Here is a 72089-nt window from a genome sequence, read left to right on the forward strand (position 1 = left end):
CATTTTCAAACACTCATAAAAATATTTTATTTATAGGTTAGCTCATTCCTTCAAGTGATTTTTACTTCGTCCATCAAAGGACACGAAGTAAAGTAGGGATTGGTATTCACGTCACCACTGACGTTGTGATTTTAGGACCACACGTCACTTAAGGGGTGATTATGAGTACATCAGATGACCACTTCCCCTTTTTACCTAGTTCAGGGCACCAGTCAAGGTGTTTTACCTTGGCAGTATGAGAACACTCCCAGCAGGGGCTTTCATTCATTTAGAATTAATGTAAAGTGGTCAGCTGATTTATCTGAAAGATTGGTGATATTGCTAACTTGTAGAACCTTTTCTGTATTATCAGCACAAGGAAGACACAAGTGTAATAAAATAAATTTTATTAACAAAAAGATAAACAAGAATAACTAACACAACTACTAAATGAATACTATGAATGATAAAGGAATAAAGTGCAGAAGATACATAGAATACAAGTGATTAAGTTGGGTGTGGCTATGGAAGAGTTACGTTATCTTATGGAAAGATAAAGTGTTTCTCTGAAAATAATAAGGTGGAGAACCTTATTATGCACCAAACAAATAAACGAAAGATTATTTGTTATTAACTAACATCAGCTATATTACATCTAATGGAAATTAGGAAATTATATACTGATAATATACAACAATGCCAAGGTCTCTGGAAAGAGGTTTGGTTAAGTGATATTTACGTGCCACTTGGTTGAGTCCGACGACGTTGACGTCCTCCACTGGTTGTGCTGGGGGACGATGCAGTGGGGAGAGGAGCCAGAATCTGTTTCAACAGTCTTGAACACTAAGCTCTGTGGGATGCTGATCTCCTGAAGCACCAAAGGGTCCTAAAATCTGGAACATGCAGATGAGGCCCTGGTGTAGGTTCAGAAGGTCCTTAACAATCTGGAACACACAGACGAAGGTACCTTGTAGTGAAGGTTTGCTCTCCTGAGCTTAACCTTGTTGCAGATGTCGTTACTCGATGGACAGAAACTCTGAACGTAGTGTTTGTCAATGTTTCTTTCCTCACAAGCTGGAGGCTTAGAACGTGGTCGTCTCTGTTGCTGCCTCACAAGCTGTAGACTCAGATCACAGGATCTGTTGTTGTCTCTTCTGGATGGACCAGAGGCTCAGAACGGTGTTGTGTCTGTTAATGTCTGTCTCCGTGCAGGACAGACTCAGAACGGCATATCTGTTGTGTCTCACCCGATGGGAGACTCAGAACAAGGAGTGTCTGTTGAGAGGGTACCCTTTATCCCTTTCTGATGAGGAGGAGATTGCATTTTGGTGCTTCTCCATTCGAGTGCTGTGATTGGCTGTTGGCATCAGAGGGGACACACAGAGTGTGGCCCACCCTTCATTCTCCTGTGGAACTCATTTGCATAAAGCACAAAGTTGGAAGTCTTTACAGTGTCTTTACAGTGTCTTTAAAGTTTACCAATGCATTTCTCACTTTCCAAACCACCACCAGAATACATTTGGCAATATTCTAAACAGATAGAAAAAGATTGAACTGTCATTCAATTGTACATTAACAGTTGGATTTGTATCAGAGGTTGCACTACAAATAGCTGTCACTGAGAATACTTATTTTGGTGAAATGGATGTGTAGTTTGCATCAGTTCTAAGGTTTTCAAACATAGTTTTGAATGGATTTGGATTTATCTTTGTGATCTCTCTTTGTTTCACCCATTACTGCTAAGGTCCCGAGGAATTTTTATGGCGGGTCTGTGGCCAACCTTAGGAAGTAGTCTCTAGATGGGTTAAGGGCTGAAACTGCCTATGGACCAATGAGAAGTCCTGTCCTTCCCAGGCTTGGTACAAGAGGTCTTCTTCTTGCCCTCTAAGAGAGATCTGGATGTTGTCCTTACATCTTTATCTGATGGCGTTGGACAGTTTGTATGTGTTAGGCCACCAAGATCCAATAAAAATGTAGCAAACCTTTGTCCACTGTTACAGATAGAGAGGGGCCCGGCCATAAACTGGGCCCTAGAATGTGCTGTTCACTACAAGGGTTAACCTGACTATTACTGTACTCATTGTTTTATTAATTTACTGTACAGTTTGGGAGAAGTTAAACACACCCCCAACCATTAAAGTTCATTCTAGCACATATAATGTCCCGATCTCAAACACTCATAAAAATCTTTTCTTTAGAGGTTTTCTCATTCTGTCAATAGATATTTGCTAAGAATGGCAATAGCTATTACTGTAATTATTTTCATGTCATTTTACTCTACATTTTTGGATCAAATTAAAGGCAAAACTCCACTATATAAGTGCATTCTAACTCTTGCAGCACCCAGTCGACTTGGTGGCAGACAACACCCTGAGGACAACCAACAGAGATGCAACCGAAGATGGAGACCCAGATGGAGCTGATGAGCTCACGTGCAGCCGATGGTCCCGGTGACCGAGGTGGAGCCGGGAATCCTGAGGACAGAGGCTGAGTCGGTGGGACTGAGGATGGAGGCAGAGCTGGGGGGAAGGTAGAGCCAGATGGATTTGTAGGTGTAGGCAGGTCAATGCTTGACCAAGGGGGAGCCTGAGGGATGAGGGAACCCAGATAAGCTATATGGCCAATGGTTGATCTGAAGTGTCGAAGGGCCGAAGTAGAGCAGTGGGCACAGAGGCTGGAGGTGGAAACGGGATCTTCTGTGCGAGAAGGAGCTGTTGGCCTGAAGACACTTGGCATCTCTTGCTGGCATGTGGAGGATGTAGAAGGTGATGGTGGGGCTGAGGAACTGGCTGAATGAAGAGGTGTGAGAGGGAGGCTGGGTGGGAATTCAGGAAATAAAAGGGACACTACAGATACAGGTGCTGGAGATACAGATGGTACACCAGAGACCAGACAGGAAGAGGCCCCAGGGTGGAGTCGCAGGTGGGAGGCAGAATAGCGCCCCATTGGAAATACAGGGTAGAATCACCTCTCCAAAAAAGTCTATCAAGATCACTTCAACAAATCCTTCAGTTCATCAAAATATTTGCCAGAGTTTTACATACACATTTCCACAGCAGTAGTGTTGTGGGCAGAGTTTTTTTCCCAGCCCTCAAACTCCACAATCACTAACTCAGTGAAGAATGGTGTTGCCAGCTTGCACACCTGGTAAGACTCTGTAGGTGGTCTGAGCTACAAAACACTCTGTCCTTATCATTGGTATGGGCTTGTCTCTCATGGTGGCCGGTCTCCACTGTCTGCGGTGGGCTCAAATAGCATCTCCGTCACATCGTTCATCATTGGTGGTGGTTGGCTGGCCTCTGGCACTGGAGTGGGACTGGTGGTGAAGTCAAACAAAGGAACTAATAAGGGAGTAAATGAACACTGGAGGAAACTAATTACATAATTAACAGACTGTTCAAACTAAGAAACACAACACAGCAGACATGTGACACTGTAGTCATGTTGACAATTTTATTGATGCTATTACTACTTAATAGTAATAGATTACTACTACTCTGGACCTTGACTGTTGCAACTTTGTTGCTTTCAATGGAGGATGAAAAAACCTCTTGGATTTTGCATAAATATCATAATTTGACATGAAACAAATGTGATTTTTGGGTGAACTAACCCTTTAATATAACTCTGTTTGTGTTCATCAAAAAGACAAATGTCATTGAAAAGAACATTCCTCCTCCTCTCAATGCTATAACAGGTGCCGCTCTCCCACTCCAGCATGAGATGCAGCCTGTAACACATCAAGCAAAATTTTGGCATTCTCACGAAAATAGCATTCCCCTCCTCTCAATGCTGTGACAGGTGCCTCTTACTTGCTTCAGTGCGAAACACAGCCAGTAGCACTTTAATAATTCGCCACTCAACTCCGGGCATGGCAGGCCATCCCCATGCTGTCGAGCTGGATATCAGAAATAACAGAACGAGTCTACTATCTCCATTTCGCTCGCAGACCACCACACTTCTTGGGCATGATTTACTCCTCAGTCTCAGGCAACAGGTCTCATGTCCTCCAAGCCAAAGTGCAGTCTCTGCTAGAAAAAGGTGATGTGGAGATAGTTCCCTCAGAATGCAGAGAGTCAGGCTTTTACAGCTGCTACTTCCTCGTTCCAAAGAATGATGGTGGTCTCAGGCCCATTTTTGATCTGTGAGGTCTGAAACGGATCCTCATGAGATTAATTTATATTGGTCAATCTGAAAGACTCTGACTTTCATATCTAGAAAGCCCCCCACAAAAGGCCATTCTTGAGATTTGCCTTTGAGGGAGTGGTATACGAATTCCTAAATTCCTTCCATTCATACTCTCTAGAGCTCCGCATAACTTTATGAAGTTTGTAGATGCGGCCCTCTCTTTTTTGCAACAGAACAGAAAATCGGGAGCATAGCAGCCTTTTTCAAGTTGGGGTCTTCTTCCCCTGAATAGATGTAAGAAGCGGCAAGGCCATTTGCAACCACTACAGCACTGGTTGAAAGACATGTTCCACCTCGTGAGTGGCACACAGGCCTGCACCTTCTTAGAGTTCGCCACCACTGTGTTCTTGGTCCCCTTGAAATCGTCCCATTTTTATTAGAACAGGATAATGCTGGGCTCTGTTTCCAGAAGGAAAGTGGTCATGACAGACATCTCCAAGATGGGTTTGGGGCCCTGTGTGACTGCAGAATAGCCTTCAGCTCATGGGCGACTCCCTTGATGAATTGGCACATCAACCATCTGATGGGATACGTTGGCACTAGATGTACTAGATGGCACTTTGATATTTAGGGTAAATTCACCTTTAGTTTTCTCCCAAACTGTACAGTAAAAATATATGACAATAAGTACAGTAATAGTCAGGTTGACCCTGAATAAATATCAGTTGACAGAATGAGCAAACCTATCAAGAAAAGATTTTTATGAGTGTTTGAAAATAAGACATGATGTAAGTGCTAGAATGACTTTTGATGTTTGAAGGTGAGTTTGCCTTTAATTTTCTCCCAAACTCTACAGTAAAATGATATGCCAGAATGAGCAAACCTATTAGTGTTCGAATTTGGGCCATATGTGCTAGAATGCACTTTGATATTGGAGGTGAGTTTGCCTTTAAGTTTCTCCCATACTGTACAGTAAAATGATACAACGAGTATAGTAATATCTAGGGTGACCCTGAATAACAATCAATTGAAGGAATTAGCTAACCTATAAAGAAAATATTTTTATGAGTGTTTGTTTGAATATAGGCTACAGTGCAAGTGCTTGGATGCACTTTGATATTATAGGTGAGTTTGACTTTAATTTTCTCCCAAACTGTACAGTAAAATGATACGAATATGAGTACAGTAATAGCTAGAGTAACCCTTAATAAATATCAGTTGACAGAATGAGCAAACCTATAAAGGGAAGATTTTTATGAGTGTTTGAAAATGAGCCACGGTGCAAGGGCTTGAATGCACTTTTAGTGCATTCAAGTCGAGGTGGATAGTGGAGGTGAGTTTGACTTTAATTTTCTCCCAAACTGTACAGTAAAATTATATGAAAATAAGTACAGTAATAGCCAGGGTGAGCCTGAATAAATATCAGTTGACAGAATGAGCTAACCTATAAAAAAATATATTTTTATGAGTGTTTGAAAATGGACCACGGTGGAAGTGACAAAATGAACTTTGATATTGTGGGTGAGTTTAACATTAATTTTCTCCTAAACTGTAAAGTAAAATGATATGAAAATAAGTACAGTAATAGCCAGTGTGACCCTGAATAAATATCAGTTGACAGAATGAGCTAACCTATACTAAAAAGATTTTTATGAGTGTTTGAAAATGGACCACGGTGCAAGTGCTAAAATGCATTTTGATATTGTGGGTGAGTTTAACATTAATTTTCTCCTAAACTGTAAAGTAAAATGATATGAAAATAAGTACAGTAATAGCCAGTGTGACCCTGAATAAATATCAGTTGACAGAATGAGCTAACCTATAAAGAAAAGATTTTTATGAGTGTTTGAAAATGGACCACGGTGCAAGTGCTAAAATGCATTTTGATATTGTGGGTGAGTTTGACTTTAATTTTCTCCCAAACTGTACAGTAAAATGGTATGAAAATAAGTACGGTAATAGCCAGCGTGACCCTGAATAAATATCAGTTGACAGAATGAGCTTACCTATAAAGAAAATATTTTTATGAGTGTTTGAATATGGGCCACAGTGCAAGTGCTAAAATGCACCTTGATAGTGGGGGTGAGTTTGACTTTAATTTTCTCCCAAACTGTACAGTAAAATGATATGAAAAAGAGTACGGTAATAGCCAGCGTGACCCTGAATAAATATCAGTTGACAAAATGAGCTAACCTATAAAGGTACTAATTACTATATATATATATATATATATATATATATATATAAAAATATAACTTATATACATTAATATTAACATTAATTAATATTCATACTATATAATAATTACTGTATAATATACATAAAACATTAAAATTAATAAATGGTTCATAATTATTACCATTACTATTAACATTAACATTAATATATGATATATAGCATATACAAACATTAAATTACAATAAAATAAGTATATAAAAATAACTTATCTGATGTCTCTTTATGTTATTGCCCTTTTTACGGTTAACTGCAAGAGTATAAAGGAAACTGCCATCTTTAAATGCATTTAGACCGTTTCCAGCACCCATACCGTAAGTGCAGGAATAGACGCGCAAACTAAAAAAAAAAGAGCGGCTGGCTTGACCGTGTATTTTCGACGCGCGGCCCACTTGACCGCAGTGTTTGACTGCGGTGGTTTATGGCACATGTTTGTATGGAGCACCAAAACATTCATATGATTGGTCAAATCGACCCGTATTCTGTAAGATATTAATTCATAAAGTGTCTGCTTGACTATGTAACGTTACCGAAAATATCCAGATGCCATTCTGATACAGTTCCCTGCTGCTAATCCTCATTTACTGTTCAAAAATATTATTGGTTCAATGTAGGATTTAGACAGACTATTGTAAACGTGAATAAAGAGTTGAACATGCTGTCTTATATCTTTCTGTCAACAGATGCTGTTCTTCACGAGTCTCTGCGGTCATCATTGTGCCATCAGACACAATGAGAAGCTCATCAGAAAATGGATATAATGTGTAATTTGTATATGTGTATAGAGGGTCACCATGGTCCAATATTTTTTTTTCTCTAATGAAAAACATGGTAAGTTTTGCTGAAGTTTAAATAAAAACTTGGATTTGTCAATGAAATATGTCTCTTCATTAGTGATGTTCTTATATTTTATTTATTTTAATGGCCTTGAAAACAAATGCATTCAACTTTGGGAAAATGTGTTAAACTGTATTTAAATAGTAGCACAACTGTATTGTGTGAGATTATGTAATTCAAAGTACAGTAGTCAACATTTGAAGTGGATCAAAAAAGTTCAGCAAAGTTGTCCTAAGAAGAAGGTTTTGATCCGCTTCAAATGTTGACTATATTATACAAAGTGTATTGTTATTGACTGCAAAGTGTGTAATGTTTAATATTTGGAATAAGCCAAAGGTACTGAGCATACTATTACCTGTAAAATAATATATTCAGTGTATATTGCTTGTGTGTTCGGAAGACACTCGTAATTATTTTGTAATGTACTTATAACACAAAGTGCACTCATAACAGAAATAAAGTATACTTATAACACAAATAAAAGTATACTTATAATACAACGTATATTTATAACAAATAAAATATACTTATAACACAAATTAAGTACACTTTAATATCACTAATCAAGCATGTAATTAGTCCCTACACAGACATATACTTAAATACTACTTAATTTCAACTTAAATATACTTAGTACAAAATTAGTTGTTTCAAAATAGCACCCTTTAACTAATCATTAACACACTTGAAATATACTAATAATTAGTCTTGCTGCAAGTGTACTTAGCTTACTTTTTTTTCACAAGGGTAAAATATTTAGTAGTTGTCAGTTAACTATTTTTGTCAGTCTGATTTTATTTGTTGTATTTTGGCACTGGTTTCACTGTTACTTCATGAAAGTTGAATTGATATATATTTTTGGTCGTAATATTTGTATTGTGTGGTAACCATTTTATAAAAGTTTTAAAAAACAATTATTAAACATTATAGATACTGTATGCTTATAAATCTATTAATGCTTTATAAATGATGAATTGACTATATACTTGTTACGTGTCGTTGCTGTAGAGAAGAGGCGTTCACGGACTTCCACAATAAATGGGTCTTTATTAACATTAAGGAGCGAGAAACAACATCCAACACATCAAATAACATTTAGAACAGACAAGGAGTGAAGGGAGTGAGTCCATATATAAAGGGAGTGCAAACGAGGAAGTCCAGGTGGTGACGATAAGTGATGATGGGGAGATGACGAGGGAAGTGAGTGCAGGTGTGAAGAACACGAGGACTGTGGAACACGGGAACTGTGACAATACTAATGTTTAACTGAATTTTATATATATATATAGGCTATATATATCCTCTAGTCTAGCCCATAAAGTCAATAATTGTTTTTTCTTGCAATCTTCCTTGCTCTCTGTTGGAAAATGCTCACACAGATTTTTTTATGTATATTGTACACAAATGTCATTACTATACTGAAGAATATGGCCAAACAAACTGTAACTGTATATTTGACAATCAAAAACATTAATAAAAATATTAATAAATCATGTTATGTATTCAGAATGTAAAAGAGCACTACAGTGACTGAACTAAATTATATATGATATGAGATGGGATGTGTCTGTTATTAATCTTTGAGTGTACAGATCTGAAATTAAAGTTTTTTGCAATAAACAATGAAAGGCTTCAGTTATTAATATAAGATGTAACATTGACATTAACACTGTTTTATACATATAAAATTTGTTCACTATAAGTTTGAAACTTACAGATCTATAAAATAAAAGGAATATAAAAACTGTCACAAAGATTAAAGGAGTTGTTTGTTTCAAAGTTTCCAAGTTCACTATACATTTAATTTATTGGTTTTTCGTGTCATGCACTTTAATTGTACCTCTGGGTCCAGTCTCTCACAGAAGCTCATAATAATTAATTGTTTTCATTGAAAAGAACAATTCTCCAAACACCTCGAGACAGCTTCAGCACTTACCTAATCACTCATTTGTCTAGCCGGTTTAGTGAATCTGTTAATTAACTTTGATGCAATGCTACAAATTGTTGTTTTTCCATAATGACACCTTGGGATCTTATTTCATTGCAAACAGTCACTTGTCAGTACACGCCTGAAAGGCTGCTGTACACCTGTCCTACACCAAGGCCAATGATAAATTGGATAAGTAAAGTTGATTTCCATATAACGCTTGAGTGATTATACCACATCACTGCTTTGTACCTCTTACTTCTGATTAAATCACAACCCTGGGTGAACACTGATTAAGATACGGAACAAATAACATTTTGTTAACAGGTTTTGTTGTTGCTGAAAGGCTCACAAACAATTTGGCTGCCCCCAAGACTGATCTATTTGTTTTGGCTGTCAAAGTAGCTTTGCCTTAGAGACTAAAGTAGCTCAAGGTTAATACTGTGCTGCTGCTTGAGTCTTTGTTTTACTTACTTTGTTTAACTCATTTTGATCTTGTGTTAGACATTGCAAAAATGTCAAGAAAATGCTTCATTTAACTGAACATGAAATGGTTTATCAACAGTACTGCCTTTAATGCATTTTGACGTGTATCCTGGAATTTTTGTCAATATGTAATGTTAAAGAAATTCATTTAGTAGCTCAATTTTAGCCAAATACATTACAAAATGAAAAGTGCAGCTCTCCACCACGAGATCATTATTGTAGCAGAATAAATTCACACATATTATGTACTGGTTAGCGGAGTATGAGAAAACATTTTTGGAGGTTAATGTTTTTAAAAAATAAAAGTTATGAAACAGACTTTTGCTGTTTTGCTTCATGATAAGTATTTCCCAATAGTAGTACCTAAACTGTAACATATTTCCATTTTGACATATTATTTTTAAACATTTTAAAACATCTGATTAATGAGTTAGTTCACCCAAAAATGAAAATTCTGTCATTAATTACTCACCCTCATGCCGTTCCACACCCGTAAGACCTTTGTACATCTTCAGAACACAAATTAAGATATTTTTGTTGAAATCTGATGGCTCCGTGAGGCCTCCATAGGGAGCAATGACATTTCCTCTCTCAAGATTCATTAATGTACTAAAAACATGTTTAAATCAGTTCATGTGAGTACAGTGGTTCAATATTAATATTATAAAGAGACGAGAATATTTTTGGTGCACCAAAAAAACAAGATAACAACTTATTTAGTGATGGCAGATTTAATAACACTGCTTCAGGAAGCTTCGGAGCACAGTGAATCAGTGTATTTACCTTTAATGTGAAAAAAACAGGATGGTGAATCATGTTCACAGGAAACAAATAGGGAATTCCATGTTTTATGGAGACATTCCATAGACATGATGATTTTTATACTGTGCAAACTGTGTTTTCTAGCCCCTAACCCTACCCCTAAACACAACCCTCACAGTAAATGTTCTGCATTTTTACATTTTCAAAAAAATGTCTTTTTCCTAATGGGGACCAAAAAATGTCCTCACAAGAAAAAATATTCTGGATATTGCCATCTTTGTGGGGACATTTTGTCCCCATACCGTCATAGGGCATGGGTCAACCTAAACCACACAAACAGCATAGGTTTTTGTAATTTGTCATGATTAATCACACCTAACATTAAAATTAGTAATCATAAGTATTTTTTTTCACAGCGAATAATCAAATTAATGTGGAAAAACAAAGTATGTAATAAATGCTTCCTGTTTCAGTCAAAAAAGCTTGTGTACATTGCAAAACATAAACATTTAGAGATATGAAAACAAAGAAAAATGCCAAATAACAGCATAATCATAAGCAGTTTGTTCGATAACAACAGTTATGAGAAGACCTGTTGTTAAGAAAGAGCTATTGAAAATGAAAGCTCAAAATTGAAAGTTGCTGTTTTTAAAGATTTTAATGGTCTTTTGGGAAATCCTATGTCAAAATCCAGCTGTCAGTCTCTGATCCCAAAATATTTACATAGTAAAAGGTACATGAAATATTGTAGTCAATTGCTGAAAGAGAATTAATTCAACCATAGTCAAACTAACTAAATGTTGCATATCGAAACACTGATCACCATAACGGTGACTTCAAACAGACTGCAACTTTTAACACATATGCAAGGTTTTTTGTGGTCTTGCTGGAATCATATCAGCACCCAAAGTACAACATATGCTGGTCCATCAGCACACCAGCATCCCAAGCTTATCCCAGCATGCAAAACATACCTTATGCTGGTCCACCAGCAAACCGCTTCTCATGACGGGGACCAGCAATGCTAGATTTTTCAGCAGGGATAATAAAAACCCATCCAGCGTATCTGAACTGGGCACATTTTTTGACATGACACTCAACCCAGCATACCCGGTTAAAAAAGTCACCGCTTGCCGTATACTTAATTCATGTATAGTTCTTCCAAATAGGGGTGTTCTCAGATGTCCCCAAAAGGAGGTTTTGTCAGACATAACTGCATGATACAATATTGTCCCTAAAATTTGGTTAAGTAGGTACAAATAGACAAACATAATACCCTACTATCTTTCATTTACCATTTCAAGATTACTCTCAGTAATAACCAACACTAACAGTTTACAATAATCTCAAGTGCTAAATTGATTCTGGGAGAGCTCATCATAGGTGCTCATAGCATACAGCAGTGGCAGTCTCTTGGTAATATTAGTGTGAAGACAATGAAAACTATAGCCTGGAGGCACACTTAGTATACCCCCGTGTTTGAACATAGCTCATAGCAGTAATTGTGATAAAATGCCTCCAAATGCTGTAGAAGAACCTGTAATGAGCTATTCAGCAGATCTATCGAAATTTCTATCGAAATGGTAGGCTTAGAACGACCTTGTAAAGTAAAATCTCTCTCTCTCTCTCACTCTCTCTCTCTCTCTCTCTCTCTCTCTATATATATATATATATATATATATATATATATATGTATATATACACCAGTCAGCAACTGTGATGCACTGTGTATTCTGACACCTTTCCATCAGAACCAGCATTACCTTCTTGAGCAATTTGAGCTATAGTAGCTCGTCTGTTGGATCGGACCACACGGGCCAGCCTTTCCTCCCTCCCCAAGTGCATCAATGAGCCTTGGTTACCCTGTAGCCGGTTCACCACTGTTCCTTCCTTGGACCACTTTTGATAGATACTGACCACTGCAGACCGGGAACACCCCACAAGAGCTGCAGTTTTGGAGATGTTCTGACCCAGTCATCTAGCCATCACAATTTGGCCCTTATCAAACTTGCTTAAATCCTTAAGCTTGCCCATTTTCCTGCTTCTAACACATCAACTTTGAGGACAAAATGTTCACGTGCTGCTTAATATATCCCACCCACTAACTGGTGCCGTGATTAAAGGGTTAGTTCACCCAAAAATGAAAATTCTGTCATTTATTACTCACCCTCATGCCGTTCCACACCCATAAGATCTTCGTTAATCTTCAGAACACTAATTAAGATATTTTAGTTGAAATCCGATGGCTCCGTGAGGCCTGCATAGAGAGCAATGACATTTCCTCTCTCAAGATCCATTAATGTAATAAAAACATATTTAAATCAGTTCATGTGAGTACAGTGGTTCTTATAATATTAATATTATAAAGTGACGAGAATATTTTTGGAGCGCCAAAAAAACCCAAAATATCGACTTATTTAGTGATGGCCGAATTCAAAAGAATGCTTCAGGAAGCATCGGAGCATAAATGAATCAGTGTATTGAATCATAATTCAGATCGCGTGTCAAACTGCCAACGGCTGAAATCACGTGACTTTGGCGCTCCAAACAGCAGTTCGATACACTGATTCATTTATGCTCCGATGCTTCATGAAGCAGTGTTCTGAAATCGGCCATCACTAAATAAGTCGTTATTATGTTTTTTTTGGCACACCAAAAATATTCTCGTGGCCTTATAATATTAATATTGAACCACTGTACTCACATGAACTGATTTAAAAATGTTTTTAGTACCTTTATGGATCTTGAGAGAGGAAATGTCATTGCTCCCTATGGAGGCCTCACGGAGCCATTGGATTTCAACTAAAATATCTTAATTTGTGTTCCGAAGATTAACAAAGGTCTTACGGGTGTGGAACGGCATGAGGGTAAGTAATAAATGACAGAATTTTCATTTTTGGGTGAACTAACCCTTTAAGAGATAATCAGTGTTATTCACTGACTTCACTTGTCAGTGGTCATAATGTTATGCCTGATCGGTGTTTGTATATATATATATAGACTATTCTGTAATTTGGTCTTTTTTTGGTCTTCGATTGATTAGTTTACTAGCCACACAATTTTGGAAAAAACATTTATTTCATATTGTCTCAATAAAATTATAATACAAAAATAATCTTCTTCTGTGATGTTCTGTTCATGTACAGAGAAATTCCCTCAGGAAATGTTGGTTCATGCAAGTTTATTTGAGGTTGCTTCTGAGTACAGTATAAAGGTGGGCTTAGTTGAATCTAGTGCGCACTATGTTAGCGAGAGTGTGCTAGAATGTGCGTTCATGCTTTTGTAAATATTAGTTGCATCCTATCATGTAGGAAACCCCTCTTTGTGTGCAATGAAGCTTCAAAGTGGTGTATAATTTGGTTCAAGCAGTGAAGTGTACAGAGAAAGGATGGCATATAATAGTGTGTATGTTTGTGTGACAGTGTTGTTCTTCAGCACTTTGATCTCTTCACAGCTCCTTCAGACCTGTCGACTCATCCGCAGCACCTCAGACCTGCCTGTGCTAACCAGTGAAGGAGACATCATGATCGGTGCCCTCTTTTCTCTACACGACACTGTGATGGAATCTCCTCCGTCTTTTACTGAAGAGCCATATCCTACGCAGTGCTCAGGGTCAGTCTGTAAATATCCTAAAATATTACAATGCTGCATTTATGCTTAACATTTTGAAATTGTATGGTGTTTTCTTTGTTCTATTCTTTGCTTCTTAATGAAATTTCAGACGTATATTGTTAAGCTTTCTTACAATATTATTATTGTAATGTTATGAACATTAAAACATGGTATTTTGTTGATAATTTAATGCTCTTTGTCCCAAAAAGGTTTAATTTCCGAACCTTTCGATGGATGCAGACAATGATTTTTGCCATAGAGGAGATCAACAGAGATAAACGACTCCTAGCCAACTTAACTCTGGGTTATAAGATTTATGATTCATGCAGTACCCCTTTTCATGCCCTCCGCACAGCCTTGGCTCTAATGAATGGGAATGAAGGGGGTACAGGCAAACCAAAGTGCCGAGGCCGGGTGCCTGTTGTCATTGGTGATGGAGGATCCACATTATCCCTAGTGGTTGCACGCTTTCTGGGTGTTTTTCATGTTCCACAGGTGAGTTACATTCAAGAGGTACATTCAGTCATGTATACTATGCTCTCAGAACTCATGTCCTCTCCTTTCCCTAGGTAAGCTATTTCTCAAGCTGTGCATGTCTCAGTAATAAACTAGAGTTTCCTTCATTTCTGAGGACTATGCCTAGTGACTTTTTCCAAGTGGATGCTCTTGCACAGCTAGTGCAACACTTTGGTTGGAGCTGGATAGGCACGTTTGCAGGGGATGATGCTTATGGCCGTGGTGGTGCTCAAATTTTTAATGATGAGGTGACCAAACTAGGTGCATGTATCGCATTTTATGAAATTATCCCAAAAAACCATGACCAAACAGAGATGTCCAGGATTGTAAAGAGGATCCGTGAGACGGGAACCCGTGTGGTGCTGGTCTTTGCTCTAGAGCAAGATGCAAGAGCTCTCTTCTGGGAGGCCCTTCAGCAAAACCTCACTGGTATTCAATGGTTGGCCAGCGAGGCCTGGATCACAGCAGCCGTCCTCTCCACTCCTGAATTCCACTCCATCCTTCAGGGCTCCATGGGCTATGCCATCCGCAGGGCTGATATACCTCTCCTGCAGCCTTTCCTGCTACGGCTACATCCCTCCAAATACCCGCAGGACCCATTTGTTGAGCAGTTTTGGCAGGAGATGTTTAAGTGCTCTCTAGGCACAAGCACCTCAATTAGACCCCCCTGTAATGGCTCTGAAGTACTTGCCAATACAGGCAACATCTACTCGGATGTATCTCAGCTCAGAATCTCTTATAATGTTTATAAGGCAGTGTACGCCATTGCACACGCTCTGGATTCAATGCTGCACTGTGAACCTGGCAAAGGACCTTTTGCTGGGGGATCGTGCCCCAACTCCAGCAGCATACAGCCATGGCAGGTAAAAGATGTTCTTTAGTTTAGATAATGACGTTTAAACAGATGTTACAACTGTTCCCTTTTTATGTTTTGCCTTTCTTTTATCCACTCTTTGTGTCTTATCCAATCACTCATACACATGAAGCTCCTGGATTATTTAAAGCATATCCACTTTACTAATGACTTTGGTGAGGAGACCAAGTTTGACAGAAATGGAGATCCTGTGGCCATGTATGATCTCATCAACTGGCAGCTCATTGGCAATGGAGAGGTGCGGTACGCCACTGTGGGGAGATTTGATGAAACGATGCAGCCTAAACTAGTGATTGAAGAGAAAAACATAATCTGGAATGGAAACCAGAGACAAGTAATGCTCCAGTGTGAATTATATTTTACAATTTTGTTTGCTTTTCCTCCCTATAGCTCTTGTGTTTGCTGGGTACTTGTGCATAACTTTATGATGAGTATCTCTGTAGTTTGTCCTTTCTCTGAATTGCAGGTCCCTACATCCGTCTGCAGCACCAGCTGTCCTCCAGGGACTAGAAAAGCTACAAGGCCAAACTTTCCTCTCTGCTGCTTTGATTGCATTATCTGTGCAGCTGGGGAGGTTAGCAATCAGACAGGTATGTCCTAAATCAGAGGTCTCCAAACTTGTTCATGGAGGCCAAGGACCACTGTCCTGCAAAGTTTAGCTCCAACCCCAATTAAACACCTGAACCAGCTCATCAACATCAAGGTCTCGCTAGGCATAGAAGAAACTTTCAAGCAGATGTGTTGGAGCTAAACTCTGCAGGACAGACCCCTGTCCTAAATCAACTCTGTCCTGCTGATGTTCGAGGACTAATTTAGAATTGTTTTAATGTATTTTGCTACTGTGCACAGTTGACACTAGTCAACATTTGAAATGGACCAAACCCTTTCATCAAGGTTGTCCTAAAACCTTCTTCTTAGGACAACTTTTTTGGTCCACTTCAAATGTTGACTACTGTATTTATCGTAGAGGAAAGATTATCTTCTACTTTTATTCATCAGATGCCTTAGAGTGTGAAAAGTGCCTGCCTGAGTTCTGGTCCAATACTAGACGAGACACCTGCATCCCGAAGCTGGTGGAGTTCCTTTCCTACAACGATACCATGGGCATCACTCTGCTGGCTGTGGCTCTGCTGGGATCCTGTTTCACACTCGCAGTTGCTCTGATATTTGTCCTTAAACGCCACACACCTTTAGTCAAAGCTAACAACTCGGAGCTCAGTTTCCTCATTCTTAGCTCACTGTGGCTTTGTTTTTTGTGTGCACTAGCATTTATTGGGCAGCCCACATCCTGGTCATGTGGGCTTCGCCACACTGCATTTGGTATTGCATTCTCCCTCTGTCTGTCCTGCATCCTTGGGAAGACTATGGTGGTACTCATGGCTTTCAGAGCCACACTACCTGGCACTAATGTCATGAAATGGTTCGGCCCTCTACAGCAGCGTGGCATTATCTTCTTGTGCACGGCTGTGCAATTGGTGATTTGCTGCACATGGCTGAGTGTGGCACCTCCTGTCCCGCGTAAGCTCATGACTCGTGAAACTGCCCGGATTATTCTTTTGTGTGATGTGGGCTCTCCGTTGGCCTTCTCCCTGGTGCTGGGCTACATTGGCCTGCTTGCAGCTGTCTGCTTCCTGCTGGCCTTCTTTGCTCGAAAGCTCCCAGATAATTTCAATGAGGCTAAATTCATTACTTTCAGCATGCTGATCTTCTGTGCCGTGTGGATTGCATTTGTGCCGGCGTACGTCAGCTCACCGGGGAAGTATACTGTGGCCGTGGAGATTTTTGCCATTCTGGCCTCCAGTTATGGCCTTCTGCTGTGTATATTCACCCCAAAATGTTACATCATTCTGCTTAAACCTGAGAAAAATACAAAGAGATATTTGATGTCCAAATCTAATTCAGAAAGGAAATATTGACATGCTTATTGATTAAAAGTTTGTGTTCTTGATTTTCACCAGTTTTAAATTGCTTTTTGTGGTTTTGTTTCATAAAATAAACAATTGTTATGTCCTTTAAATATGAATGTTGCACTGTTTATTACAATTAAAGCTTATTTTATCAAAATCAAGTTCACCAGCATTCATGATAAACCTTCCACATAAAACATGATTGAAACAATAGTATTAATATTTGAACCCAAAGTCTAAATCTTTCCAACCCATGTTTTTACCCTCTAGTTGTAAGATCCCATCCTTTTTTGTTCTGTCATAATTCATTCTGTCCTCAATAGTGAAAGGGAACCATTTTATTTCCCCTGAGCATAAAAAACCATGTGCCATAAAAGCTGAGCATGTAATCATCCATTCTCTTCCACTCATTGAACGCTGCAATAACAACTGCACACTAATGATTTAACCCACTTCAGCCACACGTGTATAATAAGATTGATCATATCTGCCACTTCTTCGTCATCAGGGGAAAAGAGAAGTAGACACTCTAGTCCCTAAGGAAAGATAATTTCACAACACTGGAAACATTATGAATTTCATTGGATCATTCTCAGGAAGCAATGATTTTTTTTTAATTTAGTCCCTTTATTTGAAAATAATCCTGATTAAATGTTAAGGGAATATAAGGAATTTATAAGGGAATGTTGCCTCTCCCATAGTCAGAGTAGTAGTCAAAAAAGTTTTCTGTTCTTAAACTATTACACGCCATGCTAAATATGTGGTTGCCCTGCGCACACGCACACACACATTGGGTTTCCATTATAGTGACACATATTTATACTGTACAAACTGTATTCTATCCCCTAACCCTAATCCTACCCCTAAACCTACCCATCACAGAAAACTTTCTGCATTTTTCATTTTCAGATTTTCAAAAAACATCACTTAGTTTGGTTTAAAAGCTGCTTTCCTCATGAGGACCGAAATATGTCCCCACAAGGACAAAGATTTTGGATGAAACACTCTGTGGGGAGATTTTGTCCCCATAATATATGGGGTATACCTGAACTGTGTGTGTATATGTGTGTGGATCAGATAAACCCTACATTATGTTGACAAAATGTCCCCACAAAGATGGCAATATCTGAAATTAAGGATGCACAATGCCACTTTTTCCAGAATGAGGCTGATACAGATACTTTAGTTTTTGGTACTTGCCGATATGTATTTTTACAGCATTTGTAATTAGGTAGAGAAACATATTCATATTCATTAATTTAATTTGTTTCTGTTCTGTTATTTTCATGCTTAGTTAAGCCTGTTGAAATGTATTTTATGAGCCTCTGTTCATTCTTTTGCTCTATCATATTTTATCTTTCATTTAGCACAAGGCAAATTTAGAGCTGTTGTCGTTCTTTCTTTGTCTCAAGCACTGTACTACACACGCTGCATAGTATCGGTTGTTGGTATCGGAGCATTTTAAAGGGTTACTTCACCCAAAAATGAAAATTCAGTCAAACTCACCCTTATGTTGTTTCACACCTGTAAGACCTTCGTTCATCTTTGTAACATAAATTAAGATATTTTTGATTAAATCTGATGGCTCAGTGAGGCCTCCATTGCCAGCAAGATAATTAACACTTTCAGATGCCCAGAAAGCTACTTGTTGTGAATGGGAGGCTCAGGCTGGAGATCCAAGTGCAGCGTTTATTAAAGTAGAGTGGTCGTACAGGCAGGGTCAAAACAGGAACAAACAGGAACAGTGAGGAACAGGCAGAATCGTAGTCAAGGGACAGGCAAAGATCAGGACAGGCAGCAATGGGTCAAAAAACAGGAAACAGGCAGTAACGGCAACAAGGAACAGGCAGACAGGGAATACAGGGAAACGCTCGGAATTGCAACAACAGTTAAACAATACTTCGCGGTGAGGTGGTGTGTGTGGAAGTCCTTTATAGTCCAGGTAATGAGCTGCAGCTGGTGTGGTGATCAGTGATTAGTGTGAAGTGTGTGCAGGTGAGTGACAGAGAGGATGATGGGAGATGTAGTCCAGGAACAGTGACAGGAACAGACGGTGATCATGACATAATGCCCCCCTCCCGGAAGGCGCGTCCTCGCGACGTGAAGGAACAGCTAGGGAGGGGGGTGTGGGTGCATTGGAGGTTTAACGGCAGACGGGGACGGAATCTCCAATGCAGCCCCAGGGATTCAGGCAGCCACGGTGGGTCAGGTGGCTCAGGCGGCCATGGCAGGTCAGATGGCCTGGGCAGCCACAGTAGGTCGGATGGTTCAGGCAACCACAGCCGGTCAGGTGACTCGGACGGCCACGGTAGATCAGGTGGCTCGGGTGACCACGGCAGGTCAGGTGGCTCGGGCAACCACGGCAGGTCAGGTGGCTCGGGCAGCCGCAGCAATGAGTCCATGAATGGCCCAAGTGGGCTACAGTCCATAAATGGCCCTGACAACAGTGACTGGGCAGGGTCCCCACCCACTAGCTCCCCACCCACTAGCTCCCCACCCACTAGCTCCCCACCCACTAGCTCCCCACCCCTAGGTATACTGCCCCCCCCCAAAAAGTTCTTGGGGATTTCAGCAGGGCCCGTCGCAGGTTCGTGGGCAAGGATTTCGGGTGGCGCCGGCAGGGCCAGGCGTGTGGGTGAAGCCGGCAGGGCAAGACGCCTGAATGGCGCCGGCAGAGCTGGAAGCTCGGGTGGCGCCGGCAGGGCGAGGAGCTCGGGTGGCGCCGGCAGGGCGAGGAGCTCGGGTGGCGCCGGCAGGGCGAGGAGCTCGGGTGGCGCCGGCAGGGCGAGGAGCACGGGTGGCGCCGGCAGGGCGAGGAGCACGAGTGGCGCCGGCAGAGCGAGACACCTGGGCGCAGTGGGAGAAACCTCTGGAGTAGTCTCTGGACCCCCAACGGCCTCTTGAAAGGCTTCTGAGCCTTGAGGAAAGAAAGAAGCCTTCTTCCTCCTTCTCCTCCTCTTCCGAGGGTGAGGTGATGGTTCACCGGTTGGAGTGGATTCTGGAGCGAACTCAGTGGCTGGAACGTCCCCTGCATCCTTACGCACCGCAGGGGCGGCCATCTTGCCCGTGGGCACTGGCAAAGCAGTCTTTTCGTCCATCGCGTCCAGAGCACTCGAGTCCATGGATACCGGCGAACTTGAGAGCGTTGAAACAGACTCGCTTGAGAGCGTTGAAACAGACTCACTTGAGAGCGTTGAAACGGGCGAGCTTGAGAGCGTTGAAACGGGCGAGCTTGAGAGCGTTGAAACGGGCGAGCTTGAGAGCGTTGAAACGGGCGAGCTTGAGAGCGTTGAAACGGGCGAGCTTGAGAGCGTTGAAACGGGCGAGCTTGAGAGCGTTGAAACGGGCGAGCTTGAGAGCGTTGCAACGGGCGAGCTTGAGAGCGTTGCAACGGGCGAGCTTGAGAGCGTTGCAACGGGCGAGCTTGAGAGCGTTGCAACGGGCGAGCTTGAGAGCGTTGCAACGGGCGAGCTTGAGAGCGTTGCAACGGGCGGCCTTGAGAGCGAAGCGGCCGGCGGGCTTGAGGGTGAAGTGGCTGGTGGATGCTTAGGGATGCCAGCCGCTCGAGCTGAAGTCATCGGTGGATCTGCCACACTGCAACGCAGTCCTCTCCGCTCCCTGACTGATCTAGAGACGTGACGTTGCTCTGGGCGATCAGCGGCGGCGTGACGTTGCTCTGGGCGATCAGCGGCGGCGTGACGTTGCTCTGGGCGATCAGCGGCGACGTGACTCGTGGTAGAGGCCGCCATTTTGTGTGTGTTCTCGGGCTTGGCTGCTATTACGGGATGCACCGTGGTGTCGGAATCCTCCGCGACACCCACGGTAAAACGTGAACCAACTGTTAACAGGGCAAAGTCCAGAAATTCACCGAACGATTCTCGGGGACCGTTGGTGATTAAATTGTTCTTTAGTGGTTCGTTTAACCCATAACAAAAAAAGTCAATGAGGGCACAGTCCGGCAGATCAGACAAATGAGCGATATCTAAAAAGTTCTGAATGTGCACCTCAAGGGTACGAGTACCTTGGCGAAGGCTGACCAATCGCACCGCTGGGTCCATGTTGAGACTGGACACGCTCGGAAAAGCTGCTGGATCCGGGTGGGGCGAAGTATTCTGTTGTGAATGGGAGGCTCAGGCTGGAGATCCAAGTGCAGCGTTTATTAAAGTAGAGTGGTCGTACAGGCAGGGTCAAAACAGGAACAAACAGGAACAGTGAGGAACAGGCAGAATCGTAGTCAAGGGACAGGCAAAGATCAGGACAGGCAGCAATGGGTCAAAAAACAGGAAACAGGCAGTAACGGCAACAAGGAACAGGCAGACAGGGAATACAGGGAAACGCTCGGAATTGCAACAACAGTTAAACAATACTTCGCGGTGAGGTGGTGTGTGTGGAAGTCCTTTATAGTCCAGGTAATGAGCTGCAGCTGGTGTGGTGATCAGTGATTAGTGTGAAGTGTGTGCAGGTGAGTGACAGAGAGGATGATGGGAGATGTAGTCCAGGAACAGTGACAGGAACAGACGGTGATCATGACACTACTAAAGACATATGTAAAACAGTGACTGCAGTGGTTCAACCTTAATGTTATGAAGCGACGAGAATACTTTCTGTACGCCAAAAAAAAAACAACATAACGACTTTATCCAACAATATCTAGTTGCTGAAGATTTACGAATCTTTTGTTTTGAGTCAGTGGTTCAGAGCGTGTATCAAACTGCCAAAGTCACGTGATTTCAGTAAACGAGGTTTTGAAACATTTCAAAATTTCAATGGTTCACCTGACTTTGGCAGTTTTATACACTCTCCAAACCACTGATTCAAAACAAATGATTTGTGAAGCTTCAAAGCTTCACGAAACAGTGTTTTGAAATCGCTCATCACTAGATATTGTTGAATAAAGTCGTTATTTTTTAAAAATTTTTTTGGCATACAAAAGGTATTTTCGTCGCTCCATAGCAATAGGTTGAACCACTGCAGTCACATGAACTGTTTAAATATGTCTTTAGAACCTTTCTGGGTGTTTGAAAGTGTAAATTAACATGCAGGCCTCATTGAGGAATCTGATTTAATCAAAAAAAATCTTAATTTGTGTTCCGAAGATGAACGAAGGTCTTACGGTGTGGAAACAACATGAGGGTGAGTAATTAATGACAGAATTTTCATTTTTGTGTGAACTAACCCTTTAAAAAGTAGGCTACGAGTACACAAGCACAGTATTGGGCCCAATACCAATATTGGTATTGCTATTGGTGCATCCCAATCCAAAATCCTTGTCGGGACATTTTTTGGTCCCCATGAGGAAAACAGCGTATAAATCATACAAAGTGATGTTTTTTGAAAAATTAAAAATGAGGAAAATGTAATGGGTAGGAGATATAATATACAGTTTGTAAATGAAAAGCATTATATGTCTAAAGAATGTCTTCATAAAAAAATGTAAACCCAATGTGTGTGTCAAAATATGATCCGTGATTTTCTCTCATAATAGTTTTAAAATATTGAGCTTAACAAGGTCAACATTAGTACAGTCTAAAATAAATTAATTGAAGAATGGCAAAGATGGCTTCCTGAAATTTTTTTTAAATTTTCATTTTCATTTAAAGAAACTTTTTTTTAAATTCTCATATTGTTTCTGAATGTCACAAACCCTCTGTTTCAGGGACTGTCCTTTCTTGTTCTTTTATTGAATATGAAATAGAAATATGAACTGAAATAAACCTGTTTTGAAGAGATTCAACCAGAGGCTCTTTATTTTATTTGGTATCCTTTTTATGAATAGGTTGAATTGACGCTTCGATATTACACTAACACATGTATATTGTGTGTTCATATGGCTTTGTCCATATTAGTGTGCATGTGTGTGTGTGTCCTCATTTCATGTCCCTGTAGAGAGCATCTTCAGTACATCACCTCTATAAAGTCCTTCACCCAGATCCCCAGTTTCCAGTTGTGGCTTAGAAGAACACAGTGCAGAGATCGAGATGAAGATGCCAGTCCTCCAGGTTGTACATTTGGTATTTTCTTTTCTCTACCCAATTCAAAGCAACTCAGAGGCAGACTGTAAACTCTGGAAGGACCTAGACTCAACAGTTGTCTATAAGGAGGGCCATGTAGTTCTGGCTGGGATGTTTCCCATCCACTCCAAAGGCGTCGACCAGGAGCTGAACTTTAGAAGTCCACCAGACCAAAGGAAATGTAGGGGGTAACGGAAAAAATCAGCCTGCAAAGCTGATTATTGTTTATTTTAGAGTTTATTGCATCAATGTTGGAATATGTACTGATATCCTTAACACATTTTGTTTAGAGACTAAATGTTCAGATTTTGTATCAGCCTGTCCTTGTATAATCTATTTTTGAGGACCTTTCTTCCAGGTTTAACATGCGAGTGTTCCGCTGGTCTCAGTCGATGATCTTTTTCATTGAGGAGATAAACCGAGACCCTACCCTTCTGCCAAACATCACACTGGGCTACAGGCTGTATGACACATGTGGGCTGACTGCTCTGTCTCTGAGGACTGCATTGTCTGTAGTCTCTCAACCCATGAAGAGTAGCACTTCGGGGGAATGCTCCTCCCCGAGCATCCCCATCATTATTGGGGACTCTGGATCCACCCTGTCAATGGCCATCTCCAGAGTACTCAACCTGTTCCGCATCCCGCTGGTGAGGGCAGATCAGCAAGACAAAATTGTTCTGTATTTGTATACGCTTTGTCTGAATCTCTGTCCTCATCTTTGCTTCAGGTGAGTTATTTTGCCTCATGTGCTTGCCTAAGTGACAAGCACCAGTTCCCTTACTTCTTTCGCACAATTCCCAGTGATGTTTATCAGGCCAACGCTCTTGCTCGTCTGGTGAAGCACTTCAGTTGGACTTGGGTGGGCACAATGGGAGCTGATGACGCTTATGGGCGCACAGGCATTGATCTGTTCACCACTGCTGTGACACAGTTGGGGGTGTGCGTGGCTTATCGAGTAATCATACCCAAACTGCCAACTCAACAACAGCTGCAGGATATCGTCAAGACCATTCGAGATTCCACAGCACGTGTTTTGGTGGTTTTTGCCATCGAGGAGGACATCAAGCCAGTAGTGGATGAAATAATTCGGCAGAATGTGACTGGGAAGCAATGGGTGGCCAGTGAAGCTTGGGTGACTTCCACTCTCATCTCCACTAAAGAGAACTACCCCTCACTAAGTGGCACCATTGGCTTCGCCATCCGCCGAGCTGAGATACCCGGCTTCAAACAATTCCTTGAAAGCGTACAGCCCCTGGCTGAGCCTTACAATGCATTTGCAAGGGAGTTCTGGGAAACACAGTTCCAGTGCTCAATAAACACAAGACTTCCTGCTCCCTCCACAACTGAACAAGTGCACTACAGCCATAGCTGTACTGGCACGGAGAGAGTCCAGGATATTCACAGTATCTACAATGATGTGTCAGAGCTCAGGGTGACATACAACATGCATAAGGTTGTTTACGCTGTGGCACATGCACTGCATAACCTGCTTCTGTGTCAAAGAGAGAAAGGGTCTGCCTTGATGCAGCAGTGCCCGGATATTCATAACCTACAGCCATGGCAGGTACAGCAATATATGCTTTTTTAAGCCATATTCTTGTCTTTAATAGTAACATTATCTGTGCATTAATGATCTCCAGGTTGTTGAGGTTCTGAGGAAAGTGAACTACACAAACATGTTTGGAGATTTGATCCACTTTGATAAGAACGGAGATCCTGCCGGATCATACGACATCGTGAACTGGCAGAGAGAGTCGGATGAGGGTCCGGTACAGTATGTTACAGTGGGTCGCTTTGACTCCTCTCTTTCGACAGCACAGCAGTTAGTGCTGAATCAGGACAAAATCATCTGGCATGGAGGAACTAAGAAGGTAAAATTATGTATTCACTTTCTTGGTTACTGATAATCAAAATTAATTTTTCTGAATGGACAACAGTGTTTGATAATAACATTTAGCAGAGATTTTATCAAAGGTGATGTACATTTTGTATCGGTTCTTCAAATACTTTTTTTTAATCAATTATTTTATATTATTATTATTATTGGGTAGTGACTATATAATCACAGAAAGGTTTTCATTATAATGCCTTGTCTCTCTCTCTCTTACAGATACCAGTGTCTGTGTGCTCTGCTAGTTGTCCACAGGGATACAGAAAGGTTACACGAGAGGGTCAGCCTGTGTGCTGCTATGACTGTGTGCTTTGTGCAGAGGGCAGCATCAGCAATACAACTGGTATTATCACACACACAATGACTTTTTTAAACAATTTATTACAAATCACCATTAAAACATCTTTCCCTTGAATGAAGTTTAGGTTAAAGGGTTAGTTCACCCAAAACTGAAAATTCTGTCATTAATTATTCACCCTCATGTCGTTCCAAATCTGTAAGACCTTTGTTCATCTTTGGAACACAAATTAAGATATTTTTGATGAAATGCAATGGTTCAGTGAGTCCTCTATTGCCAGCAAGATAATTCACTCTTTCAATGTCCAGAAAGTTACTAAAAACATATTTAAAACAGTTCATGTGAGTACAGTGGTTCAACCTTAACGTTACTTTTTGTGTGCCAAAAAAACAAAATAATGACTTTTCAAACACTGCTTCATGAAGCTTCACAAATCTTTTGTTTCGAATCGGTGGTTTGGAGCGTCAAACTGCCAAAGTCATGTGAACCATTGACATTTTGAAACATTTTGAAGTTTTTATGACGCAACAAAGCCTTGTTTACTGAAATCACGTTTGAAACAAAAGATTTGTAAAGCTTCATGAAGCAGTGTTTTGAAATCGGCCATAACTATATATGTTGAAAAGTCATTATTTTGTTTTTTTTTGGCGCACAAAAAGTATTCTTGTCGCTTTGTAATGTTAAGGTTGAACCACTACAGTCACATGAACTGTTTTAAATATGTCTTTAGTAGCTTTCTGGGCATCTGGAAATGTTAATTATCTTGCTCTCAATAGAGGCCTCATTGAGCCATCAGATTTCATCAAGAACATCTTAATTCATGTCTTACGGTGTGGAACAACATAAAGTTGAGTAAATAAAGGATTAGTTCAATTTAAAATAAAAATTTTCCATAATTTGCTTACCCCCATATCATCTAAGATTTTCATGTCTTTCTTTCTTCAGTCAAAAAGAAATAAAGGTTTTTGATGAAAACATTTCAGGATTATTCTCCTTATAGTGGACTTCAATGGGCACCAAATGGTTGGAGGTCAAAATTACAGTTTCAGTGCAGCTTCAAAGGGCTTTAAACGATACCAGACAAGGTATTTCGCATTCTTCAAAAAGCTTATGCTGTATGTCCTACACCTTTCTGTAAGTAGAATAGGGAAGGCATAGGAAGTACAGCGTAAGCTTTTTGAAGAATATGAAAGTGCGGTTTTGACAAAACCACTTGGAAGGCGATCATTTGTTTGTATAAAGCATATACATTTACATTTTTTTCGAAAAATAACCGATCGTTTCGCTAGATAAGACCCTTATTCCTCGTCTGGTATTGTTTAAAGCCCTTTGAAGCTGCTCTGAAACTGTAATTTTGACCTTCAACCAACTTTAACCTTAATTTCTTTTCAACTGATGAAAAAAAAAAAACAAGAACTAATCCTATAATGACGAATTTTAATTTTTGGTTGAACTAACCCTTTAATGTCCTTTTTTGTGTGTTTATGCATCCATTTAGATCAACCTGAATGTATGCTTTGCCCAGAAGACTTTTGGTCCAATCAACGTCGCAACCTTTGTGTTCCTAAGCAGATCGAGTTCCTATCCTACTCAGAGGCTTTTGGCATGATCCTGGCAGCTATAGCCATTCTGGGTGCTGTTGCTGCAATGACAGTTGCTGCAATCTTCTTTCGCCATCGTGACACACCTCTGGTTCGGGCGAATAATTCAGAACTGAGCTTTCTGTTGCTGATTTCTCTCACTCTCTGCTTCATATGTGCACTAACCTTTCTGGGTCAGCCATCACGCTGGGCATGCCCTCTTAGACGGACTGCTTTTGGCTTGACCTTTGCTCTCTGCCTCTCCTGTCTCCTCAGTAAGACTCTAGTGGTGCTTATGGCCTTTAAAGCCACGTTGCCTGGTAACAACACTGCGCGTTGGTTTCGCCCCCCTCAGCAGAGACTGGGTGTGTTCTTTTGTTCGGTCCTGCAGGGTGGGGTTTGTGTGGCTTGGCTTGTCACAGCACCGCCATATCCAGTGAAGAACACCTGGCTGTACCGCGACCGGATCATTTTAGAATGTCACCTGGGTTCAGTCGCACTTTTCTGTTGTGTGTTGGGTTACATTGGCTGCTTAGCTGCCTTCTGCTTCATCCTGGCTTTTTTAGCCCGAAAATTGCCTGACAATTTTAATGAAGCCAAATTCATCACATTCAGTATGCTCATATTCTGTGCTGTTTGGATCACCTTTATCCCAGCTTATGTGAGTTCTCCTGGGAAATTTACTGTAGCTGTGGAGATATTTGCCATTTTAGCTTCTAGTTATGGAGTACTTTTGTGTATTTTTGCACCTAAATGTTACATCATTATTTTCATGCCTGAGAGGAATTCTAAAAAGTTTCTCATGCATCAAAAATAATTTACCATGTCATGATGTACTCTTTGAATGCTTGTTAACATTCACTTCATTTTTAATGAATATAATAAAAAAAGAAAAACTATGTATGTTGAATCACTTCATGAGGTGATAATGTGTCTTGGCCTGTGACAATGAATGAAAGTAAAATCTTTTATTAATATCAGGCACTCATGCAAGTATGTTCTTCTGCCACGTGACACTTGCACCAGACTCAGTAACACTTTATAATATCTTTCGTCAAGAAATCCTTAACAAACATTATATAATGCTTAAAGGATTAGTTCACTTTGAAATGAAAATTAGCCCAAGCTTTACTCACCCTCAAGCCATCCTAGGTGTATATGACTTTCTTCTTTCAGATGAACATAATTGCAGAAATATTAATAAATATCCTGATGCATCCAAGCTTTATAATGGCAGTGACTAGGGGTCATGAGTATGAGCTGAAGAAAGTCCCTATTCTGCTCCAAGTAGCTCCGGAGGGTTAAAGTATTAGTTCACAAAAAAATTACTCACCCCATGTCATCCAAGATGTTCATGTCTTTCTTTCTTCAGTCGTAAAGAAATTAAGGTTTTTGATGAAAACATTCCAGGATTATTTTCCTTATAGTGAACTACAATGACCTCCAATCAGTTGAAGTTTGGAAGCCATTGAAGTTACAGTTTCAGTGCAGCTTCAAAGAGCTTCAAACGATACCAGATACCAGGAATAAGGGTCTTATCTAGCAAAACGATTGGTCAATGTATATGCTTTATATAAACAAATGATCACCTTGCACATGCTTCCGCCAAAACCGCACTTCTGTTTTCTTCAAAAAGCTTACGTTGTATGTCCTACGCCTTCCTTATTTTATTTATGGAAAAAACAAAACTGGCACTGCGTTCGTTCCGTAAGTTTCCATATTTAACAAGTTATGAAGTCAAATATCAAGCTTCCGCCAGACCGCCTTCCATATACAAGTTACGAAGAAAGTGTAAACTGGTGTTGTGTAAATTACACTTTTTCCATAAGTTTAATAGGGAAGGCACATGACATAACGTAAGCTTTGTGAACTGCAAGATGTTTACACTTTTTGGGTACATTGAATATGGAAGGTGGTCTGGCAGAAGATAGATATTTGACTTCATAACGTGTTTAAATATGGATATACAAATATGGCATCTAATCCACTTTGTCTGGGATAAAGTACGCAAACACTATGTGAGCATCAGTATGAAAAGCAGAAAGTGTCCGACTTCACGGCTACGTTTTCAATGTCCAATCTTATAGGTGATAAAGGTTGTTTAGATCAAAGAGATTGTAAAACTAATTCATATGAATTGAGCGGTTTAGTCCACATTTTCTGGAGAGACTTCATCACTTTATATGATGAACAGATTTAATTTGGGCTCTTACTCATATACACACATAACACACAAAAACTTGATCATCAGCGAACATAAGCAGAAGCTCAACCAAACTGGAATAATGATCAAGCAAGAACAAACCTGTTGCTGAAGCTACTCTGCTGACCTCTGCTACACTTTTGAGGTAGTCCAGAAGATTTTTATGAACCTGGATGGAGATAAACATTCGAACAAAGCACTCGCTTTAAAAATGGTCAGAAATACGAGGAAAAAATGAGCACATCGGCTCTATTGTGAGGCTATCGTGACACTGCCTGCTAGCATTCTGCATGTTGCACATCAACTTGGACAATGAGGCAAAAGTATAAATGAAAACCGACTACAGTGCAGTTTTAAAGGTGCCCTAGATTGTTTTTTTACAAGATGTAATAAAAGTCCTAGGTGTCTCCTGAATGTGTCTGTGAAGTTTCAGCTCAAAATACCCCATAGATTTTTTTTTTATTAATTTTTTTAGCTGCCTATTTTGGGGCATCATTAACTATACACTGATTTTTTCAGCACGGCCCCTTTAAGAGATGCGTTCCCTCTGCCCCACCAGCTCTCGACTATATACATCGCATGAACAAAGTTTACACAGCTAATATAAGCCTTGAATGGATCTTTACAAGATGTTCGTCATGCATGCTTCAAATTATGTGAGTAAAGTATTTATTTAGATGGTTACGTTTGATTCTGTGTGAGTTTGATGCTATGCTCTGTGGCTAACGGCTAATGCTACACTGTTGGAGACATTTATAAAGAATGAAGATGTGTTTATGCATTATACAGACTGCACATGTTTAAAAATGAAAATAGCAAGGACTCTCGTCTCTGTGAATACAGTAAGAAATGATGGTAACTTTAACCACATTTAACAGTATATAGAAAGACAATTTACAAATATCACTAAAAATATCATGATATCATGGATCATGTCAGTTATTATCGCTCCATCTGCCATTTTTCGCTGTTGTTCTTGCTTGCTTACCTAGTCTATGCACAGATCCAGACGTTAATACTGCCTTTCCTTGTCTAATGCGTCGAATGGGCTGGCATTATGCAAATATTGGGGTCATACATATTAATGATCCCGACTGTTACGCAACAGTCGGTGTTATGTTGAGATCCGAGTGTTTTCCGGAAGTCTTTTAAACAACTGAGATTTATATATGAAGGAGGAAACAATGGAGTTTGAGACTCACTGTATGTCATTTCCATGTACTGAACTCTTGTTATTCAACTATGCCAATATAAATAACATTTTTCATTCGAGGGCACCTTTAATGCAAAAGTATAAATCAGACTTAATACTGCCTTCGCCATCAGAATTATTGTAAATACGACTTTCCTAGGTAAAAATGCCTATCAACACACTCTAAAGTCAATTAGCTCGTAATCATGACTACAGAACTGGGAAGTAGGATATTTCTGATAGCACTTGAAGACAGCATATGTCTGCACCTCACTGAAGCTGGCCTCACTCGGGTTTAGCAAGTATTTTATTACAAAAATAAAGTACTAAATTAAAAAAAAAATAAAAAATTACATTGCACAACAAACAGGAGCCACTTCCTGCGCCTGTTTTTTTACTAGTAGTTTTTTGCACTCCCTGACTGAGAATTAAAGGTGCAATATGTAATATTTTTGCAGTAAAATATCCCAAATATTTCCAACTATTTGTAAATCATAAGAAAATTGCAATTTTAACCAAGGCTCCGGGATGTGTGAGGAGTCACCTATCAATGGCGTCATACCCGTGTTACCCTCGGTTTCCGGTTTTGTTTTGTAGAAACCATGGAAACAGACGCTTTAATATTTACATGTTTTAATAGACGAGAACAACTGTTTTGATATATTTATAGACAAGGGTAAACAAGGCTTGCCATCCACGTTCATCCACACATCATTCTCAAGTTTGCAGCCACAACGTCTCCACAGGTTCTTCTCCGCTACTGTAGCAAATGCCTGCATACTCTGTAAGGAAGTCAAAGCATTTGTGTTAGTTTCAGATAATAAAATACATTCTGGTTCCTTTGACTGCTGTGCTGCCGCGGCCTTCGCAGCCATATCTGCTCTTGTGTTTCCTGTTGAAATGAAATCTTTGTTTTTAGTATGCGCTGCGCATTTACAGATAGCAAGTTGTTTTGGCAAGAGAATTGTGTCTAGAAGAGTAGACACAAGAGAAGCATTTAGAATTGGCCGGCCATCAGATTTCAAATTTTTTTTTTTTTTTATATGTTTCCATAAAGCCCCAAAATCATTCTCAACCCCGAACGCGTATCGTGAATCTGTGTAAATCGCTACACTTTTACCCTCCATAAGCTAGCATGCTTCTCCTAGGGCTACGAGCTCCGCCGCTTGAGCTAAAAAAAATTTGATGGCAATGTGCCAGATGTCAATGTTTCGAATTCAGTGGTCACTGCGTAACCAACTTTGTTCAGGCCTGTCTGTGGATCTCTGAATGCAGAGCCATCCACAAACAGGATATGCTCACTGTTTTCGAGCAGTGTGTCCGAAATGTCAGGGCGCGGGGTACATATCTGTTTGAGTGCAGTCAAACAGCAATGATGTTCCTCCCCATCCTCCTCTTTTAGAAAGAGAGTGGCAGGATTCAGCACTGTGCAACGCTTGACCGTGATGTTTGGCATATCCAGCAAAATTGTGTGATACCTCAGCCATCGTGCTGTTGACAAATGTGATGTCTTCTGTTTCTGCAAAATCATGGAAACGGCATGCGAAACCATTAATGTCATGTCAGAATACCCCACAAATTCTCTAGAGGCCATCACAGCCTGTTCAGCAGCTGCCACGACCCTCAGACAGTGCGGCAGGCCTGCTGCTACTGGATCTAATTTGCCAGAGAAATAACCCACTGGTCGCATTCTGTCTCCATGTAGCTGCAAAAGAACAGAAGACATGAACCCATTTTTTTTTTTTTTTTTTCCTCCTCCATAGTATCTCGTTCTGTTGCGACGTGACGTGCAATGCAAATTGTCAGGCATCATAAAATCTGTACCAAATGACAGCGTTCTATTTTTCCCCAATTCACAGATTGTTTTTGGCCACTCAGTTTTGGTTATGTGCCATTTGTAAACCCATTTTTGGTTCTGTTTTCAAATACATTTGCTCACCCTCTCTCACTACAATGCCCGAGGGATCTGCAACCATTACCAAATTTAATTTGCACATTAAATCTTGGTCCAGAACGGGTACTGGGCATGTTTTTTTTTTTTTTTAAGTTAAAAAAAATGCATGCTTCAGCATGTGGCCCCCTTCCGTCTCACACTTTAGTGGCACAGTGAACAGTTCTGTTATATAATGTCCTGATACAGACAAAGAACCATGCGTTTTGTTTGTTAGCGCTGGTTCACATGGCAAGTCACATGATCGCAAAACAGATCGGGTCGCCCCTGAGTCTACCAAAAATGAAATCATTGTCCCTTCAACTAGCAGGGGATATTCAGGCATGTTTAAAAATCCCTTACTGCTATACATAATCAAACATTTGTCAAAATCTTCTCTGTTTGTTTCAGAAACACACAAGGAGGTGCAAGCTTTTCTTTCTTTTTTTTTTTTTTTTTTTTTTCATTGCATTATCAGTGCATGTGTTCAGGTGTGGGTGCGTTTGTGTGTGTGTTTGATATTAGTAAATGTGTACTTCCCTTTGCGGCGGTTTTTGCATCCTTGGCCGTGGTCCACCCGATCTCCTCCTGCTCTCCGCATCCTTTTTCCTCAGTCAGCCTTTCGCAGTTCAGGGCAGTTTATTGCCCAATGTCCATCCATTTTGCACTTCTTGCATCTCGTGCACTCACGAACAATGTGGTCATCAGCTCCGCACAGATAACAGCCATTTTTATCTGAATTGTGTCCCCATATGTTCCCGCTGAATCTTTGCGGTCTTTGCACGGCTGCCAACTGCAATTCTTTTATTCTTGACCTTTCCTTCTTTGCCCTCAGCTCATCTTCCGCGTGCAAGGCATGTTTCATGATGGTGCTTACTCGTCCTTCAGTCCATTCAATATAGCTGTGTTTCACGGCTTGGGAAATCTCAGGTCTCAGTCCATTCAAAAGACTATTCGCCAAACAACTTTCCCACGTGGTTGGTCTGTCGCCACGATCTGCTGGTTCCTTTAACCCGCTGTGCTTGCAAAACACACTGTAGAGTCGCTCATAATAAACTTGAACGCTCTCACCTGGTTCTTGACGGCAGTGGCTCACTCTGGACATGTCGATGCGCGCTGGAAATGCTCTCCTCACAGTCTCAGTCAGTCCCGTCACAGCTGCTCGATATCCGTCGTGTGAAGCATGATACCAGTTAACGTGACTTCGTCTGTGATCTGCTGCTGGTAATTCTGCGCTGATCTTGTGCCAGTTCATTCCTCCCAGCTTTGCCATCATGATTCTTTTCAGTTCATTTAGTGTCGGGCTGAACTCTTGGCAGAACGTCATCAGTTCGGTGGCGAAACGGTCCCCTGCGTCGTCGGGATTCGGCAGGTGGGCCATCGCCTCTTTCATGTCGGTTAAATTCCAAGGGCGGTATACTAATTCTATTGAATTTGTTCCCATAACTTCCACCATGGGTGCTGTGATGCTCACCCGCTCTTCCTTCGCAGTTCTGTCCCAGTTCTTTGTTTTCTTCGGACTCTGGATCTCAAAATCTTCCTCTTCCTCTTCCTCGTCGCTCTCTGTGAGGGTATCAGGATTCAGATCGAAGTCCCCGTCTGACTCCAGCATTCTGGCTCGTGCATGTGTGTTGGAACGTAAAACATGATTGCACACCTTTCTTTCTTTGCTTTGTCTTCCAGATCACTAGTCTCTTTCTCCTTCCGGACGGCAGTGTTTCTTTGCCCCGGAAGCTTTCAGCTGCGTGCGCCCCCTCTGCTGTTGGCTCGGCTGCGCATGCTCCTCCTTCTGTTGACCGTTCAGCTGTGCGTGCTCTCTCTTCTCTCATCTCAGCGGCGCATGCTCCCCCGTCTCTCTGCTGGGGAGCTGGAGTTGGTTTGGCTGGTAGAATTGGTTGGTTTGGTGGAAACGGAGAGCAGTCGAGGTCGGGGTCCACTTTCAGGCCTTGGAGCTCCGCATTGGGATAAATTGTGTAGCTCGGCGGTGTTTCATGTGGAAAAGCACAAGCATAAGATGTGTTAGTAATAGTAATCTCATTCTGTGGAGGCTCAGTCGCCTTTTCTTCATTTTTCTTTTCTTTTTTCAACATTCTTCTTTCCCTATTATCTGCCTCTTCCACCCAGCAATTAATTGTTTTCTCACATTTCCCACATACATGTTTTTTAGCACAACCCTTCGTTATGTCACTCCCTTCTTCGATCGACAATTTTACCATTTTCAACCTTGTACTACTAAGTGTTCCTTCTTTTGGGAAATCATGATATTTGATCAACTTTTCTATATCTTGCATGCATCTTTGGCCATATAATTTTCTCATTTGACAAAATACCGGTGTCTCGTATTCAGCTAGCTTGCTTTGGGATTTCCCCATATTGGCAGTCTGATTCTGTGGCTTTTCGCGCGCGCGCTATTAATCTGTTGGACGTCTCCGTACAGATCTGATCTCTTCACCCAAGATCAGCCGGGCGGACGCTCTCAATAGCGCCCTATTTGGGACCGCACACAACTCAGTCCCCGGACCGCACACAACTCAGTCCCTCTAGTCCCCGGACCGCACACAACTCAGTCCCTCTTATTCGCCCACGTGATTTCAGTTTTTTTTTTTTTTTTTTTTTTTTTACCTCGTAAAAAACATCAGCACGCTGCATTTGCCACAGATTCAGACTCCCCTTATGGTTTATCCCTATCAATTCAATTTTCAATTTAACCAAATTCTATTTAAAAAAAAAAATCTCCCCCTGAATTTTCCAAGTTTGTCTCTTACCAGCAGCTCCCGTTGCCGTCTCGGGTTCTTTTCTCTTGATTCCAGTGGTCGTCCTCCCGGACATACACAGCACCGGCCCCTCGTCCCTGAATCTAAACGGGGTTAGGGCTGACTTGGGTCAGGATTGCAGGTCACCGGTGCTGCCCAGGTCCAGTAGGTCCGTCCAAGGAATCCCACTTCTGACACCAAAATTGTTGCGGCAAAAATTAATTAGCTGACATCACTAGTAAGAGACAAACCTTATGAGAATTCACTTTATAAAGATTTTATTTCTTGCAAGAAAGAGTCCACAGTCGACACAACCATACAATGTCTGCCCCGAGTGTGAACTAAGGACACAAGAGAACCCACAAACATTTATACCCCCAATGTTTGAGCAACTCTTCTCAGTACTTTTCCATACAGGGTAAAAGTGACAATACACATACACAAATGGCTAGTGACAATACACATACACAAATGGCTAGTGACAATACACATACACAAATGGCTTCCCCTTCTGTCTTTGAACTTATTTAAATTATCCGATACCCTAGGTTCGGGAAAGCTCTCAGTTTGGGTGTCTCACCGTTACCCCCCTGGATTTCAGCAGACACTGTGTCTGTTGAGCTCAGAGAGGTGTTTTGCATAGCTTGAAGCAGATATTGGCATATTAAATTTTTCCCCAACAATATATATATATATATATATATATATATATATATATATATAATTTCTTGATTTTAATTGATTCTCATTTTTACGAACTGATATTGATTCTTAATTTCCAAGAATCGATTAGTCTAGTCTGTTTACAGTTGATGGATTAACAAAACATGTAGTGTGCCTCCCATCCAATAAATCGAAATAATCTTTGTGCTTTGTTACTTCTGATATGAAGCAAAGTCTCAGATTTCAAATGACATCCATCTTATTATGAGATTCAAAAAATAAATACCGTTTTGGCTTTAGATCGCTTTAGCGCCTCAGATAAAGAGAAGTGCATGTGATCATCCTCTCCTCCGCTTTAATACCAGTTACAGCACAAAATAAACATCTGAAGGTATGTTAAAATATACAGTACAACTTACCGAAATCCATATCATGTCTCATGTAATCGCTCAATCTGTGGTTCAACCTCGGAAAGACATCAATAAAACCGCTTGTAAACAATGTCACATAACGTCACATTTACCACAGAAAAACATATTCAGTGACCATAAACTCATTAGTCAGATAGAAAAATAAACTCTAGAAAGCAACATTCTGATATATATATATACACTGTTACATATTCATTTTAAAAGGTGCCCTAGAACTTTTTTTAAAAAGATGTAATATAAGTCTAAGGTGTCTGTGAAGTTTCAGCTCAAAATACCCCATAGATTTTTTTTTTTATTCATTTTTTTTAACTGCCTATTTTGGGGCATCATTATAAATGAGCCGATTCAGGGCTACTGGCCCTTTAATTCTCGTGCTCCACGCCCCCGGAGCTCGCACTTGCCTTGAACAGTGCATAAACAAAGTTTACACAGCTAATATAACCCTCAAATGGATCTTTACAAAGTGTTCGTCATGCATGCGTCAGATTATGTGAGTATTGTTCTATTGTTTACATTTGATTCTGAATGAATTTGAGGCTGTGGTCCGTGGCTAACGGCTAATGCTACACTGTTGGAGAGATTTATAAAGAATGAAGTTGTGTTTATGAATTATACAGACTGCAAGAGTTTGAAAATGAAAACAGTCTTGTCTCCGTGAATACAGTAGGAAACGATGGTAACTTTAACCACATTTAACAGTACATTAGCAACTTGCTAATGAAACATTTAGAAAGACAATTTACAAATATCACTAAAAATATCATGCTATCATGGATTATGTCAGTTATTATTGCTCCATCTGCCATTTTTGCTATTGTTCTTGCTTGCTTACCTAGTCTGATGATTCAGCTGTGTGCAGCTCCAGACATTAATACTGGCTGCCCTTGTCTAATGCCTTTCATAATGTTGGGAACATGGGCTGTCATATGCAAATATTGGGGGCGTACATATTAATGATCCCGACTGTAACGTAACAGTCAGTATTATGTTGAGATTCGCCTTTTCTTCAGAGGTTTTTTAAACAAATGAGATTTATATAAGGAGGAAACAATGGTGTTTGAGACTCACTGTATGTCATTTCCATGTACTGAACTCTTGTTATTTAACTATGCCAAGATAAATTCAATTTTTCATTCGAGGGCACCTTTAATGTTCTCAAAATATTTAATGCAGCCACAATTTAAATGTTTATATTTCAAAGAACGAATTGGAGTAGAAATATTATGTAATTCTAAACTTTATTTATAATAAAAATATTGTTGAGTGTAATGTAAGTGTTTGTATATAAATAAGTTCATTTAACCTTCAATATTATTATAGTACCAACTGACTCCCATGTATAGTTTACAGCATTAGTTGAGAGATTTTTTTTTTTTCCTCTAGGAAATTTGCCATGTACGTTAACTGAAATACTACATCCAAAAATAATCGAATTGCAAGCATGTGAATAGTAATCTAATCGAATCATGAAAATTGTCTCAATACCCAGCCCTAATAATATGTATTATTTGATCAATTTTCAGGGCTTGTTTTGATTATTCTATGGATAGTTCAGCTAAACAGAGACTATTAACTACTATTATTCCTACTACAAATTATACAAATACCTCATTAAGACGTCTAGAAATGTGTAAAACTCATCAGAGATCAGGTAATGGACACTTTTAGACACTTAATACTAAGGTAATAGACAGACACTTTAATGTTCTGCCGCTGGGGGGCAATCTCAGTGAATTCGCATGATTCATGGGTTCCGTATTCATGTATCCTGGATTACTCTTTGCTCATGTACCCTGCCTTGTTCTGTGTTTGTTATTGTTTGGACTGCCTGTCTTTGGACTAAAATTGTGTATTATCCTTTCAGTAAAACACTGCATTTGGTTCCTCAACCATTTGTGTCTCGGAGCAGTCAATACAAAAACGGAATGCTTAAAAACGCATGCAAATGAAAAGCTTTCAAGACCATGCAGCACAGCAACCTCGCGAGAACGAGTAACTTAAGAAAGCGCGAGTCTGTTGATATGCTTGTTCGAGATACCTCAGCGCTGGCATTTTAGATTCTACACACCTGACATCAGGACATTCAAAACATGTGTCCCTCATAAGGATAACTGATCTGCCCCTGGCAAATGTCTCAAAACTTTGGAAGTCAGACAGTGCAAATTCCCTCCCGAGACAGAAGACCACTGAAGTGCTCTGACACCTTCCTAACCATTCTCCTTGAACTGTATTCATGCCTCAACGCTGGCATTTTGGATTCAAAATGGCAAATCCGGTGAGGTACCAGAAAACTTCACTCCTTTGTACTCCCTATCTTTCTCACTGGCTCATAAAAATGACTAATTTATGGGCACATTTTTGCTTTTAGGGCTGTCATGTTCCACAAGCATTTGTCAATGCTCTTGATAGCTTGACAGATAGTGGTTGGCTGTGTCCGAAATCGCCTACTCAATGAGTAGTTACTTAATTTCATTAAGTACTTACTTAACGAGCGCTAAAAGAGTAGGTACTTAACAGCCAAATCTCGTTGAGTATGCAAGATCCGGATATAATCCGCCATGTTGACGTTATCATGTGATCTACGACATTATCACAAGCGCAACAATTTAAAAGAGATGACCGACAGGTGCACTAACACCTGATTGATTTCATCAGTAGCTGGATAACAATAAAAAACCTTGTACGTTTTCTGTAACATCTGCCAAAATGTTTGCACTTAAAATGGTTGCACTTAAAATGTTTGAAAAAAGGAGACGTCGGGCAGCCGCTCGAAGATCTCGCCTTTGCCGAAAAATGATTTTGTACTCTAAAAGTGTAAGTACGAATTGCTAAAATTAACATTAGCCCTGAATGATTGCACTGTAATGTTGATAAATGCTGACCAATACTTAATTACATTACATATCATTTCAGTAAGAAAATATATTTGTGTAAAATAAGCCAAATGTAAATTTAATTGTCATGACATTTTATGCATGAATAGTAAACACATGCAGCCAATGTGAATACATCAATTTTCAGTTAAAAAATTAAATATAATTATTTTAATTCATGCATTAACTGAAAACAAGATGAACAAACAAAAATGAGTAAACAAATGAATAAAACAAATAAATACAAGTCAACAACACATGAAAAAAATCTTTATTCAAATGTATTATTCTAACAAGCTATATCATATTTGCAGGCGGACAACCCCACATCCAACTGCCATCTCAACAGAGCTGTGCCAATACTGCAATTTTATTTCAATGAAGCAGCTGACCACCGTGCCTATCTTTGCCTGTCTTTGCCATCCATAATCCATCCTCTCTTGCTTGTCGCTGTCTTTCTCTTCTGTCCTCCTTCTCCTCCATTTCTCTCCACCGTCTCTCCTCCCACTCAGCAGCTTCCCGCTCTCTCTCCGCTTCCCTCTCCTCCATCTGTTTGATTAGGTCTTGGAGGTCGTCGGGCTTTTTTCTTTTAGCCCTCGTTGGCTCTGAACTCACTGAGGATGAAGAACTCACAGCCTCAACTGGGCCAGATGAGGCAATAAGGGCAGGTGGAGTGATGGAGGGTCTCCCCCCAATTGCCTCATCCATGGCACTGAACCATTTCCAGGATGCTGCTGTGGGTTCTCCATCCCCAGTGCTCACACCGGTTTGTGGAGATTTCAGATCCTTCAAAAAATGCACAAACATAATACAAAAGCTGTGATTTTAACAGTACAATATCATTTGATTTCTGTATTACAAGTAACAAAATGATCTTACTTTATATTTTTGTTTGAGGTTTTCCCATTTTTTTTTTTTTTTTTTTTTTTTTTTTTTACAAATGCTGCTGTCACTCTGCCTTGCAGGTTCTGCTTGGCCATAAATGATCTGCAGCAAATAACAGAAATCAAGAATCAAGGTGTAATCAAGTGCTGTAAGGACTGTTTGAAATTACAATAATTGAAATAAACTACAAGTTACAATTTAAATAGACTTTTTATTGACTTTTGTAGTATACTCACTTAAAGCCTTTGATGGAAGCGTTCCGCTTTTTGGTGAAGAGGGCTTCATTAGCCACTCTCCACCGGATAAGCACATGTGTGTGCTCACTGTCCCTGTAACATCCATACAAGATTCATGCTATCTCTGAGATTTGTGTGCTCAATACTACATTTAAATGTTGAGGTAGTTGTTGATGTGTTAAGTAACTTTTTATCCAACACGAATGTTCCTAAATTTTTCAACAGAACTAGTGGACAAATAAAATAGATTGCTTATATTTAGTTACTTTATGGAAATTTATTTACATTACTTTCATTCATCTATTGCAAACTGTGCTGACAACAGTGAATTGTACTAAGTTACACACTAGCATGTACATCACTCAGATGTCTACTTCATATGAGGACGTAATAGACATACTCATATGAAATTCATATCGATGATTTTCCTACAAGATATTAAATAATCATTTAGTAATCGTATTTAAGATGTACATTACTGGAGCTCCCCTGTTAGCTATACATAATAAAACATGTTCAACAGCAAAATCACAATAATACTATACCATTTAGCGCCTTTAGTTTCAACTATTTGCTCTACTGTAATTCAACAAATGTGAATTTAAAACAAGGAACCGTGTTTTTTGGTTTGTAATACTCACATTTGAAAACACCCGCGTCTATCTTTTCAGCCATCCTTCTTCTTGCTTTACGGCAGATCGCAGACATTTAAGTGCATTACCGCCACCTATCGCACAAAACGTATCTTCTTCTTCTTCTTTATGATCCTCTCCCGTGGCCTCCTGGGATAGAAAAGTATCGGATGACCACTCAAAAATCTAGGCGGAAGCAGTAGGCCATCCGGGAACTTCTCGACTATTTATTTATGATTACTTTTGCTTCTGGCATACTTATTCGCTCGCCTACTGCTTTTCCCCTACTAAATAGTAGAGAAGTAGGCGGTTTCGGAAGCAGCCGTTGTCTTTTCTGTCTTTCTTTCCTTTTTCTCTTGGAACTCCTTGCATAATTTGTCACACATGAAGCATAGGAACAAGACATTGTTGATGTTGCGCAAGTAGTTTGTAACTTGCTTTGTCCATCCTACAACTGTCGATCGTGGTTTAGGGTTCTTTCCCACACTCAGCAAGTCTTCAAAATGGGCCACAAAGATGGGGTAATTGTCACAATCTAAAACAAAAAAAAAAAAAACTAAATAAGGTCCATGATTTCCATTTAAATTTGAGACACTGCTGAAAAGGATTCATCACTTGTTGCACAATGCACATATGGCAGCCTTTGAGCAATTAGCCGGAGCTCCCTGGACTTTTTTTTTTCCACAAAACCATTAGCATTAAAACTAGCTCCTAAAACCTGTGAAACAGTAGAAACAGTAGCCTTACCCGCCAATTTCATTCAGCAACTACATTGCAGGATCAATGCACCCCTCCAGCCCTGTTATGCTGGTGTCTGAGTGCCCAAGATCATCAACATAATCCAACGAGGTCAACCCCACCCTCACTCTTAGCTAAGGAATGGAGAGAAGTCTTAAGCTAAGAGTTTTCTCTTAAAACCTATTCAAAAAGCTGATGAGACAAACCTTTACTAAGACCTACTATTTAGGAGAACTCTCAGTTGTACGATAAAATGGTTTGTGAATACGGCCCCTGAGGTTAAGCCATGTTGCAATCTTCTTTAATCGCTTACATAACACCAAGCACCCAGTGATGAGCGGCACAGTGAATTAATATAAGGTGAGGAATGTCCTTTAAAAGTTGGGCTGACACACCATTCCTGCATCCTACATTGACAGCTGCTCCATCGCTTTTTGATCAATTTGATTGTTTTAGTGCCACTTGAAGGGCTATCTGTCTTTGTTAATCCAGTTTTAAAGAAAGAGGATGGTTCAAGAAGAACTCTTAAAACATCTCAGCTGCAATATGCCTTGCTGGATTCAATGATAAAACTGGCAAATATCAACACTTATTGAGTGAAAGATAGAATTTAATTGTTTATTTTTATTCCCTGAAAGAAGGCTGACTAGTACTGTGGTGGAGATCAAGAAGACCATTTTTGGCATCTACACGAACTTGCAGATGTTACAGATTGTGACGGTTTTGGGATAAACCGCACTTTTAAAATGGATGGATGTTATAGCCAATTAGGAGAAAGGGGCGGATAATTGAACAGGAATTCCTGGATAAAAGAGGAAGTGGAAGGAGTAACAACAGGAAGTCGTGAGTGAAGTGTTGCGTTGCAGTGGGAGGGCGACCAACAATAGAGGCTGAGTCGAGACACTGGCTGTTTAAATTATGTGCACGGCAGTTTGCTACGTTTAATAATGCACATGCCGTTGTGATGGATCTCCCTGGCACGGATGACTACAGCTGCTGGTTCCTGTCGCTTCAGTGTTCATCTATTGAGCTCGCTTGATCCTTCGTCACTGGCGCTGTCTGCAGCGCGTTGCCCGATATGGAGAGGAGGCTGCCGGTTTCTGTCGCTTCCGACTGTTTCCAGTTTCTCGGATAAAGAATTGACTGCTGCACCATCGCAACGCCCTCAACGACGTCGACTGCCGATTTATGTGGGGGTTTTAACTGCCGAGACCCACCTCAGTTCCTACCAACTGACGCATTTAAACGTACTTAAAACTTTCAAAAGCTCCCCTATATCACTCAGACATACAGACACACACACAGTAATTGTCTTTCTTTAAAGCTTTACTTGTTTTTGTTTTCTTTCTGGGGTAAATTTTTGCTTCTGAATAGTTTTTTCATTTGATGTTGTTTGTTTATTTTTTGAATAGTTTGATTATTGAAACTTTGGGTGTTTGATTATTAGAAATTACAAAAGTGTTTGTCAACTTTTTGCTTTTTCCTTTTTGGTTTTGAGACATGAACTCTTAACCCTATGGACTAATAATTCTATGATGAACTACATCAAATGACCTTTTTTTTTTGTGTGTGTCTTTTTGTAATTGCCGTGATCCTCTCTGTGAAAGTGTATCTTCATTTCTGGTATTGCACATTACAAATTGATAGAATTGCATTTTGTGTAGTCTTTTTGTGGTGAATTCCAATATAATGTTTTTGCATATAATTGTGTAACTGGTGGTTTGAGTTATTTGAGTTATCCTGGGTTAAACAATTAGTTCATTTAAGTTGAATTGGAAAAGTTTTTTTGGGGGGGGGGTACTACCGTTACAAGATGAATCTTACCTTAGCACAAGAGCTCTGTTACACATTTGAAGTGTTCCAGAAAGTGATCATGGAGCTAGACTCAAAAAAGCGAGTCTACCAAAGACTCAGAAGACAAAACAAATTAAAGGTATGAGCAGTGCCTATGTTTAAGTTTAGGGACTTTTTTATATTCAACTTCACACTGTATGGTCATTGTCATGTTTGCAATTTTCTGAACAGAGGTGATTTTAAGTTTGCAAGTTGTTTTAAAATGTTGGCTGTTGTGAACCAACAAATTGTTTAATAAATTACATGCTTTAAAATGTGTTGATCTAGTGGATTTTTATATTGCACAGACTATGTATAAGGTATAATAATTTAATTCCAAATTGTATATAGAGGCTGTTTGAAATAAGAGAAAATCAGTATAAACTGAGAGGGCAAGAACAAATACAGGAAATAGATGTATGTCTGGGTAGACCTATGGAATAATTGTGATAAGGAACTAAGTGTATTTCACTTTGTAAATTCAAGACAATGTTTAAAAACAAGGTGATAATTATATAACGTAATGAATATTTTGTGTATGTAATATTTAAACTATTGTATCAATATCTGAAATGTGTATTTTCGTAATTATGTATGTACATTTTGGAAAATGTCTTGTAATAATGAAGTCCACGGAAAAAAAGAGATGTTCATTAGGGGCCGTATTCACAAAACATTTTATCTTACCACTAAGAGTTCTTGCTGGCTGTAATTTTAGGTATATTGGACTTTAAAAGAGTGCCCTACCCACATACATGGGAATAAATCGATAAAAAATGGTTTTATCTTACAGAAATTTCATAATTTTATGATAAACAGATTTATTTTTTATGGATAACAAATTATTTATAAATCAAATTCAGACAACACTTCCACCTAGTTCAGTCCAGTAATTTTCAGTCTTTGTTATGGAAAATTTTAAATGTATTTTTTATTAAATTGTACTTTTATTTGGCATTGGAGTATGGAGAAATAGGTTTATTCCTCGCTTGTTAAGGCCAATTCACACTGCAACAACAGATATCGACCAACAGCAATAGACACTTTGTTGGGTTTTGTCAAACGCTGTCTGTTGCCATTAGTCAACGCTTGTTTTCGCTGATTGAACGTCGTGTACTCCAACATTTTTTTCTGGTTTGGCTAAAAGGGCGATGTAGTTTCTCCATTTGTGTCTGTCCACACATTTTCAGGGGACTCTTCCTCGTGGAAAAATAACTTTTTGTCTTTTGTGGAGTTCTTTTCATTGTTTAGACTTTGAAGAGTTGTGCAGATAGGCGTGTCACGTTTCTTTTAAAAATAGTCCAGCTGTTGCCCATGAACCCAGCAGCTTGGATTTTGCATTTGGGAAATTTTTATGTGGCTGAATTCAGACTTGAATTATAGAAATGGGTAGTAATTGCTGTGTGAATTGTTTAAGCTGGAGATAACATTGGGGGAAAACGTCTGCCTGAGTTGAGAAGTGCAAACAGGTTGTATCTGGGGAGAGAGGGGTCTATGATGATGTTACCTGCCCATTTCTTCACTCTGAAGGAGTACAAGTCCTGAAGGTTGGGCAGGTACACACAAATCATCCTTTCAGCTGACAGTCCGTTGCAGTCTTCTTATGTCTGATTTGCTGGCTCTGTCTTTTTTACAATGAAGTTGATCTGATTGTCCCACTTCAGGTCCTGAGAGATGGTGGTGCCCAGGAACCTGAATGACTCCACTCCGGGATCATGGTGTTGAAAGCAGAGCTGAAGTCCACAAACATCTTGCCTGGGCAGGATGTAGTGCAGTCCGATGTTAGACACGAAACTTTAATTTTAGGGAGAAGGGAATCGTCCACCCTAAAAATGACAACTTCTTGTCAGATTTTTGAGCTGCTTTTTCCTCACTATCACCCTTGTTCTTGTCCTTTTTGGATCTGAAGGGATTCTTAATCTGCAAACAAATGACACTCATTATTAAACAATTCATTCATTTCAATAAGTAAGTGCAGGTATTGGGTAGAATATTGAACACTTATACAGAGGAGAAATTACCTTTTTAAAGATGTTCGACTTCATCATCTTTAACTTATTTCTGAAGGTCAGTTTTGGTAGATCCTCCTGTACTGACACAGCCTGACTGTGCACTTCAATCGGTGTTTCCAACTGTTCAATCGGTGGAAATTTCTTTGTCAGCAAGTCAAAAACTTGACTGACCACCAACTCTGTCAGATGATCCACCACTGTCAGACCGAAATCCTCTTCTTTGATGATGAAGGGCATCACTGGAGTATTTTCAGGGAGTGTCGCAGGATGGGGGAATCTGGAGGACACAAAAAGACACTGCACGAGTTCCTCCACAAAATAATGGAGGAAATCTTTAGCTGTCATTCTGATCTCCTCCGAGACGCTCTCTGCCTGCGACATCTCGCTTCTTAGGACGCAGTTCATTAAATCTGCGAGCCTTTGATGCAGACGTTCTGAGGCTGCGTAACTGTTGTCCTGCTGGCTGAAGTGACCGTTACACTTCGACATACAGAGGGCGGTCATCAGTGAGTCAAATAAGGTGGTGATCTTTGGCCCGTCACTGCCCGAGGGTTGATCTGACTCCTGCAGGACAAGCGACAGTCCACCTTCAGATGACTCAAAAGTCGGCCGCAGAACTTTGACAGGCCCACTTTCCCATGTTCTGGACACTGCAGTAGGATTCTTTGACCATGCCTGAATGACATCCTCCACAATGTAGTCAATCACATTCCTTGCGGTCTCCACCGTATGGCTCGTTCTGAGAGCACACAGGAGTTTGCCCTCTATTGCCGCAAGGACCGTGGCGATGGCTGTTGTGGCCACTGTGCGGGAGATGTGGAAATGCAAAACACTCAGCTTTCGGATGACCTCACTAATCAGTAATTCCCCAATATTAGTGCAGGAATCATCCGGACGGAAGAAAACGAAGCATGGTGACGAGGCTGCGTTGATCTTCAGCATGTTGTCGTGCATCACCACATTCACCCGATGACAAACTTCCTCCACCACAATGCCAGCGAGTTCAGAGGAACGCGGATTGTCTTCACCCAGAGAGTCGCTGAAATCACATTCACCGCTGCTGAGGAGACCATCCACCGTGATCCCAAAAAGAGATTCAAGTGGATACACATATGGAAGCTGTTCCATCTTCAGGATCGCTGGCATTTCTGATGTTAATGGCCTGTTTGAGTTCACAACTGCAGATGGATTCATGCCCACTATTCCAGATAGTTTTGGCATTAAATCAATTGCAGTTGTGGCGGCTGACGTTGCAATGGAAGTCAGCATTTGATAGATTTGCTGTCTGGAGAACTGTGTGGAAAAAAAGGCAAAATGAGTTTCAGTTCTAATGATGTGAGTTGATTTTTATCACATTAAGTTTATGCTAGCTCACAGTTAGTGTGTTTTAAAACATGGACTTAGATTTTTATAGTGAATATGGAAAAGTAGACTTACCCGGTAGCTCAATGCCGCCTGTATCACTTCCAAATTCCTGAAAAACAGACAATTGTTAATAGAATACAATACGAGTAAAATTTGATGAAAAACTTAGATGTTGGATTGACAAAGCCTAGTCAGAAAGTTTGAAATATCTTTCAAAAGCTTGAAATTTGAAGATTTTACTCAGTCAATAAAATTTTCTAAGAGATCTTAACATGTTTTAGCAAGGAGGCGTGTTTCTAACATGAAATGGCATGTGGTTATCATGTTTTAACACATTGATAACTTGAATTAGCATGTTGCTTGCATGTTTTAACACAGTGCTAGCATAATTTAACATGTTGCATCTCACTATTCTATGACGTTTCATTGTATAAATGGTGCGAGTAGTGTGTTCACTCTAAAAATTCCAAATACTAGTTCACTTCATGAATCAGCTAGCGAAAATGTTTAGATCAAAACAGCAATTTGTGATTTCATGCCAAAATCATTGACCGAAACAGTGATATTTAATTAGCACTTCTGTGATGGGGCGTTTCGACTGTTCTTGCACACAACATAGATAAGCTACAACAGGTAAACATATCAGCTGTGTGGATGCTACTGTTGACAATAATATTGATTTCTCAGTTTTTACTGATATGGATTCTTAAATGTAAAATTTGATATTTTAAGCTATTTTGTTTTCTGTTATGTAAACAAAGCTTCAATAAACATTTGTAGCTCACCATCCAATAGCCTAATTGCAATAAGCTAAATTGCTTTGTTACTTTTAATATGAAACAAAGTCTGACCCATGAGCTGATCATCTCTTCCTTTTTACTACTGGTTACAGCAACACCAGAAGGTATGTTGAAAGAAACCGTGTAATGTACTGAATTGTATCAAACAAGCTTTTAAAAATGTTGCTTACTATTATTTACCTCAGAAAGCCATTCGATGACCATATCTCATTAGTTAGCTAGAAAAATAACTCTAGAGAGGGGCATTTTGCTAAATATAACTACTGTATTACATATTCATTCTACTTTTACTTATCCTGTTAGTATTGTCCTCAATATTATGTGTTTGAATAAATCTGTCATGAAACAAGTTATTACAGTCATTTAAATGTTCATATTTAACCAACAAATTGGAGTAGAAACATAATTCTGTTATTAAAAATTTGATATATAACTACTTTATGCAATTTAAATGTTTGTATAACTTATGAGTGTTGATTATTTAATAAATGTGATTCATTAATTGACTATTGAACAAACTTTTCTAACGGTCTGCTTAATACAAAATAAAGTGTAACCAAAAAAATCTAATTATTAGTTTTACTAATAAAAATAGACATACTGCTCAGTCAGATTCCACATGAAGTTGCAGATGACTGATGGAAAAGTGTCGTCCTCCAGCTGTGGTGCAGCAAGTGTTGCAGCTAAACGGGCTGCAAAGGCCAGTTCTCTGTGATGGTCTGATTGAACTCTAGTATTACAAGCCATTGTAATCTATCATCAATCACTGAGTAGAAGTTTGCTCTGTAATCACCATTGCAGACAAATGTGGGCTCAAGGACTCCTGCAGCTTCATTTATAGTGTGCTGACTGTGACATCACCACAGAGAGTCATGAATAATTAATCAGCACTGTTGAACATTCTAATGGAATGTTGGTGGAATGCAGACAGCTGGAGGAATGATCATGTGATCTGAACTACTAAAGCTACTAACAAAGTAGATGTTTTGATTTAAATGATTCAATGATTGGATCATTATTGCAGTGATTATTATGATGTTATATGTTCTTCTGACTCTAACTGATGGATTGTGTAGCTTTTCATTTCTTAAATAACCATGTAGGAACACACATCATGGCCATATTGCAGGATGACCATGTGAAGATTCATCAGGTTGCGAAGGAGCTTGAAGAATCATTTCACACATGAATTGGCAGACCTTATCATTCATTGAAAATCTTTGGGATGTGCTGGAGGAGACTTTACAGAGTGCTCGACTCTTTTGTTGTCACTGCTAGATCTTAACCAAAAAATGCTGCACCTCTTGATGGAAATAAATGTTGTGATGTTATTTTCATCACGAGGTGTTATATGCTGTGCATCCTCTCATAATTAAACTGTAAACAAGTTTTCTGAAATGTTATGTTTAAATATGCAAATGAGGCATTATCAAATTAAATATGCTCTAATTTGCATAAATATCTATAACAAAAATCTGAACATTGGGTGAAATCAGGGTAAAAATAGTTGTTGTTTTTTTTTGTTTTTTTTTTTACTTAGAGTCAAAGGTTTTTTATCTCTTTATCACTGCATAATCAAAAAATAAATAAAACAATTTTTTTAGGAATAACATTTTGTTTAAAATCAGGCAAATTATATATCAACAAACCCCTCAGTAAAAAAAAAAAAATCAGAATATAGGAATAGAATGGTAAAGTTTGGCATAAGTTCTGCTAAAGGAGATTGACTCAGAGCAGAAGAAAAAACTCATTTTGAGAAAACGGCCTATTATACTATATAAACCCTAAACGGCCGTGGATTATTATTTTATTTTTTTTTATCTTATTTTCTCGTGATCACAACTTAATCCAGGGGCGGAGCCAGGGGTGGCCGTGGCCACCCTTGGCCTAAGCTTGGCCATCCCGCTCACAACTGCTATTTCTCGCTCTTTTTTTGTTTTGTCTCTTTAAGACCACAAAAAAAACGGGACACTTTTCAGACGCGCACTCCAACTTCGCCTCAGTGCCAGGCGCAAGTCAAACGCGCGCGGAAACGATACAGACCGAATGAGCTTCAGCAGAACAACAGTGAAATGTTTCTCAACTGGTGGGTTGCAAGACTGCGCACTTTTCAATCACGAGCGAACTGTATATTATTCGCTATGAAAAAATTACGATCATGCAACGTTGTAGTTCTGTCGTCAGTTAAGTCATAAATAACCAAAACAAGCAGCTTTAAAACTGTACATGCATGTAGGCAAGCCTAGTTGATATATATGTGTCACATGTCTCTGGACTAAAATATTCTGCTATGTGAGATCACAATATAAGGCACAAGCTGATATGTAATTTTTGAATGCATAAATAAATGTGAGAACTGTGCATTTGAACTAGAAGATGCTAATTCTGTGTTAATTTATAAAGTGCAAACTAAAATGTATCACATTTAAAGGTGCCCTAGAATTAAAAATTGAATTTATCTTGGCATAGTTAAATAACAAGAGTTCAGTACATGGAAAAAACATACAGTGAGTTTCAAACTCCATTGTTTCCTCCTTCTTATATAAATCTCATTTGTTTAAAAGACCTCCGGAAAACAGGCGAATCTCAACATAACACCGGCTGTTACGTAACAGTTGGGGTGTACGCCCCAATATATGCATATGCCAGCCCATGATTGAGGTATTACACAAGGGGAGTTAGTATTACACAAGGGCAGAACCTCTGGATGTGCACTGCTGAATAATCAGACTAGGTAAGCAAGCAAGGAAAACGGCGAAAAATGGCAGATGGAGCAATAATAACTGACATGATCCATGATAACATGATATTTTTAGTGATATTTGTAAACTGTCTTTCAAAATCTTTCGTTAGCATGTTAAAAATTTATTTAAAAAAAATCTATGGGGTATTTTGAGCTGAAACTTCAGACACATTCAGGAGACACCTTAGACTTATATTACATCTTTTTAAAAAAAGTTCTAGGGCACCTTTAATTTAGGTATGATAGAACTGTTGCAATTATTTATTTTGACAATATAGAAAGTTAAACATTTAGTGTTTACTTTTTTAGTTAGTTTTTGGTTAGTTCATTGATTATACATGAAATTCAGTGAAGGTTGAATAATCTTTGAACTACAGTATCTGCTGCACGTCTCATCTATTGAAGATCCAACAATGGAGAACAAGCTATTGGGGGTTTTGAGAACCAGAACAAGCTGACTGAACAAGTTGAAATAGCTATAGTGAGAGCCCCTTTGTCTGCAAGTGAGGATATTTTTTTAACTGTCAAATTCACTCAGCGTTCCATGATCTAATTCACTCATCTCAATTACAATTAAGTACAAATTAACTGTATTCAGTTGTAGGCACAGTCCAGTAGCTTACATTATAGTTAGACTAATTTTTTATGTTGAAATAATGAAGATTTCTGTGCCACCCCTATGAAAAAATCCTGGCTCCGCCACTGACTTAATCTCTGTTCTAAATGACACAAATGTGCCAACAGATGGCAGTATATTACCAAATATAACTGATGATGCACTGTAAATATCCACTTTTCTGTATTAATTCATACTGGCTCAGATTGTACGAGTTTCGGACAGAGAGAGTTTTCGTGATCGCTTTATTTTGTGCAGTATTGTGTGTGTTAAGTGATTAACTTAACTGTTAAATTATTGAATATAATTATTTTGCTTGAAAGTGTATCTGTTTTCGTTCTGACTAGTTGCCTCACCACAGTTTCACAACCGCAATAGTTTGGTGTGATACTAAACTTATTGCTTATTAAAACTAATTTTGATGTCACTGTATAGTATTCTGTTTGCACCTTATATCTTCAACGCACATGATTTATCCATCAATCAGATGCATGTGAAAGTTCTGTTCGCAACAGTAGAATCTGGGTACAGTGTGTTTCAGAATCAAACATTGTAAAGAACCTTAATGTAAAGATGACGAGAAAACAACTTTTGTTATCTCGAGATCACAAGAAAATAAGTCATGATCACGACAAAACAAGATCAATCCATGGCCATTTAGGGCTTCCGTACTATTAAGATATGTACTGTAATTGAAATCTACAGATGCAAACAGATAAAGTGCTATAGCAAAAGGTGCAGGCAGGAATTGTATATCCTTAAATGTTTTAGGCTTCTTTTTTTTGATTGATGCCACCAATTTCTTTTGTATACATTGCAGTTTATTAAGTAAATAAATAATTTGACAAGCAATTCTATGCCATTTATCATTTTTGGTAATTCTTCGCCACAGTGTTCATTTAAAAAAATTATATCAATTAAACAAGTTATTTCATGGCATTTGTTATTTTGGGCCATTCTACAAAAAAAAAAAAAATCTTTGAATAAGCTGATTTCTTATGTGGATCCCTGGGTTATGTCCTTCTGGTTAAGGTCCTGCTTCATCCTCCTCTGCTACATCCACTTCTGCATCAAGCAGATTTGATATTCTGCATATGTTGTGCAAGACAACCATGGTTTGCACAAAATATGCAGAATATCAAATAAATTTGGAGGTCTATAAGAGACAGGAAAACTTTTTAAGATCCAGGGAACGATTTCCTTTAAAACAGCTGATGTCCAGACCTCCCATATATTTATTATAATGCTTCACTGCAACTGAAATCAGGATACTGTGCCTTTTCCATACACCCTCAAGACTCTTGACATGCCTAAGGACTGCTTCCCCATCATACGCCTTGTGCATCATCAAACATGTTGTAACCACTCGTGTCCATTCACTTGACAAAGAAAAGCTTCCCATTTCGGATCCATCATATGGCTCCCCTTTGGGCTCTGCAACTGAGGTCATTTACTTTAATTCTGGGGAAGCCCTGCCAGTTGGTGCATATTGTGCCACACGCCAGTGTCTTCTAAGTGAGCAAGTCCATAGAAAGGCATAGGCTTGTGTAAAAGTTATCCATAAACTGCTGTTAGCCTTTGCCGAAAAGTGACAGATCCAGAATCTGCATTACAGAATCATAACTGAGCCCTTTTCCAGTGGCCAGGGAATATTTGCCTTCATAGACAAAGAAGTTCCAAGCAAAACCACAAGCAGAATCGGCAAGCACATAGAGTTTGTTGCTACAATTGTCTTTCATGTACTGCTTGATGCCGATTTGTGCCTTTGAAGGCACCATCCTCTTGTTCTCTGCCAGCTGTCTGTCTGGAAGGAAGTTTTGCATGCCGATTGTTGTTGTACAGTGGCTTGATTTTGTAAAGTCTGTCGTAGGCTTGAGTTCTCTTTTTTCGTGTGTTCTCTTGATCATCCTCAGGATCCCAAAGATCCAAGAAATGGCCTAAAATCTGGACCTACACAACCAAATTTGGGAAGGGTAAGTGGTACATTTCTTTGCAAGACCAGTAATTGATGTTTTTGGCACTGAGGGGTCCCTTTTAAATCACAAGTGTAATGTATAAATATAGTTCCTGTGCTTTCAATGAAAACCAAAGGAAACATTATCCAGCCTCGGACCTTATTCTTGCAAATGTGGGAGTATTTTTTACAATGGTGTCCACCGCAGAGCCTGTAAAGAAGAGCTGTCCGTTACAAGCTGGACTCCTGGGTTTCGTTTTGGAAGGAAATTTGGTAGTGCTGGAACCTCATCCTCCACACTGCAGTCATTCCACTCTTCTGTGCCACTGTTTACTGATACCGCACTTGCTAACCTTTTAGTCCAGGGGTGTCCAAACTACGGCCCGTGGATGAATTTTAAGCGGCCCGCAGCTTGTCTATTAAAGTATATTATGTGTGCCCCGCCATGCATAATTTACAAATCGTGCAGTTTCACAATGTCAACACAAGGCGGCAGTACTAGATTTTAGGCAAGGGAAACATTAACGCACCAAAAGCGGAACGAAACAGCACTACTTGTGCGCACCGCGTGACTCACAAGCTCACAAATGTGTTTACTTGCTGAGTGTCTTGAGACCACCAAACAGCCAGTGAGAAGTGTTCAATTTTGGCGTAGAGGTCTTAGAAACAAGCTGCAAATCTCTCTGTGATTTAAATGTGCCGTAGAGTCTTTTTAAAATATGTAATATAAGTCTAAGGTGTCCCCTGAATGTGTCTGTGAAGTTTCAGCTCAAAATACCCCATAGATTTTTTTTTATACATTTTTTTTAACTGCCTATTTTGGGGCCTCATTAAATATGAGCTGATTTAGGCTGCGGCCCCTTTAAATGCTCACACTCCCCGCCCATGGAGCTCGTGCTTGCCTTTAACAGCATAAACAAAGTTCACACAGCTAATATAACTCTCAAAATGGATCTTCACAAAGTGTTCGTCATGCAGCATGTCTAATCGCGCAAGTATGGTATTTATTTGGATGTTTACATTCGATTCTGAATGAGTTTGATAGTGCCCCGTGGCTAAAGCTAACGTTACACACTGTTGGAGAGATTTCTAAAGAATGAAGTTATGTTTATGAATTATACAGACTGCAAGTGTTTAAAAAATTAAAATAACAACAGTCTTGTCTCTGTGAATACAGTAGGAAATGATGGTAACTTTAACCACATTTAACAGTACATTAGCAACATGGTAACGAAACATTTAGAAAGACAATTTACAAACATCACTAAAAATATCATGATATCATGGATCAATTCAGTTTATAATTGCTCCATCTGCCATTTTTCGCTATTGTTCTTGCTTGCTTACCTAGTCTGATTCGGCTGTGTGCAGCTCCAGACGTTAATACTGGCTTGTGTAATGCCTTGAACATGGGCTGGTATATGCAAATATTGGGAGCGTACATATTAATGATCCCGACTGTTACGTAACAGTCGGTGTTATGTTGAGATTCGCCTGTTCTTCAGAGGTCTTTTAAACAAATGAGATTTATATAAGAAGGAGGAAACAATGGTGTTTGAGACTCACTTGTAATGACTGAGGCAAATCAGACACAATTATTGGTTAGTTAACCAATAGTTTTAAGCTCACTCTGGAGTCTGTCCCCATCCCCCGGGAAGTTTTCAGTTACAAGTTTATTGCGCTGAGGAATGTGGTTGCCGCATGGAGAACAGAGTAGAGACACAGAAAATCTGCATCTTCCCTGCATTTTCCACACAGAACACAGACTCTATGGCATTAATGTATAGACAGACTGTGCTATAAATGATTCCTTCTCAGGAAATGGTATCCATTATTTACTGATGTTGTATTGTACTCATTGTATTTACATGTTTGATGATTGTTAAATGTTATGACCTGCACGGTAACTTCAATCATGCCATGTTTAGTGTCTATACGTTCGTAGCGGGAAGACTTAAATGCTTGTGTATGCGGTACATCCATACCTGTGCAACACATCAGTATTAAAAGAATATTTACTAGTTCTGATTCAAGAACTCAGCTTGTTAATCTTTCTGGGTTGTAAAAGCCCTGACAGGAGGGGTGTTGCCACCCAGAATTACAACATCTTCATTGGTCCGGTCAACAACTGAGAGGTGTGACTTTGACCAGAGGTTAAAAACCAGCGAACAGTGCCACTCCCTCTCTTCTTCCTTGCTTCTGAACGACCGAATCGATCTCCTTGCAGCCGGCCTAGGCCAGGCCTGCAAGGCCTGTAGGCCCCGGCCTACAAACGAGCCATGTGCTCCTCATCCCACATGGAAAAGACTGGCAACAACTTCGGACTGAATCAACCAAGATCTCTCCTCAGATGGCAGAGCCGATGCTCCTCAGCCTAAGGGCATCTTGCAAGTATCGTACATTTTAACACTAAACAGCAAGTTAGTATTAATTTGTAAGACTTACCTAGCTATTGCTGAAGAAACTGATGATTCCTTTCCAGATTGCCTTTGACATTTCATGTAGCTCTAGTAACAGCATCTCTTCCGGTTCAACACTATCATTACTCATTCTGACTTGCGTGTGTGTGTGTGACCCTTTATGTATGTTATGTTATGTTATGTGTTTGTTAGTTTAGTTATGTGTTTGTGAGTTAGTTAATAAAGATTGTGCACAATACACGTTTGGTTCTGACTCCGTCTGCTAATGAATTGCCTCTTAAGTGATAGATCCGGACTACGTGAGTAGTACAGTACAATAAGAAATATTATTTTTCCATAACGTGGAAATTGACATTTCTTAGAATTAATAAACAATCAACACTGAGCGTTCACTGGACGAAGAGGTTAACTGATTGTAATGTTAATTTAAATGTAGCTACGTCCAGTTAATCTGATTAACGGATTTGCATATTCATAATTAATCATAATTAATAATCATAATGAGTTATGAATAATTATTAATATTTCCCCTTTGAGTTAATTTTCGCTACACACTGTATGTCATTTCCATGTACTGAACTCTTGTTATTTAACTATGCCGAGATAAATTCAATTTTTAATTCTACGGCACCTTTAATTAAGTTTAAAGCCAGTTGAAACAGCGCTGACTTAATCAACAACACTAGCGGGCAAATCCGGAGAATCATTGAGTTGATCCAATTAGAATACTGTTCAACCAACAAGTCGCCAACATTTATCATGGATTTACTGTGGTAACACTAACTGTAACCGTGGCATATTGTCAGAAATGTAGGTTAATATATTATTTTATTTCATTTTTAATGTAGACTTGTATTAAATGTCATTAAGGTCACACTATTTTTGTCATAAACTTGGTTTTGTGCATTTGTATTTATATTAAATGTATCTGACAAGAAATTATTTTGAATTTGATGGCAAATACTTCTTGCAGGTCAAAAGGACAGCTATTGGGAAACTATTTGCACCAGCATATGTCAATATATGGCAGATTGGGAAGAGAATGTAAGTTACCTTCCTATTCTCTTTTCAAAGTATGCTCTAAAAGCTTCTTTTGAATGTGATTGCTTGAACCGTATAAGAAACTCCAGGGAAAAGCAAAGTCATCTGCAGTATCTAGCCGAAGAAAGATCTGGATCTGCTCCATAGCAACGATTTCAGACCCATGATCTGTCTCAATAAAATATGTTGCAATGGCGTTCGGGTTAATATTGGTAAAATACACTTTCAACCACATCACATTACGTGAGAATCCATCAACACATCCAGTAATGCAGAGGCATACGGTTTAAGCTTGATGATCGTATGAGTCAACATGCCACATGAAGTTTGGACCAGGATTGTGGTACCTGTTCCGGCGGAGTCTTCATGCTCATCTATAGGCAACGGCATTTTGTTTGAGAACACTTAACAGTAACAGTACTGTCTCCCTCTTCACCGTAAGTCCTTTCTGGATATGTTTTATGTGCATCATTCTGTATCCAATCATTTGGCCCAATGGCATGATTTCCTCAGATATAAAGCTGGCTACCTCCACCGTCTGAAAAGTGTTTTCACCTGTAAAGTCAATTCTGGCGCAGTATATTTTGTAACGTCCTAAGACAAATGGTAATGCCATGATGGTAGATTGGCACCTGTAGAATTTCCTTTAGTTTAAAGCACAGACCAAAGTAAAAGCTATTATGTTTAGATCCATGTCCAAGGCCTACAGTAGAACTGTAAAATAAAGTGATACCACTTATGACCTTTAAATGTATATATTTTTTCTGTCTTGCATACACATTCTTATTTGAATCAAGTAATTCCTATTTTTTGTTTATTGCATTTTAAATTAGACTGAAGAACAATGTCTAAACTGCTAGTAAATTATGTTATTTTGGTTAGTATTTTCAATAGGCTGTTTTAGTATTGTGCGATGTTTAGGATATAAAAGCTACTTTTTTTTCTTGTTAAAAAAAATAAAAAATCATGCAGCTCACTGAATGTGTTTAGTTTTGATGTATATGACGGGGTTCAAAAATCAAGTTTAATATATCCTAAATAATTAAATATCCAACATAATATGCATTTTACTTTTATATACAGTTGAAGGTGATAAGGATGAAACGGGTGTGTCTCATACGTCCTGAAAAGTGAAGCTGCAGGCTCTTTGATCGCCCCCTGGAGGCTGGATGCAGTACATGTCATAAACCCCGCCCTCTCAATGCAGTCGAATGAGACTTCAGTGAAAACTTAAAAATAAATTCTGCTTCAAATAAAACTTTCTGAAAGATGGTTTTGGTCAATTAAGGTAGTTGTTATCACACTGATATATATTCAATTGTTCGTTTTTGTGATAATTTAGATTTTAGCTAGCAATTTGATGCTATAAAAACAGGGCGTGTCGTCATGATTCTAAGTAGGTAGAATTTTAAATTGTGTATAATTTTTATAGTATATTTAAAATACATGAATGATGACACAGTCGTCTGGGCAGAAGTTTGATACCGCGACTCCGGGCTCCACTGACGATTCCTTCTGCGCATGCCCAGGCTCCAATTTTTATTTTTTTTTTGACGTATTGCGTAACGTGTCAGCACCCATTCACCAGCCCATTTTGGCTTCAGTTCAATACAATGGAAGGAAGCGGCGTCGCATCGTTCATCTTTTTTTACAGTCTATGGGATGACATCGTCAGAGACGAGTCAAATTCCGGTCCTGGACTTAGGCCTTTGCTGTGGGGCCACAACATTGAACATAACGCTGTGGCATGATGAGGCCCTGGTACCATTATGCATTCATGATGAGCTAATTTTCACAACCTTTGACCCAGCTTATTAAATGGCCAGAGAAAGCTGAATTCCTCAGCTTACACAACAGTCACAATACTATAACCCTCCACAGCACTTTAAGTAGGGCTAATCAGTATGACAGGTTTTCTATAAATTTAAAAAAGAGTTTTCAAAAGTTGCTAGATTTAAAGAAAGAGTAGTGTGAACATTTTAAGGCCTACTGACCATATGCACTGAATATTCCCGAGAACTATAAACCAACTGAAAAATCTTGAAATGTCAGTTGTTGGTAGGGTTGCCACCTATTGTGTGGGAAAATAAGGGACACCCATTTATGACCACCACTTAAAAAAAAGAAATCCATATATAACATAACTAAACCTTTAGAAGCACAGATGTGTCTGTCTCCGCATGTGGCTTTAAAGGTGCCCTAGAATGGAAAATTAAATTTACCTCGGCATAGTTGAATAAGAAGAGTTCAGTACATGGAAATGACATACAGTGAGTCTCAAACACCATTGTTTCCTCTTTCTTATGTAAATCTCATTTGTTTAAAAGACCTCCGAAGAACAGGCGAATCTCAACATAACACCGACTGTAACGTAACAGTCGGGATCATTAATATGTACGCTCCCAATATTTGCATATGCCAGCCCATGTTCAAGGCATTACACAAGCCAGTATTAATGTCTGGATCTGTGCACAGCTGAATCATCAGACTAGGTAAGCAAGCAAGAACAATAGCGAAAAATGGCAGATGGAGCAATAATAACGGACATGATCCATGATATCATGATATTTTTAGTGATATTTTTAAATTGTCTTTATGAATGTTACATTAGCATGTTGCTAATGTACTGTTAAATGTGGCTAAAGTTAACATCGTTTATTACTGTGTTCACGGAGACAAGAGCCATTGCTATTTTCATTTTTAAACACTTGCAGTCTGTATAATTCATAAACACAACTTTGTTCTTTATAAATCTCTCCCAACAGTGTGTAATGTTAGCTTTAGCCTGTTAGCCACGGAGCATATACTATCAAACTCATTCAGAATCAAATGTAAACATCCAAATAAATACCATACTCACATGATTAGACATGCTGCATGACGAACACTTTGTAAAGATCCATTTTGAGGGTTATATTAGCTGTGTGAACTTTGTTTATGCAATGTATTATAGAGTCGAGAGCTCGGGGGAAGGGAGCGCGAGCAATTAAAGGGGAAGCAGCCTGAATCGGCGCATATTTAATGATGCCACAAAAAAGGCAGTTAAAAAAAATAATTAAAAAAAATCTATGGGGTATTTTGAGCTGAAACTTCACAGACACATTCAGGAGACACCTTAGACTTATATTACATCTTGTGAAAAGGGTTTCTAGGGCACCTTTAAGTCAGACAGTCTGAGAAGCTGAAATGCTTCTCTGCATTCAGGTCATAAATGCCAACAGAGAGGTCAGCACTCGGGAGGCAGTTGCTCACACATGCAGTTTGAAATTGAAATCATCATCATCACAAGCTGTCATTTTCAGACCTATTGATGACAACGTTGTAAAGATGAGTTTACCAATTAAGTACTTACAAACAATGGATGATGACAGAGAGAATGTGTGGATGAGAGGATTGCCAGACAAGTACAAGGCCAGACCAAACAGACCCGAATTTGAGTGCATGGCTGAATTTGCAAGTGAATACCGCATTGTTAATGGAGGACAGAAAATGTGTAAAAATGTTTTACCACTCCAAAAAAAATACGGGACACATACAGAAAAGAACGCAAAGAAAACCTGCAGTCATCAGATTTGAACATTTCTTACAGCAAAAACATCCAGAATAATTCTATGGAACTCTACTAAAACTCTACTTGTCATATTGCACAGATGAGCAGCTAAAGTTCACAAGATTTCTGACATTAATCATTTTATGCATTCGCTTTAGCACAACAGTTTTTCCGTTCATTATAGGTCATGGAAATTCAGCTTTTTAGTCAGTGAAAGTCAGGGAATTTGACATTTGGCTTAGAGTGGGAACCCTGTTGCCAGACATTTGTCTGTGTGTGTGTTGAGGTGCAGAAAGTTATTGGTAAGCCATAATTTCAGTTCATGGAGACTAATTGGCTATTAATTGGTTTAAGGTTTATCATTGCATTTTAATGGTATCTAGAGTTGAGTATCGTCAGCAATGATATGACACACAAAATCTCTTAAAAATTGGACCTAACTGGTAACATGTACAGTGAAAACAACAACGGCACCAGAGTTAAGCCCTGGGGAACACCACAGGTAAGATGAGCTACAGAAGAAGAGTGCTTACCAATACTAACTGAGAAGCTCCAAATAGGACTGAAACCAATCAAGTACAGTGCCTCTGAATGCATCATTGAAATATCATTCAAAACCTTCAAGTACAGACCCAGTGCTGTGTAAAGTATTTAAAGCCAGACTGGAAATGGACTGAAATACAGTTAATACTCAAATAATTTTGCAACTGTATAAGTATTATTATTTTTCTAAAAATGTAGATAAGAAGGGCATAATAAGAAAAAGGTATAACTTTGGAATCATGCAAGAACTTCTTATGGATTAGTGTTACTGAAGTTCATTTAGAACAGTCCCAGTCAAAAGACAATGGACCTTTTTTATATTTCAGGGTTTCTCAGAAGCAGAAGTTGTCAGAGTAGGGTAAAATTACTATAGCTGTGAATGAGAAAACACATATATTTATTGTGTTTCCATTTGCTCAAATAGCAAAAGAAAAATTCCACAATAGTGTTTTCACAACTTTCAAAAAGAGGGGGAAAAATAGAGATTGATAATGACAGTCAGAAGAGAGAAAGATATCATTTTTTACTGTCACTATCATTGCCGCTGTATTTGAAACACCCTCACAGCAGCATTAACCCTTAAATGCATACATCGGGTCTTTAGTGACCCGGGACGTCATTCACTACCCTCCTCCTCATTCATTTTTTAAAGTCAGACATCAACCTTCTTGATATTCCTCAATAAATGCATTCTAAAGAATACAACAAGAAAAAAAATCATAAAATTATAAAAGAATGCCTATTTTGTATTCATTTTTTTGTATATTTTTTCTGCACAACAATAATTGAATCTAAATGACGGAATAAGTGCGATTCACCTTTATTCCACAAGGTGGCAGTGTCTGATACACAATGCTGAAGTGACGACTCATTCAGACAGAAAACGAAATAATAATAACAATATGAAATGGCTCAGCGATTTACTGCAGAGCAAGTACTGAACGCAATCAAATATGACTGTAACTGTTACTGGATGGATCTGGTGAAGCTGTTAGCAATCGAAATATTGATTTTGAAGATGTTGAAAGTTATATAGTTTTGAGAATACGTTTGAGATCGCGAATGGGCTCATATTTGTGACCTCAAACATAAAACTAGCCCATTATTTGCTGAATTTACTGGGAAATGAGCTCTGACGAGGACAGTGATGATGGCATAAAACATCTTCTCAAACTGAGCCCTTTCAAGCTCCAAAAGGTTACAAAATATCCTTTTTTTTATTCTTCTGTAACTGTTATTCTAATATCAGAGGAGTTTTATACTATCGCGACAGGTAGAGATCCAGGTCGATAAAGACCCGAATATGTAATTTGATGCAATGGTAATATAATACTAAGTATAGTGTTATAAATGTACCTACATTTTTTTTTTTTTTTTTTAAATGAAAATATAAAAACTGCAGTATTTATGATACTGATGACCTTTAAAACACATCATCACAGTCTGTGAAAAGGGTCTATTGTTTATGATATTCACAAAGTCTGGGCCAATAGTTTCATTTGTTTAACAAATAGTGAAGGCAAAACATTATGGAGAAAAGATTGATTTTAATTTTAGGGTGATGAAGTCAAATTCACTCATATCTTTAAGTCCATAGTCATATTACTCAGTATTTAATTTAAATGCTATTAAGTAGCCCTTTTCATAATTTTTTTAAATCTTTTTCATTATAAGTTATTACTATTTTCAGCATATCATTGGAAAACATCCATGTATGTATGTATTTCACCAATAATTAAACTCTGAATTATTCTGACATCTATTTAATTATTCGTGTATTGTAGCCTATAATATCTATGCACTTTTGTGATTTTACACAGCAGAGTCTGAACGGGACTTTTATATTGGCGATGTGACGTCATAAGTCTGCGTCGAGCTCCTGCATTTGTTATGATTCGGTTGGAGAAAGGTTTGTTCTTAAACATTGCAACCTGTTCAGGGAATTTTAGATTTTGTAAAATGGCTTAATATTTGTTTAATGTAACATTGTAATACTGTAAAACGTGTGTAATGACATATAATTATTAAACTAGTGTAATCTAATAAATGCATCTATTAAAATACCAAATATAAATCACAGATATTAAGTGTATGTAATTTTAGTGCTAGTTCTAAGCTTTTTGTGTGTCTAATCAGGCCATTAAAGGTGCAATAGGTGATTCTCTACAGAAACATTTTGTTATGCTGGTTGAAAATCGTCTTATATCCTGACAGCAAACACTGTTAAATGGTCTAAATGTATTTTATAAATATATATTGTCTGTGGAAGACGTAGGAGCATAAAATGTTCCTTCAATCATTGCGTTCTGTCTGAATGAAATGATAGTACGTGTTCCCTGTCAGTCACAGTGTGTTTATAGTACCATTGCATAGCCTGTTCATGCAGACATCACACCAGGGTGTCTAGATACAAACAAGTTAAATTTAAGACCTTTTTAATACCACCTTGTATGAAACTTAAGACCAAACCTGTGATAGAAATGCACATTATAGTACATATCTATGTTACATGTAAGAATAAAACAATATTTTCACTGTCATAAAGGCTATTTGATATGCATTGATATACACTGAACTTTTCATATATATTCTTAAATCTATATATTTTTTTATATTTACCCCAGGATGTTCTTTACCTTTACAAAGGCCTTTTTTCAATCTTATAAAATGTATGCTTCATTGTTCATGTCAAATTCTTACATTTGATAAATTAATTCAATATGCACTATAGGGCTGTTACCAATTAAATTACATAATTTACACCGCAAAATTACAACTCGAAAAGCTGAATCATTCAGTAACAAAACATCGCTGAGAATTGCTTTGAGATACGCAATAGTTCTGCTGTGATCTTTGTTTGGAGCTATTTTCATTGGTCTATCGATATTGGGTGTGTAACTACTTGTTTATTGAACTAAAATCAATGTAACATTTGCAATTGTGAGGAGATTCACAAAATAGCTCCCTTGTCATGTTATGCTACTTAACTATAGCATATTATAAATAAAAAAACAACATTTTAAAATTTTACCTCAGTATGTTTCTTCTGTGGGATTGTATGCTTTCAATGCTAGCAGGCTAAAGTTAGCATTTCCTAGATCCCCTACTGCACCTTAAACTCTCTTTCTGAATTACTGAACTAGAGCTGATTGAGACGCCTCCAGATATTTAGTGTGGATTTATTTTTCTTTCTTTTAATTATTCTCATCTTAAACAGGTCAAACACACTGATAAATTCCTGGTTAAGTGACTGAAATCCACGTGACACTATTATAAAGATGGAGTTTATTAAAGAGGAGAATGAAGACATTAAGATTGAAGAAACTTTCAGAGTGAAACAAGAAGATACTGAGACACAAACAGGTTAGTTGAAACGTGGACACGTTTTTTTTTTATTATATATATATATATATATATATATATTATTGACATGAATGGCAGATTTGGGGTTGATCCATAATAAACCAGCTCTCTTGGTTCAAGTGTTAAGGGGTTTGATAACTGCCAGCTTTCTTGGACTGCCTTGCTGTGTCCTAAATAAAGCAAACAGATAACAAAACTGAGAAGAGATTCTGAGATAATGGGTAACTCCACTTCCAGTAGCTTATTGGGTATAGGATTATTGCATAGCATACATGTTGATGGCTTTGATGCTTTAAAGGGATAGTTCATCCAAAAATAGATCCCATGATTTACTCACCCTCAAGACATCCTAGGTGTATATGACTATCTTCTTTCAGACGAACACAATCGGAGATACATTTAAACATATCCTTAGTCCTTCAAGGTAAATTGTTTGTGAATGGCTGCCCACATTTTTTAGACAAATGCATCCATCCATAAAAAAAAATAAAATAAAAAATGAATCTATATGACTACAGGGGGTTAAAGGATTAGTTCATTTTCAAATTAAAATTTCCTGATAATTTACTCACCCCGTGTCATCCAAGATGTTCGTCTTTCTTTCTTCAGTAGAAAAGAAATTAAGGTTTTTGATGAAAACATTTCAGGATTATTCTCCATATAGTGGACTTCAATGGAGCCCAAACGTTTGAAGGTCAAAATTACAGTTTCAGTGCAGCTTCAAAGGGCTTTAAACGATACCAGACGAGGAATAAGAGTCTTATCTAGCGAAACCATCGCTCATTTTCAAAAAACAAAACAAAAAAAACCTTCTATACGTTTTATCAATAAATGCTTATCTTGAACTAGCTCTCTTCTTCTTCTCTATTTGAATTCCAGCAGTGTATACACTGCTATTACTGCCCTCCACAGGTCAAAGTTTGAACTAAATTGTCATATACAATATGCTAGTGCAAGTATATAACAATTAGTTCAAACTTCTTAAAATAGAGAAGAAGAAGAAAGCTAGTTCAAGATCATAGACATATACACTAGATGTCGCCTTGGCTATGGCAGTTCATTGGAACGAATGTGTCAATAGAGCCGCCATCTTGGAACAGGGGAGCCCCTCCTCTTTAATGTATCAATGTAGGCAAAGGTCTAACGGAAATAAAATCACAATAAATCGTCATGAATGCGATTTTCTAGTTTTTATTTATTTTTTTTTATTTTTTTTTTTACAGTTTTTAAAATTACAGTTTCAGTGCATTATACACAATCCCAGACGAGGAATAAGTGTTTTATCTAGAGAAACCATTGCTCATTTTCTAAAAAACCCCAAAAAACTTTCATATGTTTTATCAATAAATGCTCATCTTGAACCATAGATATATACACTAGATGTCGCCTTGGGGTTCTAAGGATCCGTCAAAACCGCCGCCATCTTGGAACAGGGGTCTTGTCATAGGAAGTAGCTAGGTAACGCTGCTATCTCCGCCTGTACTTTGAATTCATGGGCGATGCCGGGCATTTGTGCTGTGTATGGATGTTCAAACGAAAGAAATCTAAAAACCAGACAGCAAGGGATTACATTTCACAAGTGAGAATTAAATGTTACGAAATTATATTTCTGGTTACGTTGGTTTGTTTCAGTCTTTGGTTAACGACCGCAGCTAATCCATGCTAGTTACCCATTAGTTTTTGACAGTTAGGAAAACCGACAATGAACAATGTATTTATATCAATGTAATATGATTGTAAGATGTTGGAAATGTGGACAGTTGATCTGGTTCCTATTCAATATTTTCTCCAACTGGCACTGTGTGGCCGAGTTCCATACCATCTGCTTACCCTCAAACAACAGAGGCCTTGTAATACCAAGTCAAGGTACTGTTAAAGTGATTCGCTCAGCTGAGCACTGCATCCGACGGACCTCTAACATCAACTCAGCAGCCCGTCAGTGCCCAGTGTCTCTATTAAACAGAAAAGCAGTCGTGTAAAGTCGTGAAAGCAGAAGTAGTCTCTGAGGACATATTTGGTCTTTATGATTACATTGTTTCATAAGTTGAGACAACACCATGTGGCAAAGGTTCATACTCTGCAACTGCAGAGCAAAAGTCTAAGGACGAAACTGTGTAAGGTAGTGTTGTTGCAGGGATACTAAAGACTTAGTTTTAAGAATGGTTAACTCAGCTGACAGTCCTGAAGGATGTCACCAGTTAGCTTTGCAGTGTAACACACAAGTCCAGCCTCAGAGTCAAACTTTGGTTTTTCTATACTATCCTCGAACTGCTTCTCTTTCTCTGCCAACTCAGCTTTCCAACGGAACAATAACATTGTTGTGTAATACTGACTAGCTTGTGGTGTCCACAATTGCGTTAATTTGCTGCCTAAATGGAAAAAGTGTGCTGCGTTTTAACTTCATTTATGCAGCGATCTCTACCTGGGAATGATCTTTTCTGTTTGCTGCTTTGTATTGTTTGTTTGACTTTGTGTGCAATTAAAATCAGTATAGAAGTGTATTGCGTTTAGACATGCGCTGTATAGCATTTGAAAAACAAGGCAGGTCCCTGAAAACACTACACTGATTTAAGGGGGGAGGAGGGTTCTGTATGAATGTGACTTTAGTACTTTTATTTAATGTGGCAAAAGTATTGCGGGACAGGAATAAAGAAAAGATTGAAACTGTCTAACTTTCACATTATGTTCCTCTTAAATTTGTGATTTGCTTCCACCTGCAAATTGCTTTGTGTATCATATTTAATAAACCAATACAATTTAAATGTTTAAATTAACATGTATAGTCACACCATTGTAGCAATTTTGCATTTAGTAGGCTAAGGTAAGTTGCGATAGTTCATTCGAAGTTTACTCAAGTGGAAGAATGTGACTAATAAACTTAGGCCTACTAGCAGTATACATTATATTTTTAAAAAGTAGATTATCTTAATGTCAAAACCTTAATTTTTTTTCTGGACTCGAATGAGGAATGCATGTCTGACCATTGGAACGAACCAAAAAAAAAAAAAAACCTAGAAAATCGCATTCATGACGATTTATTGTGATTTTACTTCCGTTAGACCTTTGCCTACATTGATACATTAAAGAGGAGGGGCTCCCCTGTTCCAAGATGGCGGCTCTATTGACGCATTTGTTCCAATGAACTGCCGTAGCCAAGGCGACATCTATGATCTTGAACTAGCTCTTCTCTTCTTCTCTATTTGAAGAAGTTTGAACTAATTGTTATATACTTGCACTAGCATATTGTATATGACAGTTTAGTTTAACTTTGACCTGTGGAGGGCAGTAATACACTTAGCAGTGTCTACACTGCCGGAATTCAAATAGAGAAGAAGAAGAATAAGAGAGCTAGTTCAAGATGAGCATTTATTGTTAAAACGTATAGTAAACTTTTTTTTTGGTAAATGAGCGATGATTTCTCTAGATAAGACCCTTATTCCTCGTCTGGGATTGTGTAGAATGCTTTGAAGCTGCACTGAAACTGTAATTTTGACCTTCAACCGTTTGGGCTCCAGTAAAGTCCACTATATGGAGAATAGTCCTGGAATGTTTTCATCAAAAATCTTAATTTCTTTTCAACTGAAGAAAGAAAGACATGAACATCTTGGATAACATGGGGGTGAGTAAATTATCAGAATTTTAATTTGGCCTTCTGAAGTAAATCCATTCATTTGTGTAAAACAAATATCCTCATTTAAAAATTTATAAATTAAAATAGCACGCTTCCGGCACGACAGGTATGCGCATTCGACATACTACAAAACGCTATGTCCCACGCTATAACGCGTAGTACGTTGTGTCATTGTGTACCATGTCGCTGATGTTAACGCTTTTTGGATGTATTCTGGTTATTGGGGGTTGTAGACTAGAGTTTTTGCTTAAGAATTATGTAAAACTTATGCTGACTATTGTTTTATATGAAAAAGTAGAGAGATTTAAATTTTGTAAGACACTTTTTGTCAAGAAACACAGTATGCGAGGAGGCGTGAATCTGCATAAATAATGGGCCATTTACACCTGAGAAGACAAAAAAAATCACATAATAATGACCTGAAATGACTTGCATATTAATGAGGCCTTTCAGTCAGGTAGGCTGTGAAAAAAAACCCCTCTGTAATAATGTCTCAGCTCATCATAAACAGCAATACTGAAATATTATTACAATTTAAAATAATGGTATTCTATTCTTTAAAATATAATGTTTTTCTGTGATGCAAAGTGTCTGAACAATTATGTTACCTCTGTGGCATTTCATATGGGCTTTTAGCTTAAAAGCATGCACATTTGGAGAAATTTTATTTGAATTAATTTGAGAATTTTATTGATGGATTCTTATATATTTATTTCAAATTTCTATACTTAGAAGTAATATTTATTGTCATCACTATGAGTGCTGGATACTGTTTTTTGCAGCCGAAGGGCGCTCTCTGTACACATTTAAGCCCCATTTCCACCGCAGGAACTTTACCCAGGAACTAGGGACTTTGGGCTGGTACTCGGTGTGTTTCCACCGCAGGAACCAGGAACTAAAAAAAGTTCCGGGTAAAATTTCCCCCTCAGAAAAGTCCCTGATGGCGAGGTGGTACTTTTTCAAAGTTCAGGAACATTCTGGGGTGGGACTAGGCGCTGAGCATGCTGATTGGTCGGATTCACGCCGCATTTGATTGGTCAACTCCACGCAGCAGTAAATTCCATAATAACATTCTTCACAACTCTGGATAATTTTGATTGATTGTTTTCTTACCAATCTTGTTCTTTCTGCCCGATGGCGAGCGTTCGTCCCAGCCATCTCACGGTCGATGTCGGCAATTGCCTCATTTTATTACGAGCTTTCTGTATATGCTTTACTTTCAGTGCTTGTCTGTTTTCTGCCGTTTGGTTCATTATTTCTTTAGTAAACCAATAGTCAAGTCATGTCAAATTTATTTATATAGCGCTTTTACAATTGGTAAAATTTCAAAGCAGCTTTACATATTAGAAGCAGAGAAAAAAGGGAAGTGGTTAAAAATAAGCTGTACAAACAAGCGTGGTAATATGTAACATATACAAGATGGTGCTACATTAAGCCAATGTTGGCTGACTTCCAGGGGTGGAAAAAAACCCCTAGGAGAAAAACCCAGCGTGCTAGCACTGGGAAAAAAGTCCTAGGAGGGAAAAAAACCCTTGGAAGATATATATATGTAAATGGATATGGAGATCAAAATCTGAATTATACATTTTTATTATAGAGATTAAAAATAGATTATATATAAATATAAGTAAGCGGATATGGGGATTAAAAATCTGAATTATAGATGCAGCCAGAACTGGATCTGTAGGCCCATTGTCTCCTGGGCTACGTTGTAGTCAGGCCTGGATCCAGCACCCGGCAAACCTCAGGATAAGCAGAGAGACAGATATCAGCGTAGATGCCATTCTTATTCTGATGTACAGGTATATCTAGTGTTATAGGAAATGTTCTCGGTTCCGGCCGACCTAATTATTGCAGCGTAACAATCCTTTAACGGATTTGAAAAATGTTAATGTATTGATAATGTGTTATGTGTATGCAAGAGCAAAGAGATGTGTTTTTAGTCTAGATTTAAACTGACAGAGTGTGTCTGCTTCCCGAACAATGCTAGGAAGATTGTTCCAGAGTTTAGGTGCTAAATAGGAAAAGGATCTGCCGCCTTCAGTTGATTTTGATATTCTGGGTATTATCAACTGGCCTGAATTCTGAGATCGCAATAAACGTGAAGGACTATAATGCATTAAGAGCTCACTTAGGTACTGGGGAGCTAAACCATTTAGAGCTTTATAAGTAAGTAGCAAGATTTTAATATCTATACGATGTTTAATAGGGAGCCAATGTAATGTTGACAGAACTGGGCTAATATGGTCATACTTTCTGGTTCTAGTAAGAACTCTAGCTGCCGCATTTTGGACCAACTGTTGTCTGTTTAAAAGCCGAGCAGAACAACCACCCAGTAGAGCGTTACAATAATCTATTCTTGAGGTCATGAATGCATGAACCAACTGTTCCGCATTTGTCATTGAGAGCATATGTCGTAATTTAGATATATTTTTTAGATGGAAGAAGGCGGTTTTACAGATACTAGAAACATGACTTTCAAATGAAAGATTGGTATCAAAGAGCACACCCAGGTTCCTAACTGAGGACGAAGGTTTAATGGAGCACCCGTCAAGTGTTAGAGAGTATTCAAGGTTTTTTCGTGAGGTCCAAAGATTAGGATATCGTTTTTTTCTGAATTTAATAAGAAATTTCTTGTCATCCAGTTTTTAATGTCAGCTATGCATTCTGTTAGTGTTGTAAATTTGTAGGTTTCGTCAGGGCGCGAGGAAATATAGAGCTGAGTATCGTCAGCGTAGCAGTGAAAACTAACACCATGCTTCCTAATTATCTCTCCTAAGGGCAGCATGTACAGAGTGAAAAGCAACGGTCCTAGTACTGAGCCTTGTGGTACTCCATATTTAACCTGTGATTGATACGACATCTCTTCATTAACTACTACAGACTGATAACGGTCAGATAAGTACGATTTGAACCATGCCAAAGCAATTCCACTAATGCCAATATAGTTTTCAAGTCTTTTTAAAAGATTGTTATGATCGATAGTGTCAAAAGCAGCACTGAGATCTAATAACACTAATAGAGAAATACAGCCACGATCGGATGATAGGAGTAGATCGTTTGTAACTCTAACGAGAGCAGTCTCAGTACTATGGTATGGTCTAAATCCTCACAGATTCCATTTATTTCTAAAAAGGAGCACAGTTGTGTTGAAACTGCCTTTTCTAGTATCTTTGACAGAAAAGGTAGATTCGAGATTGGCCTGTAATTTACTAAATCTCTCGGATCTAGTTGAGTTTTTTTAATAAGAGGTTTAATAATAGCCTGCTTAAAAGGTTTTTTGGCACGTTAGTGTTAAAGATTAATTAGTGTTAAAGATTAATTAATTATATCAAGAAGTGGACCTACAACCTCTGGAAGCATTTCTTTCAGTAGTTTAGTCGGCATTGGGTCTAACATACATGTCGTTGATTTTGATGATTTGATAAGTTTAGATAATTCTTCCTCTCCTATAGCGGCAAATGATTCTAGTTTTACCTCAGGGACACTACAGTGCACTGTCTGAAGCGAAACTGTAGACGGTTGCATGTTTATAATTTTCTCTCTAATATTATCAATCTTCCAAGTAAAGAAGTTCATAAAATCATTACTGCTGTGCTCTATGGAAACGTCAGCAGTTGAATCTCTGTTTCTAGTTAATTTAGCCACTGTGTCAAATAAATACCTAGGATTATATTTGTTTTCTATTAAGAGATTTGAAAAATAAGTAGATCTAGCATTTCTTATAGCCGTTCTGTACTCAATCTGATACACCATGAGCAAAGCAGCATTCCTTGATTCTCCTCCTTACTGCTTTTTCTGTTGCACAAGAATGATAACGGTCCGTCACTGACAGGAAGAAACAGTTGTGCGCAGTACTACGTCACCAGACACATTAGCCTAATCTTCACGGTACTTTAGACCGCGTGGAAAATGCAGAAGGCAAACAGGTCTGGGGGGGACAAAAAGTTCCTGGGAGAAAAGTTCCTGGTACAATTGTTCCGGGTAATTTCGGTGGAAACGCGGCTTAAGTCCACAAATTATTCTAATGAAGAAGAGGACATTTTAAGAATGGTGTTTTTAATTCATACTTGCAGCCGGAGGGCGCTCTGTACACCTTTAGGCCACAAATTCATATAAAGAAGAAAAGGAACTAGGAACTAACGGCATGTCTTCTAGAGATTACTAACCATGGCTTTACCATCCAAATAAGCACTTTTCAAGACAATAAATGAAGATGAATGCATGTATTGCCTCTGAATTTGCCTCTGAATAGTGCTGGCTCCGTGGGCGCGGCCGCATTAGCGGATAATGAGCTGAATCATGGACTTCTGACATTGCTCTATTTACATACAAATTACATAAACGCAGAATGTTTGTTTTTGATTTGACTTGCACGATTTAAAACCTGACATTTCAACGTTTCTTTAGACATACGTGTCATTTTTTTTGTCATTAGTATTCATAAGTTACAGTTCATTTTCTGAGAACTATCAGATTGGACTTCGTTCAGAGGGAGAGGAGAGACAACTAACACATCATGTTAGTTTTCTTTATTTTACAAAAAGCACAACATTGTGTTTTTACTCTGAGTGTACACAAATAAAAGAAGACATTCTATAGTGTAACGAAATGTAGCGGTTATTAATCAATTTATGGA

At 38.9% G+C, this 72089-nt stretch overlaps 4 protein-coding genes across 5 annotated transcripts in view; 3 read left to right on the plus strand and 1 right to left on the minus strand.

The window, feature by feature from the left end:
• The first annotated feature begins 13742 nt into the window (after positions 1-13742).
• Positions 13743-17272, plus strand: LOC137025289 (extracellular calcium-sensing receptor-like). Its single transcript, XM_067393298.1, has 6 exons — positions 13743-13966; positions 14176-14461; positions 14536-15345; positions 15469-15690; positions 15823-15946; positions 16356-17272. The coding sequence occupies exons 1-6, from the start codon at positions 13743-13745 to the stop codon at positions 17270-17272; spliced, it is 2583 nt and encodes an 860-aa protein (XP_067249399.1).
• A 5969-nt stretch (positions 17273-23241) lies between these two features.
• olfcw1 (olfactory receptor C family, w1) lies at positions 23242-27860 on the plus strand. Its single transcript, XM_067393016.1, has 6 exons — positions 23242-23462; positions 23633-23921; positions 24002-24838; positions 24915-25145; positions 25385-25508; positions 26962-27860. The coding sequence occupies exons 1-6, from the start codon at positions 23242-23244 to the stop codon at positions 27858-27860; spliced, it is 2601 nt and encodes an 866-aa protein (XP_067249117.1).
• Positions 27861-39463: 11603 nt separating this feature from the next.
• LOC137025290 (uncharacterized) lies at positions 39464-48336 on the minus strand. The gene is made up of 6 exons (XM_067393299.1): positions 48191-48336; positions 46862-46898; positions 45434-46717; positions 45253-45332; positions 45047-45167; positions 39464-39874 (listed from the first exon to the last, which is right to left on the minus strand). The coding sequence occupies exons 1-6, from the start codon at positions 48334-48336 to the stop codon at positions 39464-39466; spliced, it is 2079 nt and encodes a 692-aa protein (XP_067249400.1).
• A 13979-nt stretch (positions 48337-62315) lies between these two features.
• LOC137025024 (gastrula zinc finger protein XlCGF57.1-like) overlaps positions 62316-72089 on the plus strand; it is a 13315-nt gene continuing 3541 nt past the window's right edge. The window contains exons 1-2 of one of the 2 annotated variants that reach the window (XM_067393036.1): positions 62316-62365; positions 63674-63819. In XM_067393036.1, the coding sequence (XP_067249137.1) occupies positions 63735-63819 (85 nt within the window). In that variant the 5' untranslated portion in view covers positions 62316-62365; positions 63674-63734. Of the gene's footprint in view, positions 62366-63673; positions 63820-72089 lie in introns of those variants that run through there. The other variant, XM_067393037.1, reaches the window with a different exon arrangement.

Source organism: Chanodichthys erythropterus, chromosome 8, assembly GCF_024489055.1.
Source record: "Chanodichthys erythropterus isolate Z2021 chromosome 8, ASM2448905v1, whole genome shotgun sequence".
Classification (NCBI taxonomy): Eukaryota; Metazoa; Chordata; class Actinopteri; order Cypriniformes; family Xenocyprididae; genus Chanodichthys; species Chanodichthys erythropterus.

Bases quoted from the DNA above. Each gene is read 5' to 3' on its own strand.
- LOC137025290 (XM_067393299.1), bottom strand. From the start codon at position 48,336: ATGGCTTGTAATACTAGAGTTCAATCAGACCATCACAGAGAACTGGCC. The intron at 45,333-45,433 runs GTAATTTCTCCT...ATTTGTTTGCAG, and splicing joins AGTCGAACATCTTTAAAAAG to ATTAAGAATCCCTTCAGATC. The intron at 39,875-45,046 runs GTAAAAAAGACA...CATTTTTTGAAG, and splicing joins ACAATCAGATCAACTTCATT to GATCTGAAATCTCCACAAAC.
- LOC137025289 (XM_067393298.1), top strand. From the start codon at position 13,743: ATGGCATATAATAGTGTGTATGTTTGTGTGACAGTGTTGTTCTTCAGC. The intron at 14,462-14,535 runs GTGAGTTACATT...TCCTTTCCCTAG, and splicing joins GTGTTTTTCATGTTCCACAG to GTAAGCTATTTCTCAAGCTG. The intron at 15,691-15,822 runs GTAATGCTCCAG...TCTGAATTGCAG, and splicing joins GGAATGGAAACCAGAGACAA to GTCCCTACATCCGTCTGCAG.
- olfcw1 (XM_067393016.1), top strand. From the start codon at position 23,242: ATGAAGATGCCAGTCCTCCAGGTTGTACATTTGGTATTTTCTTTTCTC. The intron at 25,146-25,384 runs GTAAAATTATGT...TCTCTCTTACAG, and splicing joins GGCATGGAGGAACTAAGAAG to ATACCAGTGTCTGTGTGCTC. The intron at 25,509-26,961 runs GTATTATCACAC...GCATCCATTTAG, and splicing joins CAGCATCAGCAATACAACTG to ATCAACCTGAATGTATGCTT.